We start from the raw sequence: 72089 nt of genomic DNA on the forward strand, positions 1-72089 counted from the left end.
TCCTCTATTCCTCCACTATTCTTCCCAAATGTGTCTGAGGAACAGTCCAGTGGGAGCTCTGAGTCAGGGACAGAGAGGGACACCAAGTTCCTGATTACCTGGAGGAGGGCTCCTGCCGCGTCACAGTGTGTCACAGTTACCATCAGCTCTTCTGAGATCTAGGCAATGCCAGACTCCGCCGCTGCAGAGTGTCGGAGTTATCCTCTGTTTAGGGAGTGACGCCATTGACCAGGATTGAATTCCAGTGGGGGAGGAAGACCTGCAGTTGTCGCATACACATATATATAGTTAGTTTTGTCTCCCAGGGAAACATCTTTAAAAACATCCCAAAGTACCCAGTTCTGCCTCATAATTATATCATTATACCTCATTATCATGGTCTCTGGGCTCTTCATGCAACAAGTTGCAGACCTAAACTATTTTCCAGGTGCATTTTGGGACTTATCACTGGAAGCAAACATGTTTTTAACCATGCAGGAAACAAAGTGAGGCTGAAGTGTCTAAGGAGGTGAACTAATCCACTGCACCTTTGAACCCCTTGAAAGCATTTAATTGTGAACTGGTACACAATAACTTGTGTAATTACTAGTATTAATAATAGTAAGAATTCCTTCTGTAACTTTCTGATACTAAAGGAGGCTGCAGCACCCCCTGTCTTGATTTGAACAAAATCAAATCAAGTGAAGCTGGATTAATGCCAAATGTAAGAAGCTTAATGCTTTTATGTAGAGCAGATGTGTGACAACTACTGTACTTTCCTTTAATAAACCAGGTCTTTTATTCTGGTAGTACCTTTCAGTTAATAAATGCAAGTTATGGTATTCATCAAAATGAAAAAGTCAGACTGGTCTTCACGTGGCGCAAGCAATGGTATCCATCAGAATGGGTGCAATTTAATCTCCTTCAAAAAGGATGTTAATTTTTCCAAGTGTGACTATTTAAGCCTTAGCAAGCTACAGTAAAGATGAAACGCTTTAGACAAATTTACATTGATGGGTAAGAGAGAGCTAGGGGGAAATGAAGAGTTAACTGTGTATTAGTAAAAACACGGAGTCTTTAGGAACAGCTGGAGTACAAACTAAACAGAAATATATGTAAGATAAAGATTAAAGAGGTTTCAGAATGTTCAAAAAAGCTGGCCGAAAAAGCACAGGACTAAAAGTGCGCTTCGTAAAAGAAAGAAGAGAAAACATGATAGTTCAAGCCCAGGGTCTGTCAGAGATTCTCTTATCTTGATTTGGGAGCTATTCTTGTTGTATAAATCAGGTAGTGAGAGCACGCAGGACCTTTTGAAGATGTCATTAGTTCAGAAGATTTAAAGCAGGATGTATAAAGAATTGTTTCAGACTGAATATGTAGGGAATGGTACAGATTTATTCCAGTTCATCAGATAAGCTCACCCCCACCGGTTATCGCTCTGGTTTCAGGTAGAAGTACAATAAAATAGAAAACTATTTCAAGACTGAGTTCACTGCTCCTAAAACTTGTGATCTCTGATAACACAAGCCTCTTCAGGTGCCGTGAATGTGACTCATGTGTTTGAATTCCACCCACAGTTCAAACATTTCTGCATCATGCCTCGTTAAAGACTGATCTGTGGCAAGAACACATGAGCTGTGTCTTCTAGATGCGAAGAAGTGAAAGACCAGGGGTTGTACAGTATTTCACTTGGCTGTATTTCTGGCTGCAGTACATGAGTCCTGTATTCATGAGAAAAAAGATTCACAGAAAATAGTAAAGATTAAGAAGCACCATATGTGAAGTGAGTTGCAATTGAATATGGGATATAGTTAGATAATCATGACCTGGTTTCTCCAAGCAAAAGCATACAATTTGCCGATTGTCTTAACAGTTGGGTGAGCTTGACTCAGCCAGGGTCCTTCTGCTCTTTATTTTGTGGTAGTTCTGGAGGCTTATCATTGGTGACTCAACAGGGCAGTTTTGGGAGAAAGTGTGCATGGATTTGCTCCATGCTGGTTTGAGTTGTCAAGGTAGTATTCCTAGTTAATTAACAGTTCCAACATCTGGAGGATGAATAAAATCAAATGATTTTTCCAAATTCTAAAGGAAAAAAAGAAACAAAGAGACATAGCCAGCTCTCTTGTCATTCTGATGCAAGCTTGTTTTGATGAGGACCACATCAGACAGGAGATTTTAAACACAAGGTGAATAAACAGCTAGATTGAGATAAAGATCATGCAGGGTATTGGCATGATGTCAGTCAGTTTCACATGTTTTATTTCTTCTCTTTTGATTTATGTAAGGTAATAATTTGCTTACACATTTTGAGGATGAGATCAGCAGTTCAGGTGTTGTGAGATTGCATTGTTCTTTGTATACAATCTGTATTAAGGCCATTGGGTTTACAAAGGTGCTTCTGTGAGGCTCATTAGAGGATATTTCACACACTCTTGGCTGTAAGGTGCAATAAGTGGTCAGGCCACTTAGGAACTGTGCTAGACTTTGGATCTCTACATTTCCTGAAAAGTGTGAGCTGGGGACCTTTCATAAAAAAATTGTCTTGTTCTACCACAGGACCATGGGCAGAGATGCCTCTTTTTGCTGTAGCGGGGAGAATGCACTTTGCAGGTCCTGCACCGATGACCAGCTGTGACCCTGCAGCCCCAAGACTACCCTATGTGTTGCAGGAAGAGATCAGCCATGGCTGCAAAAGGCCTTAAAATGCTTATTCACTGACAGTCTACAGTATGTTGTTATGAAATGTCATAGGGGCATCCACTCAAGTATGACAGTATTGACTTGCCACCTGCAGTTACTGAGTAACACAGTATGGGCCCGACATGAACAAACATGATCCTTTTGGTGACCTTTCTAAATTGGTTTGTCCCCGTAAACAGCTATTAAACCTGACCCTCTATAAAAGTAAATGATCCAGAAATAAAAAAGGATCTCATTGTTAAAGAAAATGATCTCACTGTATTCAGAACATGCAGCTTGTGTTGGCCCGTGGAACCAGTATTATTCCTAATGCATAATTCCTACACCAGCCTGAGAGCTCTGCACAGTGCACGTACCACACTGGGAGATCTCCATATACTGATAAGAACTTGACAGGACCTTCATTTGCTGGAAGGACAACACAGAATGTCTCTAAGAATTAGAATGGGGGTTGGCAAAGTGTGTGGAGAGGACTGTGGGTCAGATGATTAAGTCTTACATCGTGCTCGATAAGGTCAATGAGTTTGGAGTGTAGACCACCTAGAGCACAGGCATTCAGAATCATTGCTGTATTCTGCCTTGGACTAAATAGTCAGCTTATTCACCAGCTAGTTTCCTCAACAGCCAGCTCTGTGATTCTTCTAAGAAAGGAAGATGTTGCTATCAACTGCGGTTTATGCTTCTGATCTTTTTGTGGCCATCAGAGTATGATTCTTTAAATACACCAATACTGTACATTTCATGATAGAAACTATACCAAACTGATGGACCCTAGCGAGCGTGAAACAGCTGTCTGTGGTTGCTTGGTTTGCTTAAATACATGTGAGTGAGAAATAAAGACTTTTTAGATGGTTCAGTTTTGAATTTGTTGGAAAAGTCATAGCAATTCAATTTCCAATAATTCATGTCAGTTTTTAGATAGATGTTTTATTTGTATCGTTTTTTGGTTTTTGCTGTAAATGTCATAAATTTCATTATGCCCCTAGATTGAAATGGCAAAACCAAGACCACAGAATGCATGTTGCTATTGCAACGATTTTAAAAATACTTATTCAAGTTATTCATTGTAATTGACATAGCAATTGAAAGCCTCTCAGAGCCTCAATCACTTCCTTGAATTAGGTTCAGGAATGAGAGCCTTTGCTATAGCAGGTTGAGGCTCTAACCATCACCAAGCAAGCTCCAAAGTTTCGTCTGCTGTACGGGGAGAAGACAGATCTCAGACAGGAGACTCAGCTCTCCACAGACAGAAAACACAGGGGTGGCCTACGAATGACAGGAAACACAGCAGAACTTTTTTTTCACCCTTTTTGTAAGCACCTACAGTATATACCTGCATTTAAACAGCTCACAAGAATTGCTTTTCTAACAGATTCGGGATGTTGGATTATGAATTATGATGCTGGTTGTGTTTAAACCTCCAAATTCCAATATAAATGTATTGCTGATCTGATTGAACTCTGAAAGACAACAAGCAAGGTGTCACTACTGCCAACCTGCTCAGACCAGCCCACAGGAGAGCTAACCAGTGCCAGCAGCGGGGCGATGATTACAATCGCCGCCGCACGTGTTAGCTCATCGCCACACGCTCTACCGTGCGGCAGGCTGCAGTATTTCAGCCATTCAAACCCGCTTCTTGCTGCTCGGTATTGAGTCTACTCTTAGAGAGCTCTACCTGGCGTTTATTCTGAACTCCCCTTTTGCCTCTCGACCTTGGACCTCGCCATTCGATTCGGATTGTTTGCCTCTATTAGTACTTCCTGGATTTCAAACCACCTTTCTCCTTTTCGACCACGATCTCGCCTGACGTTCTGGATTGTTCGCCTGCCTCGACACCTACCTACTCCTGTGTCTGCACAGGATCCACACATCTCTTCACTGTTCCAAACCACTATTCCAGCTACTGCTGAGAAACCAGGACTAGATGGAAACATAAGCCATCTACAGATTTTCTAGAGGTTTTTGTTTTGCTCCATTCACCAGAACATTTCATCTACAGTAGGAAACATAACTCAGGCAATCCGTCACCAACAGCATTCTGCTCATTCTAAATAAACAGCAAATCAGGTTATGGCAAAGATCTAGCGATCATTTCACAAAGAAATGAGTGATGCTGTTAATTAATTATGGTAATATTATTCTTCTTTCAGACCACAGGTATTCATTGCGGTTTTCTCTCTCTGAATAGGCAGTTGTTTAGAGAACAATGATAGCCCAGTGCAGCATGGTGAAAAACCTAGGTACTCACTTACACGGTTTATCCTTTGTAATTAGTGTTGGCACTGACTACACCACAGTAGAAATGTGGTTTAATTCAGCATCTAACGTTTTTCTGGGTTAAGTTCTGTTATGTGACATGCTGCGTATTTAAGGGAATTCGGTCATCTCTTGAAGAGCTACAGTACCTCCTGCTCACATGATGGTCACCGATACAGGGCACACACCTTCAAATGTGCAGTAGGTGTGAGGCACCTTTAGAGGTATAGTTTCCTAAAGTTAATCGAAACAGAACATCATGTGTAAGGGAGATTTTTAATACAGGTCCCAGAGATCACAGAGACTTTTCAGTTGCATACTAACCAAATAATTAATAGTTTTTTTTATTTATTGGAACCAACTTAATTTGAACTGCCTTTATTTGAACCGACATTAATTGAATCATTTAAAATGCTTCCAGACCGATTGAAACCATGGAAACCTTTTGAATCTCCAAGACCAGGATTGGAGGGAGTCTTGTGCGTTATACTGTACCACTGAATTCTGAACGTGTTAATAATGGATTAACATGGACTTTTAATGCACAGCTTAAAGGCAGCAGTGGCCTTGTAACTGGAAGACTGTGGGTTCAATTCCCAGGTGAGACTCTCTGTTGTAGCCTTGAGCAAGGGACTTTACTGCAACCTTTCTAGTAAAATACTAGGGGGAAATGTTAGTTGCTTTGAACAAAAGCATCAGATATAAATGTTTTTATATATTTACAGGCAATTAATGCCTTTCAGCTACACTACCATTGTCTGAGGGTCTTGTCAATTACATCCCATAACAAAATAATTTAAAGTATACACAGAAACAAATCAGAATCGTGCATGATGTAATTATCAGGTGAAACACACAAATGGAAACGGCTATTTCAAGACAATAAGTGAAAGTTTTCTAACGTGACAATCCATGGGAGGGTTTTGCTCTGAGTGGGCGTGTTTCCCCCTCTGTTTTCCGTAGTTTGTCTGTGTTCAGCTTGCGTGAGTGAACAGCACGCCACTACTTTGTCTATCTGGATAAGGATTCCTCTCAGGACGAAACTGCTGGTTCAGAACAGACAGGCCTGCCCTGGTGCCACAGTGTGAGCCGCTGGGTCCCTGCCACTTCCCGAGACCGCTAGTTTTGCATCCCTCATCCCTGCACTCTGCTTAACCCTGCCTCCTCCACAGTCACTGAACGAGTAGGTGCGCCAGCCCTGAGTCATACTAAATTAACAGCATATCTCACATATTTGTTTTCATTGCTTATTTCCTGTTGGAAAAACAACAAAGTGCAGAAGGTTAATGCTCATACCTGCACTGTGGGCTTTGAGTGGCAGCTGGATGTACTCTGGCAGAACGAGAGGGTGGCACAGGGCTGAACGGGTCTTGGGAACGGACTCCCTGCCGGCCCACATACAGACTGGGCCTGACCGGGCCTGATGCTGTGGCAGCTGCAGCTGTTTATGTAAAAAACACTTTGAAGCATGGAAGCCTCCCTGTTCTATTCCACCTGCCTGCATGAAGATGTGATTGATTCTTCTCCCCACGTAAAGAACTTCTTAAATTGCACATTAGCACTCCAGACTTACAGTAGGCTTAAAGGCAGTAAGTGGGCTTCTCAGACATCCCTTAAGGATGTCTGTTCACCACTCATTCTCAGTATGAAGGCAGCAATGCCAGCACAGTCTTCAAACAGGTCCTTAGAGATCTTATTATAATTATCTCACTTGGCAGGCTCTCGTGTCCAAGGCAACTTCAAGGCATACTCCTTCACACAGCTGAACCTTTAGCAGAGCAATGTGAGTGTAGTACCTTGCTCAAGGGTACAACAGTATTGCCCCACCAGAATCTGAACCCACGACCTTCCAGTTATAAACCCAGCACCTTACCCTCAGCCCCTCATTGCTGCCTCCTATGATGAGTCATCTCATAACAAAATACTTAAATTGGTGACTTGTGTTGAGGATCTTCTATTCTTTTTTAATCTCACGCCTCTCTGAATTCTTTGAAATTTCTCAGCAAACAAATATGGCTGACAAAAAATAGAATTGGATTCCTTATTGCTGGCATACCATAGAAAGTGAGAAATCTGGGGGTTATGCTTGATTCTGATCTCAAGTTAAAAAATAGATGTGCCATTCACTAACCTTAGAAATGTTTCCAGAATCAAATATTTTCTCTCCCTCTCCCTGTCTGCTGCTGAGAGAGCAATGCAGGATTTTACTTATTCCAGACTGCTGCAGTGCTTTGTTTCTGGGGCTTCCAGCCCAGCACTCTCTCCCCTCCACCTGGTCCAGAACACAACCCCTGATGGACTCAACACAAAAAGAGCACATGAAGCTGCTGGCATCCAGTCCATGACGGGATTGATATATTTCTGTAATAAAAAGTTTATTATTAAAATATAAATCATTAAATGAATTGCAACCAGATACCTTAGAGAAGGTCTCATTCTTGCTAATTTATTTAACTGATACTTTTGTCCAAAGTAACTTGTATTTTGCACAGTTGGGCATTTTTTCTAGAGTAATTCAGGTGAAGTACCTTGCCAATTGAGGATTTAAACCTACAACCTTCCAGTTACAAGGTCAGAACCTTGACCACTGTGCCTTTTAAACAAAACTACAAAAAGTCAGGTTTTAAAATTTTTATCCCTTATTAACATGACTGTAATTTAAAGGTATTACACAGGAGTTCCACCACAGCTGCTGCTGCCCTATAAACACACTCCGACTGAGGTCTCCTATGCATCTTAAGAGTGACACTGAAAAGGAGAAGCTGCTTTCTTGTACAATCAATGTATCTCTGGAGGCCTTTAGAGATGCTTTCTTCTGCCTGTATATAGACTACAAAACAGGCTTAAAAGTCCAATTCAGATTGTTGAAGGGTGGGTGTTCCCTATGATCACCCTATGATCAGTGATTCATGCAGAAACAACATGGAGGCAAGAATCTCTTCTAACAGTTAAGATTCTTCTGTGTTACAAGGATATCTGACTGTCCACCCCTTCAACTGCAAGCTGCTTCTTCCTGCTAAGGGGTTATTACTGGGAATAAGCCAACTCCCCATGGGTGCAACGTAGAGACAGCAATTAACCCAGAATTGCTGGAGAAGTGGACACAAGGGGAACTTGTAAACTCGGTGAAGAAGGCGCCTCAGTCCGGAATTAAATTTTGGGCACAAAAGTTGCGAAGCAGCAGTGCTGTTTCTGAAAGTAACCTATCCAAATGGCTGAAACATTTGAAGGAAAGTATACAGAAATTGGGCAATATCTTTATAGTGGCTTTAGTCTCTGGAGGCTGAGCCATGAGCACCTTTGACTGAAATAACTGCAGCAGTCCAGACTCTGTTTAGAATTCCATGAAATGTGTGTCTGTGGTTTTCCAACAGTACAGAGAACATTTCCAGTTGCTCTACTTCTGTGTCCATAGTTCTGCTTTCATGTGGATATTTTTTCCACTCTAGTCAGGCCAGAGAGACGGTCTCAATAGACACTTGGGGTTTGTCAGCTGAGCAGCTTCCCCAAGAGAGGTGTGTCCTGCACAGACTGCTGTCCCACCTGAAGTCTCTGTGCTCGGCATGGCTATTGAGTGACCAGCTGGCCTCACCTCTGTGACTGCTCACACACTGATGGGATCCTGCAGGACCACAGCATAGTCAGGTCTGTATGGTATGAAAGTTAGAAGGAGAGTGCTCTACAGTAGCCTTAAAGGCACAACATATCAGCAGCCAGCAGCCTACTGGAGCTCAGCAGGTGTGAGCCTGGTCAGTACCTGGATGGGAGACCTCTTGGGAAAAACTAAGGTTGCTGCTGAAAGAGGTGTTAGTGAGGCCAGCAGGGGGCTCTCACCCTGCGATCTACATGGTTCCCAGTCCCTCAGTATAATGATGAGGATTGTAAAATAAAAGGTGCCATCCTTTGGATGAGATGTTAAACCGAGGTCCTGACTCATTGGGGTAATTAAAAATCCCAGGGTCTTTCTTGAAAAGTGTAGGGGTGTAACCCTGGTGTCCTGGCCAAATTTTCCATTGGCCCTTACCAATCATGGCCTCCTAATAATCCCCATCTATGACTATGACATCTGTGACTGTTCTCCTCCCCACTGATAGCTGATAGCTGATGTGTGGGGAGCGTACTGGTGCCGTCGCATCATCCAGGTGGATGTTGCACATTGGTGGGGGTGGAGGTAAAACGCTTTGAGTGGAGTGTCCAGAAAAGCCCTATGTAAGTGTAAGCAATTATTATTAACATACAATTAGGCAAATGCAATGTGCTGAACAAGCCATTCCATCTAATACCAACCATTGTAGGAAAAGAAAATGAAATTCAAAGAGATAAAGATAAGATTTATGAGAGGGCAAACACCTGGCAGATTACATTAAATGTACAGAACTACAGGGCTTTGCATGCTGGTAGTAAAAATAAACTATAAATACAAATGGGAACCACTGAGAAGAGGCTACTTATGAAATGAGTTCTGTGTTTTCATGGACAGATCATTTACATCTTCTAGACTATGTAGAGAAGTGGAGAAAAAAACAAAAAATGTTAGAATACTCTGTATACTGCAATTAAAGGCACAGTATATAAATCAAGGGATGTTATGTTAAAACTATAACACACTAGTAAGGCCTCATTTTGAATTTTGTCTACATTTTAGATTTACAGTAGATGTTAAAGGAGGTATTTTTAATGCTGGTGTAAGGTAAATGATGCTGATTATCTTTCATTTTCTTTTCTGTAGTTCAACATCCTTCACACAACCATACAACTCCTCATCTATGTACACACAGACTTCAAATCTAATACTTACACACGGACTTTCCAGCAAACATTACAAATATGCACCAGGTTTCTTAGCAACATCGGTTACCAGATGCTCATGACAAAGCACCAGAACAGTTGTAAAGTCATCTCTCTGCTAACTGGTGACATTTTATTCTTTTGTAACACTTGCATGCAAAATGGAGATACTGTATGAGCCCTGTTCATTCTTTTTACCATGTTCTTTCTTGATTACTAGTGCATACATTTAAAAAACTAAATTGTTACTTTTTCCATTGATGTAGTGATAAACTAAGCACTTACCCGAGCAGCTCACAGTGTTAAAATACAAAAAAGCAGTTTGATGTGTTGTAAGCACAAGGTAAACATGGATGCTGTTATGTACAAGGCTGTTCATTAGTGTATTCTTACTGTTGTAAGTACCAAAAGCAAACAGCCTTTCATGACTCTTGAAATAAATATTGATTCTGGTAAAGGTTTATTTGTTAACAGAGCATTGCTAGCTTGTTTCTAGCGTGATCCTTTAGTGATTAGTGATTCTTTCCTGCTGTTGTTAACAGTCCTGTCTTATGCAGTTGAGTTTATCAGTGGGGGATATCAGCATTTGTCAATGTGTATTATACAAAAGACTTAAGAGAAAATGGAATCTGCTATTTAGCTGCACGACTATGGAAACCCTTAAGAGATGTTGGGGAATGTGTCGAGGGTTCTGTGGCTGTTTCAAGCACATTTTGGCAGCATCTTCATGGCTGCATCAGAAGTATCTGAAGAGGATAGATTATAAGTGCTGGGTGTCTAAGAGCTGTTGGACTCCAACAGGTGCCATATCAAGTTACCTAAATGTTGGAACATTTAAAATACATTTTATGGTGTATACTGTCTTATCAAGCATTTAGAGAATGTCTGTATGAGTAGATTGGCCACCTCCAGCAGTAATTACTGCTCAGACACGATTCTGCATTGATTCTTCTGGATGTTCTCAGATGCCCATGGAGATATGGGACTGTTCACCCATAACAGCTGAGTGGACAGCTGTTCAGAAGTTCTTTGTTAACTGCTATGTTCCTCCTGCACCTTTTTTTTTCTTGCCAGCCACTGCCTATAAACTACTGAGGCTGTCTGCTTTGACACATTAGACATGTCTGCTGCTGCTTTCAGCAATGCACCAGTGGCAAAAACACAAATACCTACAGTATGTCTCTCCGGAAAAATGCCTGATTATTTCCATCTGTTGGCAAATTATTTTTTAAAAGGAGAAGAATATCTTCATACATTCTTAAACAAAAACAATGGCAATTTTTTCATTGTTAACTCAACAGTTTAGAATAACCAGTTGTGTTTTCTGTTAATTAACAGTTCATTTTCTGCCATCTGAGCACATACTGTAACTGTGAATCCCTCAACTGCACATGGGGTAGAATGAGGAGAATTGGCCGGACCCTTTGCCCCGCCCCCTGGAGGTCCCTCACTATAGAAAGGCAGACCTGTGCTGGGGTTCAGTGCTGGGTCGGGGATCCACTTGTGACACCTGAGACTGGGCACCTTTACCAACGGCCACCCGTGCAACCCCTGTACATTTACTAACAAGAGGGCTTCAACTGTGTGCTGCTTTCGACAAGCCCTTCCTAACAAAGGATATCTCTTTCCTCCCTTTCCTCCTCAACAGGTGCATGTGTGAGCACTAACATCACACACGCACCTAGTAAATGAGCAATAATAATATCCACTTTAAACTCAGAAGCTCCTATTATTTTTCCCAAGGCCAAGAAATATGCTAGAAACAAGCTAGCAATGCTCTGTTAACAAATAAGCCTTTACCAGAATCAATATTTATTTCAAGAGTCATGAAAGGCTGTTTGCTTTTGGTACTTATAACAGTCAAGTAGCAGCAGAGCTTTGATCCAACTGGCAAAAGAGCTGCAATCCATAAGAAAAGTTGTAAACACATTTGACTTCATACAACAGTATTATATTGGCGTCTTTAGTGGAGATGGATTGGCGCAACATGACTTGAAGCGGAAAACAGAACTTGCAGAATGTTTTCCAAGCATCTGCTTTTGGGAGTGAATGCACTAGAATGTTTCTGATTGAAATAGTGATTGACCAATACATGAGCCGTTGGGTAATTTGAGCAACATACTGTACTCACAACGAGGAACAAAATCTATGCTTGAGAACGTCAGTTAAGTAGTTTAGTCAAACCCTGATTAATGTGGAGAAGATGTGTGATTTGCACAATGAGCTTTATTGGGGTGACTCACCTCTCTGAGTGGAGCAACAGCCCATCTGTAAAGAGGGGGATATCAGAGTCCCCTCAGGTTAACAGGGAGGGATGCAAAAATGAAACACACAAGCAAGTCAGCCAGAAATGTAATGTTGATACATTTGTAGGCATAACTTGATGACATTAGGGTTTGACCACTTTCTGAAATTTTGTTTTGATTCCAGTTTAGTGCATTTGGTGCTTCATTGACAAAATATTTTTTTCATAATAAAATTAAATACACACAACCTTGCATTAACAGTAATTGTGTCTCATTTCTTACACAGTTTGCTTTTAGGGCCAGCAAAGAACATAAGGACACTAAAAGGTACAAATGAGAGGAGGCTTACTTGCTCATTTGGTTGCTATCCCTGTTGATTCTGAAGTGCTCCACCGGGTTGCGTGAATTTGAGGACTTTAACAAATTGAAGATTCTTCTTCAGACATGTGTAGTTCTCCATTCTGTGACAGATAAGCAATTCAAAGTTTGTAGGCCAGGACTGAATCATGGTTTTGTGACATTTGCCAGAAACAGTATCCAAACCTGGTATTTACACTGGGTTCAGGGAAGAAGTCTTAGGCAAACAGGAAACGTGTCTACTTTGTGAATGGTGAATGGGCTGGCTAAGTGTTTTAGACCAAGGCTAAATCTTAATAATAATAATTAATAATAATTGCTTACACTTATATAGCCCTTTCTGGACACTCCACTCAAAGCGCTTTACAGGTAATGGGGATCCCCTCCACCACCAGCAGTGTGCAGCCCCACCTGGATGATGTGTCGGCAGCCATAGTGAGACAGTACGCTCCCCACACAACAGCTCTCAGTGGGGAGGAGAGCAGATTAATGAAGCCAATTCATAAATGGGATTATTAGGAGGCCATGACTGGTAAGGGCCAATGGGAAATTTGTCCAGGACACTAGGGTTACACCCCTACTCTTTTCAAGTAGTAATCCCGAGTAAGAGTAATTAAGTAAGAAAGAGTAATCCAAGGAGTATGAAAAAGAAGTTCCCTGTCTTATACAAAGTTTCATAGGCTGATAGAGAAAATAGAGTTAGTGATGTGGGGATGTCCTCCACATCTTCAATGAAAACAATGAACTAATTTGTTTCTGAAAAAAGGAATGAATTTTGGGCCTAGAAGAAATCCAAAACAGGGATACTCAATACTATGGAAAATCACAGTTTTCAATGAGTTTGTGGGAATATTTTTTTCATTCATTGCATGCATGATTGGACAAATGAGAGGGTCCTACTTAATTTCCCAGTCTTAATGTGCTGTATGTCTTAGCTTTTAAGTTTTAATTTTAATAAGGAAAGCTGTGTGAAAATGAGACACATCAAATTTATGAAAGCATGACTTTGGGGACACTTTTAAATTTTTTTTGTCGATGAGAAAGTCCAAACTCTCAAGGCTTTGCGGTTGTCCAATCACGTACCAGCAATGCAAAACTGATGGTGCCAGAAAAATGTACTAATATTGGAAGCTGTGTATCATAACAAGCCATAGGGAGGCACGTTTTCCATTTTCGGTAATTGCTACAAGCTGACACGAGTTTTAAAATCTTAAGTGAGGAGTCTGTGAAGAGTGCTGACAGGATTTTAAGATCTAGAGCCACATTTGGTCATGGGACCGCGAATACTATTGAATTTGCCTTTAACATAACGTTGTTAGTTACATTATACAATAAAAAGGAAACGTATGCAAAATGAAGTGAAAGTCTGCACTGTGGCTCCAAACCCCTTCAATGATGTCACGGAGCTTGCTGTCCTCTCTACAATATTACTATTGTATTCTCCAGTCCATGCAGTTAAGAGCATTAAGGGTACAGTATTGCTGGTACAATGGAGCTACTATTTTCTCTTATGTACAGTATGTACAGTATCCAGATTCAGTGAGTACTGTACGAACCATGCGAGAGTCATATATACACTTTTGTACAGTTTATACTGTATGTCACCTATGCTATATGGCAAAAGTTTGTATCACAGTAGGGATTCTCAAGTCGATTTTTCTAGATTTTGATTTCGATCAATGTTTTGATTTATATGTCTTTTGAAACTACTGTAATTTAATCAACTGGAGTGATTTCTTCACGTTCTCTTTATAATAATATGTTTGTAGTGTGCTTTTCAACACAAAGTACCTAATTTACAGGAAGGAATCCATTATCACCACCTCTGAGGTCCACTTGTCCATTATGCCAAACAAATACACAACATGTCAGGTGGGGAAACAGGAACTTCCTTTGGCTGTTTAATTAAGAGAGAAATTCAAGTACAGTAGGCCAGATTGTGGAAGTCAATGAACCTGGATACATTAGGGAAATAGTAGCACTAATGTACCAGCCAGGACACTTTTACTCTTCTAAGCAGAGCCATGGAAAGCTTGAACGACAAGTAGTCCAGACCTCTGTATAATGTTTCATCACACTGTCCCCTGTCACCATGCTGGGGCACTGGTTTCACAATCTGATTTGGTGGGAACCTGTCACCTACTGGTCCACCATCATCCCTTACAGCAGCAGCTTGGTTTCCCCTCTCTGTACTGACCTGGCCTGGCCCTGCTGAGCTCCTGAGACCTGACCAAGAAGCCAAAAGGTGTGAATGCTGTGGTTGAGCCATACAGTAGGTTCCCTCCCAAACTAGGCTCAGGTTGTGATCATTGACATCGATGGAGTCAAGCAAGTATATGCTTTAGAGCCGAGACCTCGTGCTCAAATTATATATATCAAAAAGTGATTACTACATGCAAGTACTACACATCGTGACATGTATTCCATTCATAAACAATTTCTGCTGTAATATATCTCTATGTGATTGATTTAAATCTGCCTACGTTTTAATACCTGTGCAAGTCATAGCGTCACTATCAATAGTAATTGTGAGATGGCAGAGAGTGTGCGTCTTGTGTTTCAACTGTCTTTCACAATGACAACAATTCTGGAGCAACCTCCTTGTACATACTGTACATTGTCGCAGGTTTGTGATACTAATTTCATAAGAACAATGGAGAAATCAGTTCATTCATATGGTGGCTTTGTTAGTTTTTTGGCCCATTAAACCTTTATTCTTTTCTCTTTATTCTAGTCTTTCTCAAGCTCCTTTTGGTAATTCTCTGTTATTAAGTTTCTCTTCTCAGCCAAAAAGCAGGCCTGATGGCTGTCCAGCAGTGGGGCAGGGAGAAGATATTGTAGCTCAGCTTTCAGTACACAGCTCACTAGCAGGGCTCCTGTCAGCACCCACAGATAAGAGAAATAGTTTTACAGAGGAATGACAGCATTAGCATCTGTACAATGGATATAAAAAGTCTACACACCCTTATTGAAATCAAGATAAATCATGTCAGACATTTTTCCATTTTTAATGTTACCTTGCAACCATAAAAATAGATAATTATTAGGAAAAATAATTGAAATTAAAAAACCTATAGTACAACATCCTGGTTACATAATGGTGCCCCCCCCCCAAACTAATACTTTGTGGAAGCACAGCACCTTTTGCATTTATTACAGCAGTAAGTCTTTGTGAATAAGTCTCTATCAACTTTGCAAACCTGGACTTTGCAATTTTATCCCACTCTTCCTTGCAAAAAAGTTCAAGCTCCTTCAAATTGCCAGGGGATCTCCTGTGCACAGCCCTCTTTAGGTCATTCTACAGGTTTTCTATGGGATTGAGGTCTGGGCTCTGACTGGACCATTCCAAGAGTTTGATCTTCCTTTTCTGAAGCCATTCTTTGGTTGACTTGTACTGTATGTGTGCTTTGGGTCATTATCGTGTTGGAAGGTGAAATTCCCCTTCATCTTCAGCTTTCTGACAGAGGCCAGCAGATTGTGCCAAAATATCTTGATATATGGAGCTAGTCATTATCCCATCTATCTTGACTAGAGCCCCTGTCCCAGCTGAAGAGAAGCAGCCCCAAAGCATGATGCTGCCACCACCATGCTTCACAGTAGGTATGGTGTTCTTTGGATGATGAGCTGTGTCTTTATGCCAAACATATCTTTTAGAATTAAGGCCAAAAAGTTCCATCTTTGTCTCATCAGACCATAAGACCCACATGGTTTGGGGTGATCAAAAGTATTTTTTGCAAAATGTAGACGGGCTTGGATGTCCCTGTGGTGCCTTATTTTCTGCACTTATTGATGATAGTCTTCACAGTGCTCCATGGTACATCCAATGCCTTTGATATTCTTTTATACCCCTCTCCTGATTGGTACCTTTCAACAATAAGATCCCGTAGATGTTTTATCAGCTCCTTGCGGACTATGGCTATCCTTTTAGGATGTAACCACGAAAGTTTCAGGGAAATTCTACAGGAACAGCTGATTTTTATTTAGGGTTAATCAGAATCATTTTCATTGATGGCAGGTGTATGCTACTTACCTTTGGACATGATTTTGAATGTGATCGGTTAACTTGGAGCACAGCTACAGCCCACATTATAAAAGGGTGAAAACACTTTTTTAATTTAAATTATTTTTTCTAATAATTTTGTATTTGTTTTTCTCTTAAATTTTGTTGTTTGCAAGGTCACATTAAAGATGGAAAAATGTCTGACATGATTTATCTTGATTTACATCACAAAAACCTGCAATTTCAATAAGGGTGTGTAGACTTTTTATATCCACTGTAGTTGGCATCTGGTAGAGTTCAGGCTACTAAGGTAGAGTACACAACTCTCGCCTGCATTCCAGGGATTTCAAATGTTGTAGCTTTTAATGACAAAATATTGCATTTTTCCCACTGCGCCCAGAATTCCTGATAGATTCCTTATGTCATTTCAAGACATAATTCTACTGTATGCCTATTTATGAGACAGAATTAGTAGCTTCACAGAGTTTTCTTCCATTCATTTATTTGTGAGCTATTCAGCCATGGTGTTGAAGCTCACATGTGGGTTCTTTCAGAAAGGGGCTGGATGAGACCCTTGAATCGATTAAATACTAGCTGCCAAACAGGCTAGATGGGTCAAATGATCTCCTTTCATTTGTAGACTTTCTTATGTTCTTGATACAAATTGCTCTTGCTAGTAAATTCCTTAGGCCAATCACCTCCGAACTTATGATTATATGATTCTAATGAGAATAAAATTAAAATATAAAATAATTTTGTAGCTGCTTTCATAATCCCCTTATTTTGGTATATTCTACAAATGTGGCTAGTTTACTACTGTAGATATACCAGAATCTAGATCACTGTTCCAAATTAAAAACAGCTGTGGTCATAGTACAGACCCCTGTGGTTCTCCACTAATTACGTATCACCCAATGTGAGCATTCACCTCTTATCCTTATTCTCTGTTTTCTGTCTTACAGCCAATTCATAATCTAAGTATATGCTTTACCTTGAATTCCGACTGCCTTTAATATGAGACTTAATATACAGTATGTATCCCTTACTGTTCTTGGCTGTTCAAAGAACTCTATCAAGTAAGTTAAGCAAGATCTGTCCTTTCTAACTCCATGCTGACTACCACCTAGAGTATTACTGCCATAAAGATGATCCTCTAGTTTAGTTCTAATGATTCTTCACCTAACACTGCATGCAGTAGAAATAAAATATTTTGGTTTATAATTACTTGCTGCAATTTCTTGACCATTTTTTATGGGCTCTTTACTGGTATTCAAATTTTAATCAGAAAAAAATGAGAAGACTCATTCAGACTATTTTAAACTAGTAAATGTCATGTAATTGACACAAAACATTTCTAAAAACAGCATCCGTTGTATTTACAGTAATAGTTTACAAGGATTATCAAACTAGAAATTTGTGCTCATGAAGCTTGTTGTTAACGTCTGGATTTGAGTGTGCTTGCCGAAATGACGTCAGCGCTCAATCTTAAACAGTCCCAGCCTGGCTGCTTCCTGAAGGATGCCATGTTTATGTGATTCAGATTGCATTGTGTTGCTATTTCCTGCTTATGCCCCACACGTTTTTCTAATTTTGCAATGTTATTGGCAGTGGTCACATACTTGTAAACTCTGCCTGAACTCAGCCATATGAAGTTTCATACCATGAACGTCATTTCTAATTAGTATTTTCTGCCCTTTTTTCTTCGTCTCTCTTGCTTCCCCTTCTCTGTATTGCAGTTAGGGTTGCTCCCATTCAGTTGAGCAGATTTACATTTATCGCTTATCAGGAGGTACTCTGCTCCTTCATGTACCTGACTTTGGTAACATCTGGATACCTGCCTGTGAGTTTAAGCATTTGCAGACGTAACTGTACATCAGACATGCGGTTCCACTGATCACTTTACTGGCTCGTACTCAGAGCGATGGCTGCAGGCTACCCAAGTGTTGATGACCCCATAACTCACAATCAAGAGTCCTACTTATTTTACGCAGAAGGCAAGCTCATTTGTATGGCCCATTGCAGAGCAGTGAGTATACACTTTCTTAATTAAAGCCATTAAGGCAAGAACAGCTGAAAACTGATTCTGAACTGCATTATATCCAGTGCTGATGTGGCTGTTGAGGTTGTTTTTAAGTCATCTTATTAAACACTGAACAATAATGTTATTGATTATACATAACTTTACTGTGCCAAATGTTATGGCAGAGTGAATTAACCTTGATTTGATTTAATTGGATTAATTCGCAGAAGAGTAAACATCATGACATGAATAATAGTGGATAATCCACCAGCAAAGGAGCCCCTTTAGGACAGTAAAGGCATTATTTTTGCTACATTTTGTTTTTCCTGATAGTAAATACTGAGGTTGACGTGCAATTAGCCCAAAACGTGAGATTCTCTTTGCACCCCCTCTTTTGCAAGGGCTCATTGCACCCTGCATGAGGAGGTAGGAGGAGCCGTGATGTGTCACAGCATGAGGGTCACCAAACAGTGGAGAGTCCCTGCACTTGCCACTGGAAAAAAATATCTTCTGGAGGCTTAACTTTACTTTTCCACAAATCTTAACCCAGAAAGGGGAAATAACACCTTCCAATGTTGTTCTTCAAAGTATTATTTTCATACAAAAGACTTGTTTCCAAAGGTCTTTTAGTTTTTTCATTTGATCAAAACACCCAGTTTTCAAGCACAGACACCTGGTTCACGCCCCTCTGCCACTGCCTAATATACTCTGAGCATCGGCCTTCTATTAACAACACCTGCACTCGATTAACTCCACCATTGGCTGTAATTAATCCTTTCTGATGAGCTTGTTTCCATTACTTACACAGTGTGGGGACAAGCTACAGGGCGTAGAGATTATTCCAGATCCTAAGCCCTCAGTAGACTCCCCCTGTAGGTGTACACTATATTCTCTCACCGTACAGACAAGATATATGGGATTCATTCTAAAAAAACAGAAGCAATTAGCAATAAAAAAAGGTCACAAATGCCCATCTGCAGCCCACCTAGCCCGTTGGATAGCTCGTAGCTAAATGATCTCATCCAGCTTTTCTCAAAAGAGGCCAGGATATCAGCTGCAACAATATGGCTGGGTAGCTTGTTCCACACTCCCACAACCCTTTGGGGTGAAGTCATGCTTCCTGCTCTTTTCTTTTCATGCACTTTACATAGGTGGCATCGCACATGGAGTGGAGGGTACTGATTGCTGTTAACAGCATGGTGTTTCTTTGGTTCCCTGTAGCACAAAGAAGCAATTTAAGACAAATCAAAATGAGGAACAGCTTCAATTCATTGTTAATAGGTTCTGATCACTGTAAAAGTGCAAAGATCCAAATAAGTAAATCCAGATCGAGCAGACTGTTAGAATAATAACTCAATAATAAGGAATATATTGATACAATTACAGAAAAAATGCAAAAGTGGAAAAAATGTTTTTTTCCAGTCGGCAAAGTCCGTCTCAAGAATTTTGTGATGTCGTGTGCAGAGGCTTTTTTTATTAGTCGAAAACTACCCAGCCTGTTTCTCCTGGAATATTTTCCTGAGCTGCAGGAGACTGACTGCTTTGTCGCTCTTCTTGTATGGTACTTATGCAAATAACCCGCGACAGGAGTTTCCTCCTGGCGGAGAAACTAATACAGTGAGCCCTGATACAGTAGCAACCAGGAAACCCGCACAGCACCTGCTGAGCACGAGGGCCTGGCACAGCCCCGGAGCCAGCTCCTCTGGCACAGGACGCCACAGCAGTCTCAACCCTATCAAATGTCATTTCAAGTCATCATTCAATACTTCATTAAACCCTAAATCCATTTGGAGCTATCTGGAAAGCATTTAAAAAAATAAATATCAGATGCCTTTTCAGTTTAAACTCACTCAGAATTTTTTTAAAAAGAAAAAGTCCAGACATTTTTTTCCAAATTACACTTCAGAGGTATCTTAAATCTGAGCCTGCTGAAGAAAGTGCCAAGCGGTTTCATTGTGTTTTGATAGACTTTGTAATCCTTTGCCGATAAAAGACAAATGTTACATTAATTATTCCCTCTGCTTCTCCTGACATTGCAGGACTGTTTAATATTTAAACAAGAGGAGACTGGAATGAACCATCAACAGTAGGTTTTCATTTTCTGTCTATTAATACCATTCAACCCAGATTGTGAAAGTGCAATTGAAAAATTATATCAAGATGAAAAAGGCCATTGTGGACTGGTCCAAACACATGATACAGTTGTCAGTGTGATTTGTGTTGCACCCATGTGGTTAAATCAGAAAAAAACAACAATGGGAAACTCCAAGAGACATGCACAATTTTACAAAGCACTGTATATTTAACATCTTGTGCATAATCTCTCTCTTACATTTACGGATATGCAGAATTCTGAAACATAAATGTAGATCTTAATAGAATACTGGAAACCTTTCATCTGGTGGAACAGCTGGAATATCAGATGGCATGCTAAAGTCCATAAGAAATGTGTCTATATTGCACACAAGACAAATAATCCTCCTGAGATCTGTTGTACAGTACAGGAGTCACCTCCTCAGCCCTACACTCTGAACTGATTATTATTCTCAGAAACAACACCCTGCATCACCACATACATCCATTTTCTAAATGGTTGATCCAGCTCAGGGCCGTGGTGGAGCCAGAGACTATCCCGGCAAGCCCTGGATGGGACGCCAGTCCATCACGGGGGTCACACAGATACACGCAGGGCCCCAGCACTGCGACACAGCAATGCTGACCAGTACGCTGCCAATAGACAATCAAATGAAGTTCTTTTTTATCCATGGAACAGGGGTGGGCAGTCCTGGTCCTGGACAGTGAGTGCTTCTGCATGTGTTCATTCCAACCCATTTAGTTCCACATTTACAGTAATGTTACTGTTGCGGTGCTGAAAAAATGCATTTTAATGCATTATTTAAAAATACATTATTTTTGTCTTGGTTGCCATATTCTATTCTTTTGGCAATTCCAGTCTTTTTCCAGCTGTGCTTGTGGCTCAGCATACTCTTTTTCTGTCTTTGGATCTCATGTCCTTTTCTTGCGAACTGTAAATGGAAACTCTTCCAATTTCTATTTTTTCTCAATTTCTCCATTAACCCATTTAGGTCACAATTGTCTAGGCTTGATCTTATTTCTTTTGGGACAGAATGTGTTTTGAACCTTTAACTTTAGTTTCTGAAGCATGTTTGTCCCTTTCTTTCTGTTTCACAACACTCCTGCCGACCCGATTGCTACAGACCACCAGGATATCATAAACAGATGTGACAGAATCATTGGAGAAATCTGACCATCACCTGGAAAGCTCTGAAGAGTGCTTTAAATCTCTAAAGCTTGAGTCTAAACTTAGGGTTTGCAATTTTAGAAAAGCAGACTAAGGAAGAGCTTGTTTATAATGAGTGGGTTGGGAACACATTCAGATCATCATTAACCACCTGTGCTATGGCAATCTGAGCTTTTTTATTCCGCATCAGAATTAAGTGGCACTCTCGGAACGGAAAAAATATAAAACATAGTCATAGAAAATGTCAGACGTCTTGATGCAGGTCTGATTTTCTGCAGAGTATTGTTACATTTAAATAGCCAGAAAGGAGGATCACAGATCCAGAATGAGTGGCATGGACCCTGAGCTTATTTTCAGGCTTCGTCTCCATCTGTGTCTGGGAGTCCTTCACACGACTGGAGGAGGCTGGCAGGGGGATGCCTGATCTGAGAGGAATAACTGTAGCTGGCACTATGTGGGTAAGCCATGCCTTTCCAATGATTGACATTTGAGAGTTTGCTTGGTTTCATTCCGGATTCCACTTCACAAAGAGTCTGGAAGGGCCCCAGGTCTTTGAGGTTTGTCTTTTGGGTGCCTCCAGGTTACTGCTGTGTTGTGATGACTGAAACATTGCCTGTTCTAAACTGCGGTGTGACAGGCTGAACAAAACTGTAAATCTCATTTTTGTTTTTGAGCGCAGATTGTTTAAAAAAGAGTCAGCCTTCACCTTGATTCACAGCATTGTTTATGTCAGTGTTCCCAAAACAAAGAACACTCAGAGGTTAGTGTTCAGGTCACACAATGATTCAGAAAAACTGCACTCGCAGGCAGCCATGGTTCACTGCTTTTGGGAACAGTGCTGTTTATATGATTGAGTATTTAAATCTTATTTGAGGGGCCTCATTGTCTGTACAGATTTGCTCTTTTTTGAAACAAAATATTTTCAGTGCCACACCAGCTGCTTATTTTCTGTTTACCTTTGTATTGAGAAAGGGAAAGTTGTGAACTTTGTATGATGTTTCGAGTTTCCAAAACTATGAAGCTTATGAAAAAAGTATCTTTGTGCTGTAATCCAGATGTTAGGAATAAACTTTCAAGGCACTAGCTTCATTTTGTATTTAATATTTAAATGTTATTTTCAAACTTTTTAAATCTTATATTTAACTCCTATGCATCAGACAGAGTCTGAGAGAGGAATAAAGGAGTATTAATGATCGTTGGAAATACAAACAGAAGCATCAGTCTTAAGTGGTGAAGTATGTATCTAATGAGCACTGATACTTTTCCATACAGTTTAACTTGAGTTTGAAACATGTCCAGAACATACAGTATACCATACTGCATATTGAATCGAATATCCCTTTTCTGCTATGCTTATCAGAGGAGAAGGAAACAGCAGGAAGTGGATAGCACTGAGCACAGAGATTTACAGACCTTAAATCTGCAGCGTGTTCTAAGCACTGAGAATGTGATGGCATTTGGTGTTCCCTAGCATCTCACAGGGTACATTGAAATTGCAAAAAGTGCCCTTTTCAGGGACGTGAACATGCCCCAGGGTGCCTCCCGGAGTGGGAAAGGGACAGATCCACCACTAGGAGACAAATGGCTAAGGAGGAAAACATCTCTTCCTCCTGAGGAACGTCCTGGAGCTTTGCATGGACACATGGGCAACAGTAACAGCTGGGCAGCAGCTGGGAAGAGGGGTCATCTGGTTCTTGTGCAGCACTGCTGGATGACCCCAGGGCAGGTGCAGGTAGTAGCTGCTCTCACACGCCCCAACCCACTTAGGGTTAAGCTGAGGGCAGTGACCCCAGATTCTGGTTTGGGCGATAGACCCAGACCTGCTCTGGGGGTATGAAGTGCCCCTTTTCCCAGGAGGCACTCAGCTCCAGTGGTGTCTCTATCCTGCAGCTGCTGCTCTTGTGGAGCTCAGGGCTGTCGGTCACCTCTGAATGGTCTGGTTGTGTCCCCAAGGCTGCTGCAGTCTGTGTGCTGAGTTCCTGACCCAGCATTAGAGGGGGGTGTGCAGACAGTGCATGTCTGTCCTGTCAGGAGGTCTCTTCCAGTCAGGGTCCAGCTGAAATGTTCCATCAACACTCCCTTTGTCACGCCCTCTACTCACCACATTCTCACACAGAAATGCACCTGCACTAATTACACTCCAGCTCTGAGCACTTCTGCCAAACGACACCGCTCCTGCAAATCAGCCAACCACGACACTCCATCAGTCAGCGCAGCTTCCACTGTACCTTGCACAACACTTAAACCCTCCAGAAGCCTCTGCTCTTCGCCTGGTATTGGTCGTTCTTCGGAGCGCCTACCTTGCCTTTGTTTTTGTATTCAACTCTCTCCTCGTTATGAACCTTGGAACTCACCTACGACCATGTCTACTGTCTTGCCCTTTTTGGATTGGAAGCCTTCTCGTTGACCTCCACCTTTTGGACCACGGATCTTGCCTCTTGACTACGCCTTACCCTCTCTTGGATTGGAAACCTACTCGCCAACCTTTAGTTACTAACCTCGGAACTCGACTCAAGCCTTGCCCTCATTCACTCTGGGAACTTCTGGGAAATTTGTGACATCCTTGGGATGCACAGCTGTTGCCCAGACTTCCACATGCAAAGGAGCATGCACATGGGCCGGAGCATGCTGGTTCTGGTCCTGGAGTGAATGGAGTGGAATTGAAGCCGTCAAGGAGAGAGACGGGCTGCCAGCTCTCCAGGCTGTGCCCACTCAGCGCTCAGGAGCAGGCAGGCACTGGAAGTGCGGAAGAGCTCTCTCTGTGGGGTGTGTCCGGTCAGATGAGGGGGCCGGTGGACAGGGGCAGGCTGCTGGGGTTGACAAAGAGATGCCAGATACCAGGACAAGGAGTGGCAACAGCACAGTGTGAGTAAAGGTCTTTACAGTAATGACTGCCGTACACTACATTGTGGGGAATATGTTGACAAAAAGCAGAAAGTGCCTTTTCTTTCCTAGGTAGGAAAATATTTAAAAAGAGCACATGGTCAAATACTGCTGGCTGAGACCAGTGTGTCTGCAGTTCTTCGAGGCCCCTTTAAACTATCAACACCTGAAGAGCCTTTAAAAGGTGTTTAATTGGTCCAACTAAAGCAGTAATTAGCTGATTGAGTTCACAAAGAGCCAAGATGGAATGAAAATCAGTGGGACAATTATGTGGAGAGCTCTATTTTGTGAGCATACTGTATCTAATCAACACCATAACATACAATACAGGTCTTGTAAATGAATGAATCAATTTTGTGACTTTTCATTGTTGAACGTTGTCTCTATGCAAGGAACATGATAATGATGACAAGGAACTTGTTCCTTCTCTATTATTTGAGCTATCCAGTCGCACACCAATGTTTCAGAGACCTTCCCTGTCCCTGTCTGACAATCAAATATAATGTGGCAAATGTAGTGTGAGTGGAAACCACATAAAGAGAAGAAGGAGACACTGAATAAAGCTGAATCTGTTTAGTGTTTTTCCAGCAAAGTGCATTGGGATTCCAGCCTGTTGTGTCACTTTGTCTAATAAAAAAAATCAGAAGATATGTACTGTACCTCGATTTGATTTGTTTACAGAGTTTTATCAAAAAATCACCCACACCACCTTGGACTTTTGGACTTTAATCAGACATTTTTTGTATCTTATCAGATCAGGAAACTTACTGTATACAAAGCAGCACTGGAAAGTGGCTGACTGAAGGAAGGCCAGTAATAACATACTTAATGTTAATTATTCTTAATGTATACTTAATTATTTTATCTCAGCAAACAACAGGCGCACTACCAAAGCTTATTAAGCCCAGTGACAAAAAAAAGACCCGAAATCAGACTTTAGGAGACTGGAGCAGTGAAGTCCAGAACTGATTTTGTACTCCATGAATCGTCTTGCACTTTTATATCCCCTATTAATACGACTCTTGGCATCTTGAAGACGTCAGCAGGCACTGCAGCTTTGACACAGATGTACATGATGTGATAACGGGTTTCTGCACTTAATTAAATTCCAATTTGTCTCTAGAAGCTCAACTGTGTTGCGGTTTAAGGGCCCTGTCATAAATGTTCTCTAAAGCGCAGGTTGTTAATTGGACACAGAGATGCAACTGGATCTTGCTGATTCTCGTTATATTGAAAACATGTCTAACGATAAAGTCAGGTGGCAGATTTGAAATATGGAGGTGACAAGGAGAAATATACAGTAAAAAACATCAGACACTGCAGTTTGTTGAAGGGGCATTTGTAAGGCAATAACCAGATTTCAGTGGATTTCAGCCAGAGTTCAATGGCTTCTTCTAGTGCCGAAGTTTTTGAAGTTCTTGTGGCAACTTACAAGTTCTATGTTTGAGAAAGGGAGTCACATTTCCAAATAGAAACTGCCCAGCTCTTTTAATTTTAGGTAATTCTAATAATTAGGAAGGTAGTTTTTTTTTCTTTTTTGTCAGGCTTTGTTCAATGTCCTTTATAATTTCAGCGAAAAATGGGGCATGTAATGAGAAAATAGCTTAGTGAGGCTGGAAAGAAGCAGCAGGAGGGTAGTCACAGAATGGAGTGGCTTGAGATGTCTGTCTGTTTGTAGTGCACCATCAGCGACTGTGCTCTTCTGGGTATGGAGGGATCATAAACAATACAAATGGATGGCTCTGTCCATGAACACAAGGGAGTGATTAAAAATGGTCTCTCTTCTTAGCGAAACTAAACTAGAAAGCAAAACAAAACAAAAAGATTGCATGTTAGACTTTTATTTTTCCATTTACTTTGGTTTTGTTTGATTGCTGCTGAAGCCAATTCTTATTGATTAAGCATGCAGACACAGAGATTAGTGATTAAAACAGTGTAACTTGTGTATCTGGAGGTATCTGAGGCTTGAATCTTAAGGATTAAATACCATACGATGTGATTTGTGATGTTCTGGAAATCGAGACTGAGGACCCTGTCTGAAAGGAACAAGTCAAATGAGAGGCTCTGCAGGCTTTTGATTGTATTTTAATGGGAAAATTCAAGCTCACACAAAAGAGGAAAGAAGACTGGTTAAGCACAGCCCCTGACCACACCTTCACTTAGTACTACCTCTGTCCATCAGAACACTTTCGGCAAACAAAGCATCCAAGAGCAGTCTAAGGCTATCCCAACCTCCAGAAACCCTGCAGTTTAACAATGAAATACCAACCCCTGAAACACTCACATACAGGAAGACTAAACTCTGCATAGTACTGTATGCTCACACGTTTATCAGCAGCTTATTTATCCTAGAACGTTATCAAAGCTGTTTCTTCGAGAAAAAAAAAAGAAGATTCTGCAGGTCAAACTGTACATTTCAGTTATTTCTATTACATTTATTTTATTAAGTCAATGTTACACTCCCTGAGAATACTCATTTCATATTAGTGTTTTGTTTGCTAACTGAATAAATGATCCTGGTGTACCAAAATTCAGCTGTATTTTCCACATTTTTTCATTAAAAATTACAGAAACAAAATGTAGCTGTGTCTTTCTTCTATGTGCGACGCTGTGATTAGATACATTTGCAACAAAGCAAAAATGTTTATACTGAAAAATTGTTTTACCTTATGATCTCAATATATCACAGATATGCTATATAATTGAATTCATATTAATGCTGATATTTATCTGCTAAGGGCATGTCGCTGAGTGTGTCTATCAACACATGCATGTAGAACACACAAAGATAATTATCACACATTTCCTTGCTCTACATTTCTTGGTTTGTGAATCACCCGTTATGTTATGGAGACAGTCATGATGATGTGTATTATATAGTACAACCTCAAAGAATGCAATGCCCCCATCTCTGATGTTACAATGCAGCCTGGTGATTGATTCCAGATGCAGAGCTTGAGGTCAAATCATTGTCAATTGGATTCAGATGGCACACAGTGAACAGTAGAAAGGATTTTTTAATTCTCCTTCAGACCTCAGTTTTTTTCATTGGGAATGTGGTTACTGTGATTTGTATCACTCTAATAAGTGTAAATGCTGTGCTTTTTACTGAAACACGATTGGGGTATGTGAAGAATGTTGTGTATCAATTTTTAATAGACTATTATCAAAAGCCTTTAGGCCGACGTTCACATTTGCAGTATAACAAATACAGGAGGCTCCATTACTCGCTGCAAAACCTCGGACTGCAGTCGCATGGATGTAACTTCCTCAGGGAGACAAGGAAGCACATTCCCCTTTGTCAAATTCAGTTCAGGTAGATTTCAGAGAAAAATTATATTTAAATTATCTTTGATTATCAAATGTCCATCTCTCCTAAAAGTCATCAATCTCATTTCAGTGTTCTCTTCTGTTCTGGGGATGTGTGTTCTCATAAGACAAAGACATCAGAGTCAACTGGAATGCTTTAAGCATTCATTAAAATAGACTCACATCTCTGGCACAGTCTCACAAGCCATTTCTTTAAGCAAAAATGCCTGTCTTATGATTGCAATACTTTGATATGCATTTCCAATCCAAGAGGAATGAAATGGAAACATTTCAGATTAGCATCTGCACTACAGTCAAATTGTAGTTACACTGTAATATGATTAAATTACTTTTTATAAAATACTCAATAGCTGTGTGCAATTCCATCAAATTATCTGGCCAAAATGTTAATTTCAATTAAGTTCACTGCATACATTAAGCAGAATCCATGGTTTGTGTAAGCAGTGCTTGAGTGTCATAACGCCCAGGGGCCGGTGCGGTGTCGTGGGCTCTTTCAATGGCCGGGGTCTCCGGGAAACAGATGCACTCAAGCAGCAGTACAGCGCACAACCCTGAGGTTAGTACGTACACTGCACAGCAAGCCAAACAGAAATTTGAAAAAAAGCCCTGACTTACTTCTCCAAGTCCCAGATTATATTCAAGTTTACTGTTTTGCCCAGAACAGATGCACAGCCACACAAGCCAAGTCTGAATCCTTCTTTCAGATCCCTCTTCCACGTAGTTTCTAATAGCCATTCAATATGAGGATCTTCCAGTGCCTGAAAAAAGCTGGGTTTTAAGCATCAAAAACACAACATAGCTTATTCCATACTCCCACAACAGAAGAGCCTCCTTTCCTCAGCTGTAACACTGGATGTTACAATAACACATTGTTTAAGGAGTTTGAAAAGTATGGTGTGGCATGATAGTGTAGTGGGTGGTACAGGTTCTCAACGGCTCTTTGGTCCTGAGTTAGATTCCAGACTGGGTCGCCTTCTATACAAAGTTTGCATGTTCTCCTCATGTTCACTTGGGTTTTCCCTAGTTGCTCCTGTTGGGTTAGGCGAACTGGCATCTCTGAATTGAACGTGTGTGTGTGTTTTCTGATGGACTGGTGTCCCATCCTGGGTGTAGGAACATCTTACACCTTGTTCTTCTGGGATTGGCTCTGGGCTGAGGGCTGTGGCTGCCCTTCCCAGGAGTGAGTGGATAATGAATGGATGAGAAGTATTCATAGTGTAAATTCCCACATTGTAAATGTGCACAGAATGACAAACACTGCGTGACAGATGTCATCAGCCCCTGGCAATCCTAAGGGCAGAACCAGTGTGATACTGCTGAAACAGAGAAGCAATGTTCAGAGCAAAAAAAAATAAAAATCCTTTTCAAAGACACATGGAAAAAGGAATCAGAGCTCCAGATTTGGAAATCTAAAGCTGACGCTGGAAGGAGCTGTCACAAGCCCTGTGTCAGTGGGATTTTTTATTTTCCATTTTGAAGTGTGGAATCATGACATCAGCCCCTGCCCTGCCCTGTCGGGGAGTTTCTCCTTCTCTTTTTCAGGAAAAAGACTTTGACAGAACACTCAAGCAAACTGACGGAATAACTCTGGAAAAAAGATTACTGCACAAAAGGACCATGTGGATGGAAACAACGGTAGCAGCTCTTGTGTACATTCACCAGAGTCTTTAGTTACTTAATTGAGCTCATTTTTGCCACGCTAAAAAAAAAACAGCAACTGTTGTGTCCAGGTTTAATTAGGTGGAAATTTATAAGGTTGTACAAAATCTGTGGGACTCATTCCAGATAAACTCCAGGGCCATTGTCATATAGAGCATTGTAAAAAAAAACTTTACACAGTTTCAAGATCAAATTGCTTCAAACTGCTATTTTTCTTTCCTTTTTTGAGAGTTTCAGATTACAATTTCTTTAACCTCAAATCCCCACACTTAGATAACGTTAGTGGGTGTTGTTTCCTACCTACCTCTTTCAGGTCAGAAAATGTCTTTGCTTTCTCTCCACACATGGCGAGCTAACAAAGCCCGTCTGACAGGCTGGAGAATCCAGATGCAACAAGCTCAGTGGAGTGGAGCACAGAGGCTGATGAAGATGGTCGAGGCGGGACAGAACCAGGCAGAGATTGTGGCAGTAAGATGGCAGCTGGGATCTGTTCAGGACTGGAGGCGAGCACAGCGTTGAGGGCAGATGCAGACATGGGGGCTGTGCCACCACTGGGACTCTTTCAGGAAACCATGCCTCTGGCCCAGTGCTGAGCAGAAGGCTGGCTGGTGGCAAGCAGAGCAGATTCGGAAAAGACTAGGAATCCTTTGAGTGGATTCAGGCAAAGTATCCTTCTGTGACACAGGTTAGTATTGCTGAGGGCATGGTCTGAAGGCAGCTAAATGGCAGAGCACTGGATCAGTGGCACAGCATGCTTTAAACCCTGTGGTCCTGATGAATGAAGCACCTGTTAATTGGTCAAAGGGGGCTGGGATTATCGTCTTGAGCGAGTCCGAATTGCCCTGAGTGGAATGTGGCTCCTATTGGGAATATGTCTGGTTTCTGAGGAAACAGAGGACTGTGAGGTCTGGCTTGCCCAGTCATTCCTCTAAATTCAAATGATGAACACAATAATGTGTGGATTTGGCACAGATGCGAAAATATGCAAAACAACTTGAGCTTAGACCCTGTTTGAGACATAATAACAGAATTAAAAACCCACAAATAAAGAGTGAACATTGACTGTTGCATATCATCTGTCTCCTACAGTATGTTGGTCAAGAATCAATTGATAACATCACCACTGATGTGATAGTTTGTATTCTGCTTGCCTTCAGTCAAGTTACAGGACCTCAGGTATATGAGCAGAGATACTAACCCACACCTGAATGACAGAGTGATTTGTTCTGTTCAACCTCAGCGCAGCAGGTAATGAATTCCACACTGTATACTCTCACAGGGCATTGCTTTGAGACCTCCTGCTTCAGATGATGTCTGCTATTCTGATCAGGTTAACATTATCAATTAGTTTCCACACCAAATCCATGCCAACCCAAAAATGATTGGCCGACCCAAATGTCTGTGTGTACCTAGTGAAAAAGTCGTGTATGCAACATAGCATGTGATCTATGAAGGAGCTACCAACAGTTCACAAGCCTTGGTCAGGATTAAGTACAGAGCAGCTTAGGGAAGGAGATCACTGGTTCTCCAGCTGGCTTGTGATGGCAGTTCTCTACCATCTGCACTAACCCTAACCCTTCATCAACTTTCTTCTTCAGGCCCTTTCAGATTGAGCAGCCTGGTCCAAGTACTTTTTTCCACAATAACCAAAACAACAGTAAATGTGAACATTACAACAGTAAAATGTTTTTACCTTGACTTAGGGCTTTGGCCTACAGTGTAAAAAGTTCCCAGAGACTATGAGATACATGGGGAATGGGATTTATTAACACATGGAGTTCTCGAGCTACTTCTTGACATAAGAAGGTGTTATACATTGACCTTTGTGATGTTTTCCACCTTCAGCACCTTGGACAACACCTCCTGAATGAGTCCAAGCCCAGTTCTGGACTGGAGAAACTCAGAACTTGCACTCTCTCCATTCAAGGTTTGGCTAATTAAGCCAATCCAAGAGATAGGAAGCTGAATACAATTACAGTTGAGATCTTTGTACAGCATGTTAAATTTTAGAGTGTAATACGTGATTTGCTTTGTACAAACTATAAATAGGACATCTCTAGGCTCTGTTTGATAAGAAGAAGATATAGACACAGAGGAAGAATTAAACAATGCAGTGCAAGGTTGGCTCTTGGACTCACAACTTTTTCCAATAAGAACTGTGAAAACAGATACAGTACTCACCATCTCTCTTTTTAAAATAACCTAACGAAATACAAGCTCAGCTCATGTATTGTATCAACTAGACCATATTGTATAACTACTGTAGTACAATCTCATATTACCCTTAAAAGACAGATTTTGCTAGATTGTCTTTTTACTAACTGTACAAGGTCTTTTTAATCCAGTGCAGAAAATTATTTTAATTAAAATAAACTGATTTTGAAATGAATATATTTTTAAACTCATCTTTAAAGAGTAAGAAAGAAAGGCTACCTGTTTCTTTCTTTTTCTTCCTCTCCACCCCTCACCTTTGGAGTAATTTGTTATTTAATTAAACATTACCCCTTCTTTTTATTTTCCTTATACAGTACATCACTCTTTCACTTGCTTTCCTTACTAAACTCATATTTTCCTTCCACTCTCTTTATCTCACTCCACTCTCAATATTTATGAATTTTTGTATCCTTGGTGCCATGGAGATAGTTTGGTAGAGAGCCCTTCACTTGTTTAAATTGGTTCATTTTACCTTCCAGACTATAAGTAATGTCTGCATATTGAATCTGTTCAACAGCTTCATTGACCCCATGATGTCCACCGCATGACAGCTCTTTCAGTGACCATACACAGAATAAAAAATATGTTCTTATGCAGAGTTGATACTTGAAACCTAGACAGATCCTACAGGATACAAGTAAGGGCTGCAAACAGGAGTAATATATGCAGGTGTCTGAGTGTTTTCTGCACTGGAGCTGTCCGAAGGGACTGAATATGTTGCCATTCCCATAACGGGTGCAGACATGAGCCCATGCTGCACTAAGACACAGACCTGTGCTGTGGATCTTCATCCTAATTTCTCCAGAGTAAAATAAAGTCTATTTAAAATCTAAAATTGTAGTAATTTATTATTTATTGCCCTAAATGGCTGGTGAGCATTGAGGTTGACCATTAGACCAGTCTTTGAATTAACTGAGAGATTCTCTATAAGATAAGATCACTTCATTAGCCATACACAATTTCTTGTACTAGGAATGTGTATTTTCACATACCCCAACTCACTCTCCATGAGACACAAGGCACACAGACAGCAAGAGAAGCTTGGGGTCAGAGCACAAGTTCAGCCATTGTACAGCTCCCCTGGAGCAGTCAGGGTTAAGGGCCTTGCGCAGGAGCCTAGCGGAGTAGGATTCCTCTGCCAGCAGCAGGATTTGAACCAGCAACCTTCTAGCCACAGGTGCAGATCTTTAGCCACAGAGCCAATGTTCCACCCCTAGCCATAGAGGGGCACAGCTGTCAAAAGACCTACAGTATCAGACTCTGCGTTAAACATTAATAAATACCTGCATTTTCACTGATGAGTTGGTCTGCTTTAATCTATCGGTATACTCATCTGATTGATGATGAAAATCAGTGATCAGATAATTGTTTTGGCCAGTAGACTTTTAAGCTTTGCATAATCAAGATTTTGTTTTGAGGGAAGAGACTTGTTAAGAATTTGTTCTGGGAATGCTATTAATTTACTTTCCCTAATAACATCCCGAATTAGACTAATACTAGCCTCATCCCACTCTGGGCAATTGATTCATTTTGAATCTCTTGTAAACTTTGGAGATCTGAATGGTGGTTGATGAAAAGACTGTCTATGTATAACTCTTAGTCATTGAAAGCTGCTGGACATACAATACTATTGCACAGGCTTTCTAAGATAGTGCCTTATTCCATTAGCTTTATCCTCTTCAATTATTACCCAGTTTATTATTGAACTTGCATTAAACCCTTCCCTTACCTGAAATGAGCCGAAATTGCTACTGTAAATAGCAATTATATAAGTAAAACAGAGGGAGTCCACCATTGCTCATTGTTCCTTATTCATTGCTCATTCTAAATCTCTAATGACCATCTCAATGTCCGTTCTGCCCAAATAAAGGACATCATTTTTTTATTGTATGTACTGCTTCCGACCTTTTTTCATTAATCCCTACTGGCAGCATGCTCAAAATATAATTTACTTTCAAGAGTATCATTATTTTAATTAATTCAATCCTGTGCCATAAATATGGCCTCCATATGGCCACATCAGATTTAATTCGATTGGATATTTCTTTAAGGTTAATGCCTCTAGTTTCATTCATATTAGATATTATTTTCACAACCTAACATAGCGTATCCCCCTTTTCAGTTGTACCGGATATACAAACCTACTATTGAAATGTGAAAAATTCAGAGGAAGAATGTCTGAGCTGTTAATAATGTCATCTACCACTCAAAAGGACTTGTGTTGCCATTCTGAAAGATATAATATTACATCATCCTCATATGATGAAATTTAGTAAGTTTTCTGATATACCTCCATAGTCTTAACCTGCACTGATTCTCTAATATTGCAAGATGAGGGCTCTATGGCTAAAATGAAAAGCACAGGTGAGAAGGACATCCCTGTTTAGTACCACTATGCACATTAAAAGAACTGGAAGTGCAATTGTTGATAATTTTCAATGCTTGCAGTCTAATATATGAAATTCTAATCCATTTAATAAACTTAGGGCCCTATCCATACAATTCCAGCACAGTAAAAGGTACTTCCATTCAGTTCTATCAAAAGCCTTTTCTGCCTCAACTGTGCAAAGAGCTGATAGTGAGTTAGTAGTATTGCCATGATATATCAGATTAAGGAGTTTTCTTGTATTGTCAGAGGAATATCTGTTTTTCATTAATCCTGTCTGATTCTAATGTATTAGCTATGGTAAAGATTTACATATTTGGGCTGCCAATGTCCTTGCCAGAATTTTATTGTCCATGTTCATTAAACGTATTGGATGATAGCAACCACATAACACAGGATCTTTGCCCTTTTAATGTATTAATGTTAATCAAGACTCCCTGAATTATAAAGAAGCAGTACCTGTTAACCATATATTATGAAATGCCTGCAACAGAAGTAGACTAAACTGTGTCTGGAAAGTTTGATAAAACTCAGGAGTAAAGCCATCTGGTCCAGGCAATTTATTAAGTGCAAAAGAGGCAATATTGTAGCTTCCCTTATCTCTATTAAAGTAATATCTTCCTAAAGAATATCCCTTTCTTGTGCAGAGAGTTTTGGAAGATTTATATCATCCAGGAAGCTCTGAAAATTACCTAATGTACGTGAGACTTCAGATGTATACAATTTTTCATAAAAACTAAAAAAGCTATTTTTTTTCTTTCTGATCTTTGGTGTTTGACTCATCAGCCTTGCTAATACTGCAAATATTACCAACGTTTTCCCTGCCTTTTCTCCCTCTTGCCAATACAGTGTCTGGGTTCTAATTATGGTAAACTCTTGATAAATTATTACACCTTAGTTGGAGAAAAATCAGGGTACACAATCCTGATCATTACATTTTCAGAAATCTTTGACTGTAAGACTTTAAATTTGAGATAGGAGTACTGATTCCTGTTTCTCTTTGCTTTTTGTGGTAACTGGCTACTTCAATAAATTCCTCCCTCAGACAACACTTCAGGGACTCCCAGATAGTACTTTAATTGGGCTATGAATTTGAAATGATTCAATTCAATTCACTTATCTCATTGTTATTAATGTATTATTCTGTAACAATGAATATATATTCCATCTCATCCTTGACATTTGTGTGCCAGGCACAGTAAATTTTAATTGTGATCCGAGACAATAGGGTGGATAGTAGTGTCCTTTGTGCACTGTAAGATACAGTATGATATGTAATAAATTATCTATTCTAGACAAGGACTTATGTCTGTTACAGAAAAAAGTATAGTCCCTCTCGCTCTTGGATGACAGGCTCTCCATATATTCGATTAACACACATAACTTATCAACTTACGAAGTGCTAGAACTTTGAAAGCTGAGTCAGCTGCTTCTCTTTTTTATTTATCATAACCAAGCTAAAATCTCCTCCAAGAATTCTAGAGGTGACTCTGGCTTCTATTTCCGTAATAAATAGAGGGTCATCTAAATTAGAGCCAAAAATATTGACAGACTGAATTTGAGTTCCATCTATTAGGTAAAAAAAGAAATCTACAGTTTTGATTCCCCATCTGATTCTCTAGCACAAACAGTGCTGATTTATGAATTGAAATGGCGGCCCCTCTCTCCTTGATGAATCACCGGCACTGTAAACCTGTTGGATAATGGAGAAGCCCTTTCCCTTCTCCATCACCATCATCTGAATCTTATAATGCAAGAACCGTGCAACGATGGGCCATGACTGAATTTCAGTCCTCCTACACCTGATACGAGCCTCTCAAAACTTATTCCACCAGCCTAAGCCTCTGTTAACCTCAACTCATCTATCATAAATACTTTCACCATCTCCTCCGTTTATACATGTGTCTCTTTATCCTTTGTTTTCACCCCCATTATAATATTTTCCTCATGCTCCTACAGGACCAATTCCCTCAGCTGTGAGTTTTCATTTTGCTGCTTTTCTGTTGTTTTGGTGAAAGTGGCAACTTTCATTTAATGTTTGTTCTCTTTCCGAAGTTCTTCTATTAACGTATTTATGAGTGTGACTGGCTCTCTTATTTTGCCAATGTCACTAACAACTTTTTGCAGCAAACTAATTTTTCAGATACTGTACAGTACAGTAGTTACCTTTTTAAACCTAAGCACATATCAGCTGCTGGCACTGCTTTGCCCTCATCAGATTAACTTGAAATTAAAATTTCCTGGTGAGTGCATCTCACTTCTCATTGGCGTTCACACATTACTTTGTAGAAACAGTTGATGTAGTCCTCAAGGTCTTCAATATTTTTAGAAAACTCACTTCTGCTAGTATCCGATTTGATGTAGTCAATTGAGCAGCGAATTTCACTGAATATTTTTGGGCAATATCAAGAGTAGAAAATCAGCAATTCTACTGCTCCGCCATCTTGCATGAAAAATACAGGGTTTATGTTAGACATTATGTTCTGAAAGAAATTGAAAAGAAGCTTAGCCAGGACTTATACTATGCTATTAACCATTTTAAGCACTTTTAAGGTTTAAATGAGCTGCAGCATTAAAATGTAATGTCACACAAATCAATCGAAAAGGACCTGAGACCATACACATCTCCCAGTTTTCTGTAGTAAAATTATCCTAGGAATTTTGCATTCTGACTGAGATTTTACTGTGATTGTTCTACGGTTTCACTTCATTCATACAGTGATTTTAAAACATTGTAGATTGCCCCCCCCCCTGCTGTTTTCTGGAATGGGGTAGTATCCCCACTTCCACCTCCTCTGTTAGAAGGAGGAGGAGGAGGAAGGGCTGTGGGGTTTTCAAACAGTGTTAAAACATCCTGTATATATAAAACAATTAACTGTGCACACAGTGTGCTGGATTTCTGCAGTCTGGAACAAGCTGCCCAGCTTTTGCTGAAGACGATACCAAAGTGTCTTTCAAGAAACATCTGGATGAGATCATTGGATCAATAACCACTAATTATCAAACTGACTGGACAGACAGAACAACCTACTCTCATTTGCAGCCTTTCCTGTGTTCTTATGCTGATACTAAAACTTTTAATTAAAGTTAAAGCACCTAACACCAAAAACCTCACCAAAAGATTAAAATTTAAAGAGAATTTTTCAGATATACCTGTGCAGTTTTTAAACTATTCATTGATTAGGATGAACTGTGACGCTGTGCAGAACAAAAGTGTTCTTTTTATTGAAGTGGAAATCTAATAAGTAAATTGATTCTTAAAATGTAGAGAGCTTCAGAAGAGCCTGGCTCTTCTTTGATAAAATTCCACGACATTCTTTAGGCTTTTTCTGCCACCTGAGGATGTGTTGCACATGCCCCAGTTTAAGAACCATGGTGTACTGTGGAAACGTTCATGTAGGATTCTTATACTCCACTTTAGTAATGCATAGATAAAGGCATGGACAGAAAGAAAGATACAGATTCCCTTCAGACTGTTAAAGCTCAAATATATTCTCTGTGTATGCTGAAGTATAGAATCCGCAAGGCCACTGTCTTTCTCCCATTGACAAACAGTGAAAACTACTCAACACTGTGCTCGCTTTGTACGTACAGTACATTGTTAAAAATACAATTGGATCTGAAGTTTTCTGCAAGACACCTGGCACAGAACGATGCTTTATGGTAGTTTCTAATATTTCAAAAAGTGGGGGGAAGGCCTGCCATGTGGCCAGGGCAGAACAAATAGTGCACATTTTTTGGTGCAGGCGTAAGTCAGAATCTGGCTTCAGCAGAGTGGTAGGAAACAAGCCTGAGGGTAAGTCTGTGGATACTATCATCACAAGCTCAGCATTCACAGTGCAGTATAACGAAACAGGAGGAATACACTCTGTGCAGTTCTAGGAACAGTATGTTTTAGAATCTGAAGGATGTGGTTACAATTATTTTGCAACTTTCTAAGAAGAATCTATCAGTGATGCTATACACTTGTGTATATTATAAAATTCTTAATAACCCTAGTGTTATGTTCAGGATTAGGGTTTGGCTTCAAACATTCAATTATTAGCACATTTTCATCTCTTTTGTAATATTTTAATACTATAACCCAGTTATAAAACATTTAGAATTAAGCATTTGGAAACACAAATGTTTTTTAAAATAACTGAACAAGATAAAAGATCTTATATTACAGTAGTTTGTTCTGTTGCTGTACAATTTTGGAATAATTTCCCCATTTCTGAGCAAGATTAAATTGTCATTCTGTGTTCCAGTGCCCTGTGAGTTCTTTCATTTCAATTGAAAGTATTTTGTTTTCAAAAATCATCTCAACAAAACCCTCTGGCATGAATTTATTAAAGTCTTAAATTGAAACTTCATTATCTGGAACAGGTCAGAGAGTCAGACCACACAGATCATTCTTGCAAAAGACTTGTAGAAACTTTACTTAACTCATGAGACTCATTCCACAGGGCACCAATAAGAGCCTCATGCATTTCCATAAAGATTGTCCTGTACTGCATTGATTACATGTTGGGCTTGTGGTGCTTTCACTAGACTCTAAATCATTTTTTGGAAAATAATTTCCGCTGTGTGGGCAGTGTTAAACTCATTCCATCACTGCAGTATGCTTCCTTTGTTCCAAACCTTTGCCTTTCCTTCAGTTTTTCTCCCTACTACAATTTGTGACAAAATGAGAGGGAACATTTCAACCTGTTTCGTTCTTCCGAACATGTGGATGGATACCAAGGAGCAGAAGCCTTTTGGCCCATATTGCCTGTTTGGAAGCTGTAGTAAATTGATCCAAGGATCTCGTCCAGCCAGTTCTTGAAAGATGCTTGTGTATTGTCTTCAATCACATGGCTGTGTATAGAGCTCTAAAATGCCGGTTGTGAGATTCTAACTTGCACATTATTAAGAAAGTAGGCTTAACACACTGTATTGCACTGTGGCTTCATATCTTTCATATCACATATGCCTTCTAACATCTAATTATAACTGGGAAGTTTTTCTGAGACAACCACAAACCGATATTTAATTTTAATCACGTACATTATTTATTTATTTGCTCAATGTGCTCAAAAAACCTGTGTAACAGAATATGATGCTTGATCTCCCTGACTGTCAGCCGTCCTCTACTGTGAACCTTGTCAGAGAGATTCTGCTGAAGGAGACGTCGTCTGTTCCTGGAACAGAGTGGCCATCTGACGCACTATTTTTGGAATCTCTGAATTGGGATTGGTTAGGAAAGCTGAGCTAGCAGATAGTGCCCTGGTGTGAAAATTCTTTGAGTGATGCTGAGGGAAATGAGTCATTCCAACACTACTGACACAGTACAGTGACATTTATTAGGTCCTTACATTCGTAACATGTGGCACTAAGCTCTGAAACATGTGTGACCAGTAACAGAACAGTACTGGGAGAACAATATGTTTACAGATTTGAATTTAGAGATCTGATCCCATTATTTTGACACAGGCTGTAAATGCTGGCCATTGCAAAACTCAAAGCATTTTATTTATTTCTTACTTTCTAGAGAAGCCTCAGTGAACTGACTGACAAACTGGGTAATGGACTCAAGAAGGCGTTGGGTCACATGCGTCCTGTAAGTTACCTCAGTACTGCTCTGGCATTTCAAAATAAATTATCTGTCGACTCTTATCTTATCTTTATCTGTGTCTCTTTAGATTGAGCAGGCCAGTGCTCAAAGCACATATTGTGCACAATTGCCTGGATGTTGTGTCCAGAATGAGTTTATGTGACGAGTGCGGAACTCTCTGCCCCTGCTGGGATTAGATCCTGGTTGAATGGGCTTTAAGAACATACTGCACCACTCCCTAGTGAGGAGAACACCTCCAGGCCTCATTAATGGGTCTACTGCTCCAGGAAGACTCTACACAAGACCCACGTAGATGATCAGATTATGGTCTCTAATGTGTTAAGAGCCACACAGCAGCTCTGTGTAGCCAGCAAAGAATTCCTCTGCACCACACTCACCAGTCCTCCACTCCAACAGAGTTCTACACTGTCTAGTTCTACACTTTTAGAAGGGGTGATGACACTTCTGTATCTCACTCGGTACACTGAGTCCCCCTACATGTTGCTTGAGCAAAACAAGGATTTCTCAGCCTGCCCCATGAACAACGGTGCCTGTGACTTTCCAGGGCTTTCTGCAGTCCCTAAACTAAGGTGGGCTCTGCTAAATGCTTTGTAAGAGTTATTTTTTTAATTCCTTATTTTTATGAGATATGGGCATTTGCACACCAATTAGCAACCCACAAAGTATAATTCATTAGTTTTGGCCAAACCCTCAGCGACTCAAATAGTAGGCTTCCTTGTTTGTAAGGAAGGGTGTGTCAGAATCCCCCATTCCCATCATCTTTAATAAGAAAGGAGCCAGGCAGGTGATGCACTTCACAATGCACGAACGAGTAACCATGTAGTGTGATCCGATACATGCAGTAAGTGGGTGGAAGTGGGTGAGATCAGGCTTTGACCTCTTCCTGAACTTTTCCTCAAAACACTATGTGTAAGAAATTATAAAACCCAGATTTTATATTATTTTACAGTTTGCAGCTACGGACAATCCATAAGACACACTATAAAATAAAAGCTTAATTCCTCATCTGCATTTCTCTCTCCCATTTTCTCTCTCCTAGTGTCTTTGTGGAATGTGCCTCTGACTGGTTTTGGTTTTTTTCCTTGATCTTTCAACAACTACTAGTTGTGGGCTTTTTTACCAGATGTTTAGAAAATCTGCTTCCAAAAACTTATATCCTGTTTGTATGTTTAAAAAAATAAAATATTATTTGCACATGTCCCTAACAATGCCTCAAATTATCCTGGAATTTACCCAGTTTTTTAACAGATACAAGACAGCAGCTTTGCAAAGAGCAAGGATGATTATAATCAAAGCAGAACAAATCCAAAACGTAAATCCTTGAAACTTCAAATACTACTACTACTAATAATAATGTTAATATTAATAATAATATTAATATTATTATTCAGCATGATGGCACAGTGGTTAGCATTGCTGTCTTATAGCGTTCAGTTCTGGACCTGGAGTTTTCTCAAATGAGTGTTTGTACAGTTTCCCTGGGTCTGTGAGGATTTCTTCTGGGTGCTCTGATTCTCTCCCACAGGCCTCATCCTGGTAGATTAATTGACTTCTCTCCTGTGACCCTGTTCTAGAGGGAGCAGCTAGAATATGGATTGATTACTGTTAATATTAATAATAATGCAAAACAAACCTGCAAGTCCCCGTGTGCAGCATCTCAGGAGAGCTTTTTTAAATGCCACCTCAGCTCATTAATTCAGTAATACAAAAGTAAACAATGAGTTCACAAACAAACAAAGCTTTTCATTTATTGGAAAGACACTGATACTCAAATTCTTGTAACGAGAACAGGAAACAATCCCCTTAACCACATGGTGGACATGTCATTGACGTGACCTCAAAATGAAGAACAGACATGACCACATTGATCCCAGAGGCGTCAATTACAGTAAGTAAATTACAATACAGTAAATTAAGTAAGTGACTGAGTCATGCTCTACGGTTAATTTCAGTGGAGCCCAGTTAGAACCTGACGTTAAGTCCGATTATCCCTAGAAAGGCAGTTAAGAGAAAGTCGTTGAAAAGTGTACTTTTTCTTTTTTCTTGTACTTTTTCTCAGCTGAATAACACACCGTATGAATGTAAAAGTGTGTCTTGGTATTGCTAATATTTTAATTGATTGGCTTTGATTAATTCTGTTAGTACAAGCTGCGTGGGTTTATAACACAGGCAGTTCAAACCCAGAGCACAGCAATCGCAAGGAAAAACAGCAACACAAATTCCCGGTGTCCCTGGATAGAATATCAGGCCGCCGAGATCAGAAACCCACCTTTGTCATAACAACAGATGCCTTCTACAGAGCTGAACCTCCTGGTTTCCGGGAAGTAGCTTCTGATCTAGTGAAGAGCAGACTGCTAGGGTCCAGACTGCATACTGTACATCCCGTTCTTGCAGATACGGATCAGCGCTCTCCCACTGCAGGACAGTGCAGCCGAGCGTAAGGATGAACGTCTGGCAAAGGCACCAGTAGCCCCTGGCATCAAAGTTTTCTCACTTCCTGTTTAAACCCATTCTCCTTAGCTGTGGCCCGAATTCATAATCTGTATCTCCCATATCATTTCCAGCTAGAGTTATTCCAATGTTACTTAGGGCTGCATGACAACCTTGTTTTTTGTAGTTATGCTGGCAAGTAAAACCATTGATTTAACAGCTTCAGCTTTGGGCTCAAACACAACATTCAAGATCATTTGAAAATGAAAACTATCACAACCTAGAGGTGCACAGTAGACTTGAGATACATGTCGTTGGAGTTGTAAACGTTACATGTCTAGATGTGAAAGAGGAATAGAGAACTTGCCTTTTAAATACACCAAGTTCTGCAATTGAGACTTCATTGTTTTTGTCACTGAGGATGTTATGTCAGCTGTCGGCCTTTAAATCAGTGGAGGCCAAGCAGAGAAGGTCAGAACGGCCCGAGAGCAGTGAAGTATTACCTGCAACTCTCCTTCCTCAAGTCTCAGAGACAGATTGCCCCCAGCAGAGCCATTTCCCACCAGCTTCTAACACCACTACATCTGTAGCAGGAAATCTGTGAGTTTAACCTTACAAGCAAATTGGGATCTACTAAACTCAGAGCAACCTCCTTTGGGGAAGAATAAATCTCTTTCTCACCTCTCTGAGTGCTTTCCAACAGCCCCTGGTATATAGAGAACAGGGTCAAAAGTATAGCGTATGAGCTGAAAACAATTGCTCATTTTCGACACATTGGCAACCTTCCCTTGATGGTTACAGCCCTACTTGGACCTCAGAGAAGTGGAATCAGTCTCCCCTGTACACCAAATCAGATTGATAACTGTTTAAATAATAAGTTAACAGATCTGTACTGCAGCACAGTAACCTGTAGTCATTTTTTCAGATACTCATTGAAATGCTCTACTGCATGGTTCGCTGCTGTCTGTTCAAGTAAATTTCCTCACTCCGGTACTCCTTCACCAGAGGAGAAACATAAACCATAACTGCTAACACTTATCCATTATTTAGCTCCCATTACACTGAACAAATATTATTATACCAGTGCTAAAAATAACAGAAACAACAGACTGTGGACTATCACTTAATTAATTTTCTTACTTAACAGAGAAAAGTTACTGTACAAGATGCAATTCTCCATTATTTTAAAATGATCTAGAAACCACAGCTATACAACTGGGGAGGCAAATTATTAATGATGCTTCCACTCTGGTTTCTGTAATGGAAAAACTCTCATCGTTCACTTGTTTCACACAAGACATGCAATCCACCAGGAAGAACAGTATTTTTCCCAATATGACTAGAGCCTGGAAATGCTATTAATGGTTTTGAAAAACCTGGAATGTTGGGAAAGCACAGAATGAGAAGACATGCAAAGGAAAAAGAAATAAGAGAATGTGAGAGGTGCGAAATGGAGAGCCGCTGTATAAATGTTTTACCTCTGAGTATTTTGGAACTGCAGTCCTGCTAATGGATGAATTCAAGGAATTCATGCACCAGCAGCAGGGTACGCTAATTGCTCCACCGAGAATATTAAGAAGTGAAAAAATTTTGAAAAAAAATGTATAAAGAGAGAAGTCTGCTGGAATGCCACATCAGTATGCTTCACTGTGAATGACTGGGAGTTGAACTGAAATCATCTGGTCTCAAGACAAGTCTTCTGTCTCCACAGATGACAGGGCCGAGGAAGAAGAAGCCAAGACACCAACACTGCAGATACAGTATATTGCTCATTACAGCACTCTTAAATAGGCTTTTGGCTGAGCAGACGTTCGCTGATGTGTTTCAAGCAGCCCAACACCACCAACTTGTCTCTCCAGCAGACACCTGCTTGCAGCTGCCTCAGATATCTGCAGGCACATCTGGAGGACTACAGGCTGTCCTTTTCTTAACCTCCATCCCACACTTTTTGCTGTGCAGTCATTTCCCATACAACAATAACCATATTCACATCAGGCAAGCCAGATCCCAAATAAACATCATTTAGTCTTTGCAGCACAATGGAAAGTGCAGTACAGAATGCTCTACAGGAACCCTGTGACCTTCTGTAACCCTAAACAAGGTTTTCCAGTCAGGCATGACAGTAATCTAATCCAGTTGGAACTTGTTGCTGTTTGTTTCTGTATAAAATATTTACCTAAAAGCCTGTATAAGCCCATTATCTGATGTTTGTTTTGTTATTTTTCTTGAATTCACACAAAGAAGCACCAAACAAAATACAAATGAGGATAAAAGTCATGCCAGACGGAATAATGACAAGACGTATCAGGGAATTTAGCATCTCTTGTCCGATGTAAAGATAGCACAACGTCGGCTGTTCATATCTTATTTAAAATACACTACACTCCCATAGATCCTGCAAGAGAGTCACTGTTTAGTCTGTGAAGCTTATAAAGCATTTTAACATTTTCCAAGCTAACGATTTGTACTTGATTATTCACAATGCTATTGTATTTTGGCAGATCTGAACAGTGTGTATTCCCTTTAGGTGCACAGAATACAGTACATAATAAAGAACAATTTTTCTAAAAAAGTGGATTTTATTCTTCTTTTTAGTGGCTTTTTAGTAAGGTAGACATGAAGCTGGAGACATCTAGCACAAGGAAAGGAAACCTGGGTGCAGGTGAAGTACTGTATCTGGCCCACGTTGACTTCTAGAATAAAGGCTCCTTGAAATCCAATGGGTTAGACAGGAAAAAGCCAGCAGGTAGAAGAGACATGGACCAGAGAAGAGGAATTGGAAACCATAGGTCATAGTGAGTGTCATGCATGGAGCACAGTCTCCCTAGTGATTGCCCCATGATGTGGCAGAGCGTGTTCTGAAGGGCCACACACTGTCAATGTCAAAGCTGAGACCAGAGATACTATCTTTCTCTGAATGTTGTTGGATCTTATCTATATTTCCAACTGAGTGTGGGAGGTCTGTGCCCACGCAAGCACTGAGCACTCCAGTCTGGCTGGTATGAATCAGGCAATATAACCATCACCTTTACAAATCCTTCACTCCATATAATTTGAAATTCTAGTAAATCAGCCATTGCCTTAAAATGATTCACTCAGGAAATCCATCTAGTTCATGTTTCGCTGCAGAGGAAGAGTAACTTTGGCTGTGCCTGTTACAAATATTGTTTGACATTCACCGAAAGTAGGGGTAGCACGGAGGACTGGACACTGCCAATATAATGACCTAAACTAAGAAGGATGGGTAATTTACTCATAATTAGGTTGCCTTCCTTGTAATACAGTACTTGAAGAATAAAGAAACCAGCAGCATTATACGAGATCTCCAGTACAGTTTCAGAAGGGACAAGTCTTTGCATGTGACAGGTTCCACACAGGTCAAGTACATGCGGACGTATCAAAGGTTACCAGTGGAGAGAAAGACATTCGGCCCATCTATGCTGTTTGCTAGTTAGCAGTTAATTAATCCAAGGATCTAATCCAGCTGTTTCCTGAAAGAAACCAGTGTATCGGCTTCAACCACAAGTTACATCTTTTTGGATAAGTGGGTTTTTGTTCTCTTTGTTCTTGGTTTTAAGGGCACTTCCACTCAGTTTCCACTTGTGCCCACTGCTCAGTGTTTCACCGCCCACTCTGCAGAAATGTCCAGGGTTGAACTTGTCAGTCAGTGCCTTTCAGGATTTTGAACAGTCAGGTCCCCTTGTTGTCCGTTGAAAACTAAAAAGGTTTGGTCCCTTTAGATGAATGTATCTGGTTGCATTCCTCTGGAAAGTCTCCAGAGCTGTAATATTTGTAGTTTAAGACTGTATTTTATGTAGTATTCTAAATGGGGCCTTATAAATCTATTATACGGGTTTAACATAACATCCTTTAATTTAATTATTTCCTTCTTACTATATATCCCGGCATTTTGTTGGTGTTTTTAATTGCTTCCCCACATTTCCCAAATGTGTATCCACATAAAAACCCAATTCTTAATACAGTAAATATGATGTTAAATTAGAGTTTAGAAAAAAGGTATGGTGTAAATCATCTGGAACAGAATAGGAAGGTTATTTATTACAGGGAATATGGTATTTCTAAAGAAAATAGTAGGTATGTACCCAGATTGAAAACTTTATGGGTGAAAGTTTCTGGTTTGTTGGTAGAGTGGGAAAAAAAGACTTAAAAAGGCAGCAATAATTGCTACCAAATGCACTTCAACCAGTCACTGACTGAGGAGGGCAAAAGACTTATTCAGTCAATATATTTTAGTATTTGATTTTCTTTGCAGTTTGTGATGATATTTAACTGCTGTCACTCATAAAATTGTTTGGTTTGAGTTTCCAAGTTTTGATTGAAAACACTCTCTTTTAAAAAATGTGAGTATGTCATTTGTGAATCAACAGAATGGTACAATATTGGAAGGCACGGATATTTTTGCAAGGCCTTGTAAATGGATAACTGGTAGAGTTTGTTGTCTCCACTGATGAAAGCATTTAAAAAAAACATAGAACATTATTCTAATGCTTTCTAATTACACATCTTTCCGCTTGGTTTGTGCTTCCAAGAGCAGATGAAGTGTGTGCATGTACCTTCTCCAAAATGTGCATGGCCAGGCCAGAGCTTGTGAACCAACAGAACAAGGACAGACCCAGCTCTCATCAATAGTGCTGCTGGTCTGCTGCGTGCTGAAAACTCTGGAGAACTCTAAGGTTCTGTAATTGATAGAACACTGGTATGATATGGAGAAAACAATGAATTGAACTCAGCCAGCCCCAGGGGCACTCAGCCAATGTGACAACTGACTCTTTTCATCTTGAAAGCATTTCAGAGAGAGATTTCATCAATGTTTTTAGCCTTGACCAGAGAAAACTATAAGAGGACCTGATCCAAGTAATAAAAATCCTCCAAGACGCAGTGAACTTCTTCAGAATCAACAATGAAACATGAGCCGGGGATACAAGTTGCAACTCTGTGGAAGTGCTGTGAAAACTGAGGGCAGGAGGCACGTCTTTACTTAAAGCGCAGTGGGAGTCTGGAACAAGCAGCCCAGCCAGCCACCTTGTTGAAGCTGATATCCTGGCTTCCTTAAAGAAACAGCTGGATGAGGTCCTGGCATCAATTAACTGCAAACTACCAATTGGGCCATATGGGCTGAAGGGCCTTGACTCCTCTGTAACCTTTCTGTTTCCTTCGGTGATCCAAATTCTCAAAGGACCAAGGCAGCCTAAAGGGTATTAATGGATCTTTTATGCACCAATATTCAAGGTCTTGGATAAGAAACCGGATTTTTATGATTTTAAACATGCCAAATCATCGTACTGAAACTTAAAATATCAATAGCAGGACTTGATTGACATCCTGAAAAATGAGCCAATTCTAGCAGCCCAGTTACATTTTTCTGTTGAAGGAAACATATAAACAGATAAGTATATGAAGACTAATTTTTTCATAAACATATGGTTTGCATAAATGCCTCAGGATTTCACAACATGTTGTTACAGATCTCACTGAAGCATCTCAGAAAGCTCTCAGTGTGACCTTTTGAATGCTCAACAGAAGCAGAGTACAAGCCTTGCTTACATTCAGAGGCCTTGTACAACTGTTTTCTATTACCCAGTTTATCAATGTATGTAATACAAAGAAAGCTACATGACGAAATTCCAAAACTGGAATATTCTATAGCCAGGGGGTTTCAGGATAGCATCGCGTTTTTACATTCAGCTTTTCACATTAGGAAGAGCAAAGGGGCTCTCCGTCTTACAAACATATTTATACTGGAAGTCTAAATTAAGGGATTACTTGGAGAATCCTACTGAAATATGGGTAAGACAGAAAATCTTCCTGTACAATATTGCTTCATATATAAAGGTACTAGTCATTTCAAGCTAATCCACTGCGTTTTACTGCCAGATGCACAGTGGGATTGTCACGGATGTCGGAAGGGACGAACCATAGAATGGCAGGAGAGCATAAAAGACCCTATGCATAGCGGCGAGACAGGGGTTAGCCCGGGCTCAGCTGTTCAGGAAATGCCATGTAGAAACCTAAGCCCTCAGGTAGTGGACGTGGGGTAACCTGGTGCTAGGCGGGTTTCAGGACATCCGAACGTCAATGCTGAGCGAAGGCAAAAGAAAGACCCAGAAACATATAGCCCCAGAGAGAGATAAACACTAGAAGGACAGCAAAGCACCGGAAACGAGAGACAGGACAGAAGAGAAGCGCCCTCTGGCTGCAGAGGGCGTGACAGTGATGCACTCAGACTGGTGCAAAGAGAATTGGTGGTGGTATTGCAATGAAACCGTTTGACTTTAGTGCCTCGCCAGGTGATTTAAACACTGGTGGGCTGGACATTTTCTCTGGCTCTGGACACAGCATGATATTAGAGAGAACAAAATCTCAGAGTGCATACAGACAAGACACAGGTTGTAAATGTATTCATTTAGAATATTCTGGACAATCTAGTTGACCATGTTATAGAAAGTATTGTTGCTCTGGAATCTGTTCAGAGAAAAGCAACCAGATGCATCTTGGGTCTTAAGGGAGTGTCTAATACTGACAGGCTGATGCCACTGAACCCTGTTAGTGAACAGAGAAGACTGCGAGGGGACCTGATACAAACTTTCGAAATTATCACTGACAAAGTCAACCCAGAGGATTTCTTCAGAAGGAAAAATAAAACACAAGTCAGAGGACACAAGTGGAAAGTGTGTTCGCATGGTTAAAATCTGAGAACAGGAGGCACGTCTTTACCCAAAGGGCTGTGAGAGAACGGAACAAGCTGCCCAGCCCCATAGTTAATACTCTGGTTGCCAGATGAGATCCTTGGATTACTTGACTGCTACCAAACAGGCTGGACGGGTCAAATGGCCTCTCATTTGTAACCTTTTGTAGTTCATCCTAATGCTCCTACCAAGACTCCCCACAGGGAACAAGGAGGTTCTTTAGGTGTCGGCCATGTGCAAAAACACTCCCACCACTAGAAATGAACGAAGAAGCTCCCCATGTGTTATCAGTACAGATCACCTCCTGAAGAAGTCTCCATGCCCCATGGGTCCTGACCCAGCTTATGCTGAGCACATAAAGGTGAGGCTCATGTTGTAAAAGAAAAGTCAACATTTCTATGAAGATTTGGAAGATTCATAATATTCTGACCTTTTCTAGGGTTGTTATGCAGAGTCTCTCAGGTGTTTGGTATCCAAGTTAGATCTGAGAGGTAGACGGATTCCAAAGGGTATTTCAAGCAACTGGGGCCTTCTGCCAAGAACCTCAAGCTTGGTTGTAAATGGACTTTATAACAGGATAACAGTATTAAAGTGGCATCAAATTTGATGACCAAAAGGTTAAAAGAACATCAGAATAGGTGTTCTTGATTGGTCACCACAGTCTCTACAAGAACGCCTATGACATGGGGTGAGCTGTAGAAAACTGGAGGGCAACTGTGACCCCTAACGAGGCAGCATTTTCACGTGAAATGTTTTTCACCTTGTACATACTATAAAAGAAAAAAGTACAAGAATATACTGAATAGAATGCAGTCAGACATAGGCCAGGGTAAAAAGGTGAGTTCAGAGTTGGGAGTTAAGTTAAGTTAAGTTAAGTTAAGTTAAGTTAAAATCAAAGAATGTCTCTGGAAGAGTAGGAGGAAGGGCACTCTGTAACACTAGAGCAGCAACAGCATTAGCTGTTGTGCAACAGCATTAGCAAGGTCACCAGAAACCAGGTACAGTGAGCCCAGGACCAGCCTCAACTATCTGCCGGGTAATCCTACGGGAGGGATTGTAATCATGCAGAAAAAAACGCTGTAGCATCAAAGTAACCTTAGCACTTCCACCTCTTCTTTCAGTATGCGTGCTTGTGTGTTTCTTGTGTCTCCAAACAAAGAAGTCTAAAGGGAATTGCAAACTTTTGCAATCCAGTTGTTTTATTTACAGAATTATAACTTTTCCAATGAAAAGTATTGAAATAGAAAGAAAGAAGAAATGTACCATCAGATATGCAATTTTTAGATGATTATGAGAATTATTAATTATTATGAGAACAGTTTGACAAAAAGATGCATTTTGTTTAAGAAGCAGGGAGTGATTTTGCATTGCATGTAGCATGCATTCATATGTAGTATTGACTTTGACTCCAAAGGTCACTACAGGAAAAAAATAAGTGCAAGGCAAGAAAGGCTGCCTAAAAGAAATATAGAAAAATGTGCCTGTTTGTGCACCATAATGCATTCCATGCTGAATTAGGTGCTCTGAGAGCACACACGCTAGGACTGAAGTAGTCATTCTAAGAGCATAGAACAATGCCTCTTTTCAGATTGTCACAACAGGAAACCTTGTCTTGTCTGCCTGAACTAAACTGTTAAGCAAAAGAGATGACCCTACCAGAAAAAGAGATGACCCTTCTTCTGTCCTGAATAACAGAGTAATGATTTAAAGATGATGCTGTTCTGTTGTGGACTGAGATTGGATAGCACTCTATTGAGAAAAGCAAGATTAGTCTGGTTCAAAAGTATTCAATTTGTTTAATATGCTGAAGCATCATGTACCTCTTCAGATTTGCAGGAGCAACAGAGAGCTCTTGAAGAAGACAGAGCTGAGATCACTTATCTTGCACGAGAGAATGACTGTCAATTAAACGAAAAGGGTAACTCATTTCCCCATTTAGTCATCCATTGTTTAAAAATCTCAAAGTATTTTTAGTGAACAGACAGTTTTCTCATTTTAATAAAATAAAGGGGTTTAAGGCAATATTAGTGTCTTGTTGTACAGTGCCTACAAAAAATGTAGGACTGTTTAATCTACTTTATACTAGGATTTTCATTATGAACTCTATTAATAATAATTTCTCACAAAAACAGAACATGACTGAGTAATACAGCTCCTAGAAGAAACTTTTTGTTTTAAAGCTTTTGGTACAATAGGCTGACAGGTGTTTCTTGTTGATCAGATCTAAAATATCCTATCCTATAATATCCCATCAGCCTGTCCCTCTTCAACATTGTTTGGTCAAAATGAAAACCAAGCACCTCTTGGCTATTTTGAAGCGGAAAGAAAAATTCAATCAGGACCACAACACAGAAATCAGGCATACCAAAATCAACATTGAAAATGAACATCCCATTCATTGGGGCTTCACAGTGGTCAAAGGAGGTTGAAACGTAACTCAACATAAATCAAATTGCACAGAATTTGAATTTTATCATAAAAATAAATAATTATATTTAGGAGCATCACAATGTGTCATGCACTGGTGTGTGGTGAGCGTTCTGGCACACTATGGCTGCCGTTGCATCATCAAGGTGGGGCTGCACACTGGTGGAGGTGGAGGGGAGTCCCCATAACCTGTAAAGTGCTTTGAGTGGAGTGTCCAGAAAAGCGCTTTATAAGTGTAAGAAATAATAATAAAGATTTTGAAAAAATATTTTACACATGAATATCCAAATCATGTTTATAACACTTTATGTAATGTTTTATAACACTACTCAGTTGCTACGAATATAGACTGCTGCCTGCCTGTGACAGGCTCCTGTTGATGGCATGGGGGAGTTACACGAACGTGGATGTTCAGAACAAAGATGCCATGACATGCCTTCACATTGCTTCCTTGACATTGTGGTATTGTAAGTCAAGTTGGAAAATCAACATTTTTGGATGGGCTTTGTTGGAATGGAAAACTCTTGGTTTCCAGTGATTTGCTAAACAGTAAGGATTCTCTCAATCTGCACCAATGGCATTCTTGTGTAAAAGGAGATTTTTCCTCACAATATAATGTAAATAAATGTATTTTTTTGAACAGTAAAAGAACAGTGAGAGAGCAGTGAAAGATCATGCCTTACTTAAGTAATATAATAGCAACACACATGTTGATTTTTGCAGGTCCTTCAAGGGCAAAATAACATTCATCCGTCAATAATACACCCCACCACTGTCATAGCCAAACTGAAAGAGTTCTTTCTAGCTTTCAAAAGATGAAAATTCTTTCTCGGAATTTCTTATTCTGATAATTCTGGAATTTCTTATTCAAAATAATTATACAGCTGGATAGTGCATCAACAGGTTTGTGTTAGTAACTTGTTTGTTAAGAGTTTTTAAAGGGTTATTTCCACACCCTACAGTGCTACCAACAGAACACAGAGTCCTGGACTACGGGCTGTTCAGGATGTGGGCTGTGACTCAAAGAGCCTGGTCTCTGATTTCTCTGGCCCAGACTCCTGCCTGCTGTAGAGGTCTGTGTTCTCTCACAGACAAAGCCACCATTAATCAAGCTGATAGCAGCCAGGTGGGCTGCAGCCTTCACTTCCCAAGCAAGGCATGACTACATCTTTCACTGCTCTTGCATTGATTAGAAACAAAACAACAGCTCTCTGAATGGATATTTATAGATTCCTAATAAATTAATAAACTGAAATATCTGACATGGAACACTTGTCATTTTGTTGAAATACTATGGAACAATATTACAATACTACTATCTCTTAAAATTTAAATAACTTCTTTTATGTGCCCATTGAACTAGCGAAGCAAAATGTACAGTATACTGTTGCACTTCCATTGTGCAACGATAGAGTTATGTACCATAGTTGCAATACAAGTGCAAATGGAATAATCTTGTAACATGTTTGTTTACAGAAAGGATGTGGCTTGGGTGGCAAGAGCTTTGAGAAACCTCAGCAGCTTGAGGAATGACACATCACTCAGTTGTGTGGGGCTGTGGTCAGGCTACAGAACTCATAACTACTGGCTGAAATCCTCGCTGAGGCACCACTGCTTGAGCAAGGTACCTCACTCAAATAGCGTCTGTAAAACACCCAGTTATGGAGATGTGTATTAATGAATGTCGCTTTATCTGAACTTGTGGGTCAATTAAATTAATAATAATTAAAAAAGGAATGGATCAGGTGAAATGAACTGGAACCCTGGTTTCTATCAAGGAGCAGCTGGATGAGATTCTAGGATGAATGAATAATAGTATTAGGTATTATAGGTATGGGTAGAATGGCTTTTTGTCATATTCATATTCTGTTTTCTACCCTGCTGGGATAAACTCTATTTTGTGGCTCTTGCATGTTTCCAATTCAATTTAAATGATTTTTATTATAGTGTCCTTACGAAGAAATTGTCACGGAGTGCTTTCACAATTATTTACACAGACTATACAGCCAGGATTGTAAAATCCAAAATAAATCAGTGTAAGTGGATATAAAGTTGTTTATTGTATTATTGAGTAATAGTGCAACCATTAGGCACAGAGGCAAACAAGAAACTTCAATATAAAATACATACATCTTCTAGATCTAAAATGATCCTAGAGGCATGAATGTTTAAGCAGTTTTCTTTAAAATGACTAAGGAGGGTTTTATCGACACATAGTCATACTGCACATGTAACTAACACTTAGTTCCTTGTGAATTTTAAAATAAAATTAAAAATGAATGTTCACCTTTAAGGACTTGAACATTCTGTTATCCCCTATATACTGTACAGTACCTACATATCATTTCTAACATGTCTCATATACCTACACATCTTGACCAGTGATTTCTGCTCTGTTGCTCCAGACTGGTGTGATCTCCCAGCCAAAATCAGATCTTATAAATCAGTCAGCATGTTCAAATCCTGTCTTAAACTTACTTCTAGACTCTAGCATTGAATTCATTTGTGTGTTCCTAATTATTTAATTTAATCGTTGTACAGAACTGTCATGATAGTAATCCATCCTCTTAAGGGCTCTCCGGCTCTTTCACATTTTAATTGATTTTGTGCACCTGCCTCCAATCCAGCCCTCCTTATTAAAGCCAGGCACTCTCACTATTCTGGGCTCAGCATTGGGAGTTGGACGCCCGGAAGCCCGCCTACCAGCGGGTCCTGGAGAGGCCGGACAGCAAAGACTTCAACCCGGCGTCCTGACCATCTGGGTCCGGGGCTCGGAGCACCTGGCCTCGTCACCCCATTTTTATTCCCCTTCCCTGCACCGGATCCCGTTCTGGTTTTTAACCATGTCTTGTTTTGTATTGGATGGATCACCTGGTTCTGGACTTTTGAACTTCTCCATGGATAACCCCCTGGACTCCTCTGGACTTGTTGCACTGTGGTCAAGCCCCCCTGCCCAGTTCCTCATCATCTCCTCCACGTGTCCTTTCCACTTACTTCCGGATTATACCGTCTGCACAGGGTCCTGACCTACGCATCATTACAAGAACCTTCTGATGATGTATCACAAAGGGCACCATATACTACATATGTATATATTCTCTATACTTTTTCACTAACCGTGGCTGGAAAGCTGATCAACACATTTGTGTTCTCTCGAATTGACTACTGCAATGCTCTACTCGCTGGGGTATCTAAATCTACTTTGAACAAACTGCAGTATGTCCAAAATGCAGCAGCCAGAATCCTGACCAGGTCTAGTGCAAGTGATGACATTACTCCTATACTGGAGTCCTTGCACTGGCTTCCTGTCAAGTTCTTTGTAGACTTTAAAATCCTCATGCTCACCTATAAGGCTCTGCATGGCTCGGCACCTCAGTACCTGTCTGAGCTATTATCTCCCTACTCCCCACCTCACAACCTTCGCTCTTCTAATTCTGCTCTCCTTACTGTCCCCCAAGCCCGTCTACATTGTATGGGTGACAGGGCCTTCTCCTGTTATGCCCCCAAGCTCTGGAACTCTATTCCCAAGGATATCAGAGAGTCACCTTCTCTAAACTCCTTCAAATCCACTCAAAACCCTCTTCTTCAGAAAAGCCTTTACTTAACTGGTTCCATTCTTCACCCCTCTGCTTTTCTTAGTACCACCATCCACGGTCTCCTCTATATATTGTAATTGTGTTTCATCGTGTGTATTCTTTTTATTTAATGTTGTTGTCATTCTGTAAAGTGCTTTGAGAAACCACCTTTAAAAGCATTATATAAAATAAAGTTTTTTACTATTATTATTACTTTTTGTATATGGTACTGTATATTGTATTTTGTATGGAACAAGTTATTGTTTTCTCTTGTAAATAATTGAATAGTGTCATATCCTGTCAAAAAGAAGCATTCTCAGCATTCTCATATAAATATTTATCTCAGCACACTTAGGATCAGCACAGAGGAACCCAATTACGCAAATCCATATAAAGATAAACAATAGCTCTTTGAAACCCTTCAGAGCTGTACAATATTTGTCTAATGGGAGATACCAACCTTGCTTTATCACTGGTGAATCACAGTGATTTTGCATCCTGTTAATACAATTTGAGGAACCGTAAGTCATACACAAACAGCTATAAACTGCAGAGAGGAAATAGTCAGATACTGTAACTGTTAAAAAAATTGGGACACCTTGATTTCTCATCCATTTCAGAGTGTGAAAGTCATTATGTATTTGATTGTCTTACAAGATGCCTTGCTACTGCCACTTTGAGTTCTTGCATATTCTGACTTCATTTTCTTCAAATTAGATTTTAGTCTTGACCATTAAAAGAGGTTAAGATTTAAGACTTCTGAAGCATTGCCCAGTATGTACTGTATGGACAGATTTTCTTCTATATAAGCAGAATAAATATTTCCTTAAACTTTGCAATTCCTTCTGCTGCTGCCATCATTACTTAAATCTCCACACTTTCATAACTTTTTTTAAAGTTTATCTTGGCCTCTTCAGCCCGCAAATCTTTGTTGCAAAACTCTCCTGGCTCATCTTTAGACATCAGAACAATTTCTAAAGCCTGGAGAAGGTGATCTCATGGCCCAGACATGCACGGCCACCTCTGGAACTGTCTGCTTTGTCTTTAAACTCCGCTTTCTGGTGTCCAACTGAAAGTATGTAGAGAACGTTACTCTCTTTAAAAAATGATTTCTGTAAAGTTGTAAATATTTCCAAAGTGCCCAAACTTAACAGGACATTCAATGAATCTGTGCTTAATTCTCGTTACTGTATCTATTACAGGAGGCATACTAAGGACCCAAGACCAGACTGCCTCAGAGAGATGTCTACCTCTAAATAAAACATGTTCTTTAACAAATCTTCTGATTTATGCTGAAGGTGCTGTAAGAGGATGTGGTTTAAAGAGATGTTGAGAAAGTGAAATAAGCGATAGACTTACATTAAAATGACAATAATTTAGTGCTGAGAGCTGTCCATAGTGCTGAATTTATCTCTCTGGTAACACTTAGGAATAAGCCCCTATTGTTTTTGAACTCATTATGGAATTCATTATGATTATATTGAAATTCATGATGAGTACATTACACTTTCAATTTTCTGCAGGTGTTAAAATCCCTTTTGATATTTTACTATTTTATAAAGGGTCTCTGTTTTTTGACCAGGACACTTAGCGAGGGGGAATGGTGGTGCAGAGGTTAGCAGTGTTGAGGCCCTGGGTTCAATTCTAGATGTGAAGTGCTGTTTGTATGATCTCCTCATGTTTCCTCCACCTGTTTTCTCCCACAGTCTAAGAACATACCGGTGGGGTAATTGGCCTCTGTGAGAACTGGCCCTTGGTTTGAGTGTGTGTGTCTGTGTTTGTGCATGTATGTACTCAGAGCTGGACTGGTGTGTACCCAGCCTTGTCCCCAGACACAGTAGGCTCTGACTCCCCTGGGGCCCTGAATTAGAAGTAGCAGTCAGAAAATAATAGGATGTGTTATATACTGTCCTCTTGGAAAGTTTAATACATTTCATGTATTAATAAAACTTAAATAACTATTATAAATAAATAAATATTAATAATATTTCTGTAATAATTAAAACATTTCAAGAGCTTTCGAGAGCTTTTTGTATATTGAATTGAATCACAACTTACCATTAGAGAGCCCTACAGTATTTGAGGCAATCCTGAACTCTGATCTTTCTTCCAGGCCTTCATTATAAGGCTTTAAAAACAGAGAATGTGTATTGGTGGTTCATCACAGCTGATTGCACACCATTCAGTTTATTCATATGTACAGTAATAAAGATTATTTCAGGAAATGAAATAAATGGGACATTTAAACAAATTGCAGGGACAGCCTTGCTTCAGCTTTTAAGACCTGATGAGATCAGCCTACAAGGTGGAAACACTGCTGCACTATGAGAACACCCCAATAAATGAATTATTTAGCACATTATGTGCTATTGAAATTATATAGGACATAAATTATATTAAAAACACTCCTTAAATAAATACAAACTGTAATTAAAATTAATTTCTGTTTAATCATGAAACCTGTAATTAGTTCATATGCAATCATACATTAAAATGTTTTACAGACTTCCTATGAGACTTGATTTGCGGATTAAGTCAGTCTCACAAATACTTTTTGTATCAGCTCTGAACCTCTCGTGCTTGGTTGTGTTTTTTGATTTTTTATATCTCCTTGCAAATTTTAGATTTCAATAGCGTGGCAAAATTCCTATAGGATACTGCAGTTCTGATTTGTCTTCTCAGTCCTTTGTCAGCTGAAGGGCCAGCTACCTGAAAATCTAGTTTTATTTCTGGGTTTCATGTTCACCTTTCACCTTATGAATGACATCCTTGGATCAATAACTGTAGCTATTGACTACCTAACAGTCTAGATGGGCCAAATGGCCTCCTCTCGTTCTGTTATTATGTGCAAGGTGGCATTTTTTTATTCGTCTTTTTATGGCTTCGTAGTTTGATGCCTTTCTTAATTAAAAGAGGTAATTTTCCAGAAAGTAGTGTTGGCCTGTTATAGTTTGCTGCATCTGTGGGGTGTTGTTGAACTTGTGAACAGTCCTTCATACCGGTCTCTTTAGGAGGTTTCTTCAGGGCGCATGTTCTCTTGTTGGTATAACAAGGCTCATTTGGTTATAGTCCCACGGAAACAGCAATATTACAAACCTGCTGGTTGACATGACCAGCCTTCTAGCTCAGTGAACTGTGGGTTTGACTGTGTATTGATTCTGGGTGAACAGGAGGTTGCCTGAAAGACAGCAGGTTTAATGCCACTCATGGCACTGGGACTCAATTTCTGTCTTGCATGTTTGAGTTGTGATTGTTTGTTTTTCTTACATTCACATTGTTTTTTCATCCAGGTTTTGCCTTGTGTTCATGGTGTGTCCCATTACCATAGCAAGGTTTCCAAGGTACAGTAGGAGCATCGTTTTTCATGGTTCATTAACAATGTGTTGTTCCTTTTAAATGGATTTTAAATGTAAATGATTGCATTGGATTGTGTATGCACAGCTGCAGAGAAATACAGTAACAGAGATTTTCTTGCACATTCAAGATATTTCTCAGATTTTTACCTCTTTCTCCTAATGTTGTGCTTAACCTGCAGCCCTGGGCTTCACATAATTCACTGAGCATGAAATGATAAAATATGAAATTAGCCTTGAAATGGGTCCACATTGTATACATGAGATCCAAGACTATTCTGTAGAAGTCACTTTGAAATGTGAAGATTTGCCAACATCTGGAAAACTACTGTTTTGAGTTCTGAAAGTGTGAGCTAATAAGGATGTTTTAAGACACCATATGGAATTAACACACTAGTAAGGCTGAAAGGATGAAGCACATTTAATTTTGAATGCAATGATTAAAAACTTTCTTCTTTGGAAAGTTTTTTTAAACCTCAAAAATAAGATTCCTCACACTATGCATGATGTAGAAGTCATGTTGCAGTTTCTCATGCATCTTATTTGAACCACTCCAGTGGTGGCCTTTTCTGTAACATAAAGGAATACTGTGTCAGTGGCTAAAAGGAACTCTTTTAGTAATGTATAGATCCACATATTTTAGAAATCTGTTGTCTGGAAAGGAGTTTGCTGCTTTGCATGTGAGCTTTCATGTGGAAACTGTGGGGGATCACATCTTGGGCACCCCAGTATCAAGTGGGGGGCACATTTACTTTATACTGTATAAGGAATCAAAAGATACACATCTTTAAATATATCATCAGAGAGAATCTAATACTGAAAAGGGGGAAAAAGAAAAATTTTCCTTTGGCACCACTGACTATTGCAATATGTGATTATTACTTTACTTCACTGGGCCTACACTAAAACTGTTCTTTCCTCTTGGCTTGAGTAATGATATATTGCAACAAGTCTAAACAAACCCACCGTGGAGAACAGTGAGATCAGGGACTCAGAATCAGCTCTTTCTCAGCTCAGGATTCTCTGTCAGCCCTTTAACCAATGATTAGAGTGTCAAGGAGAGCAGCAGATCTCAGGTGCTTTAGAGAGTGAATGGTGGAGTGTGATCGGAGAGCTGTGTAGAGGCCCTGTTAGCACTGTTTATGAAAAAGGTCAACGCAGTATGTCAGCTGACGATACACATACTGTAACATTAAACAAATAGCTGGTATTACAGCAAGAAAAAGGAAAGATTTATTCATCAGATTTGACCAAAGAGTCATGGTTATAAATACATTTTTTAAATGTTCTGGATGTCTGTTTACAGTTATGGAGATGGAGTGAAATGATTCATTATGATGTGTAACACTACACTTGTTTGGGAAATTACCCCAACTTCCGCTGGGATGGGGAACTGAAGCACCCCTCCCTCTCCCTGGCCCATTGGCCTCTTAACACCAGTTTGGCAGCACTGTGGTCGTTTTAACACACAGCACTGGGAGCAGCTCAACATGCTTGAAAGGTAATTGTCTTGAATGAAAGGGGATCCCTGTGAGGGATCGCTGCTGTGGACTGCACATGTTTGAACATGTTGTTTCATCTGCAGTGCCCATTTCCCTCTCAGGACAGACACTTGAGTAAAAGCTAATCAACATGCCAGATAAGGTGACTGTTGCTGTATAAGTGCTCTTCCTCTGGCTGTCTCCCCTCCTAGAGAGAATACAAAAGTGGCCCAGAGGCTGAAAGGCACTTTTGAAGTATTGCTTTGCACACTGAGCTATTTATTTGTCCAAGAAACAAATCACCAGCACTCAAAGTATTGCCCCAAATAGTTAGAAAATCAATGTTTCTTTCTTCTGCTGTTTGGACTCTGTATCCAAACTGTTTTTCTACAGATTCCATGTTAACTTTGTTGTTTTTCTGAAGATTATAAACCTCCACATAACCCATCACTTCGAAAGACAGTTTATTTAACAAAACAAATGAACTCTGATTTACAGCTTTTTAACTTGCCTAATTTAGAAAAAAAGTTATATTAATGCCAAATATGTTCTGAATGCTGTGAATATAGTGATCTGTCTATCATATTTAGACTCAGAAACAGAAGAGATCAGCCTGTAGACCCTGTGGCTGGCCAGTAGCTCTCACCAGGAAACTGTAGGCCTTGGCTGGTTGGAATCAAAGCAGGCAGCTAGATCTGATTGGCTGGGGCCCAGGCCATTGTAGTCTTTTGGTCAGAAGAATCTGCCCTCTCTGGACAGAAAGATGACTCTAATCTCTAACACACGTGTGTCTCTCCAGCACACATGTCCAGGGGTGTAAAGAGCCTCCACAAGACTGTAATAAAACTCTGTGCTAAAAGGCCAGAGCCCCATCTCAAAAGAATTTAAAACTATCATCACATACAACAAACTATCCTATTCTCCTCCCCACATGTCCGGATGGTGCCTGAGCTGGGCACCATCTGAGTTGGGTGCTGCATCACTGCCATGGATCCAAGAGGGACACCGCGAATACAGCTATCGCTTAGGAGGATTTGCTGGTCTACAGAGATCTGCATGGAGTACTGGCACACAGGAGGACATGATGGAAGACTTACAGTAATACTCCACATTTTGTATTTTTATAGAATTGTATAATGTTAGCATGCCCAGAGGGGTTAGGCAGCCAGTTGACCTTGGACCCCTAGAGGTTTTCTTTCTCCTTACAGAGGAGTTTTTGGTTCCTTTCCTCCGTTGTCTTCTGGCTTTTTCTCTTTCTGTATTGTAATGTCATGACTGTCACGCAGCTTTGTAAAGTGCCTTAGGGCAACCTTGTTGTGAAAGGTGCTATATACAAATAAATTGAATTGAATTTATTTGAACAGCACAACATAATTCTCACACCACATTGAACACTTCTTCAGGCTTTAGAATCACCTTGACATTTTGTGCGGCCTTGTGTTGTTTTATGATGAACTTGGTTTTGAACCCCTAAAACCTTCCAGTCTCAGCTGGATCTACCGTTCCCCCACACATCTCTCTCCCAGTTTGAGCTGTAACCAGCAGAGTCTTTCACACTGTCAGGAGTCCCTGGAAACTGTTCCTGGAGACATTCAGGTCTTCCACAGACACAATCATACCACTGTCTGCCCATGGGCTGGCAAGGTGAAAAATCTGCACTTTTAGATACTGGAACTGCTCTGACAAGGCTTGTCATGCACCTGTTGACCTGCTGCGAACAGCAGCATTGTCTTTAATAATTGCTCCACAGGCAATAATACCAGCCAGTGAGAAAAGGCAGGAGTAGAAGAGGCATAAGAAGGTGTGGCCTGAGGGCCAGAGGAGGAGGACTTAACATGCAGCTGCACTGGTGGGGAAAAATGAAGGAGGAATACAAAGTGCTTACTATTGAATTATTACAAAATCTTGCTTGTTATTTTTTAATAATTGCAATAATTATTTTGCTTTTTTAAGTTATTTCCTCCTTAACATTCTTCAAAAACACAGCTTATTTCAATCTGATTTTACCTTTAAACACTACAGTAGGTCTTTATAGAGCACAATCACTCCAAATGTAGTGCCCTAGCTGGTAAACAATCAGAAAATATTTGTTTATACCCTGGAAACGCTACTGTATAAAAAGTTATTCCCCACCTATCTATATACACCCTCTCATTGAATATCATTTTGTACAAACATTTGAAAAACAAAAACCTCTTTGCTTTTGCTTGACTGTTCGATTGTATGATACAGTAGTGTGAATCAAACCATTATGCTCTGCAGTCATTATTTTCTTATGCTTATTTGCACAGCTGTGAGAAATGTGTGTACACCAGCACTTTCCGAGAGGTTAATTAGGCTTGTTATACAATTACACCCTTTGTTTCTTCTCTCTAGAATTTCTAGTTCCACATTAAAAATGACATTATAAAGATCCACAAACTCTGGCCTTCGCGTCTGGGACTGGGGGATTGCTCAATCCAAATACTTGCTTGGATCAAAGACCACAACTGGAATGGCTTTATGGGCTGTCTTGGCAGAATGAATCATGAGAATCATCTTCGAGAACAATGCTACTGCTACAGATGTGAATGGAACTACACCTGGTACTTCTACTAGAAATGCATGTCTACTTCATTCTGAGGATTGGTGACTCAGAGCGTCAAACTCAGGCTGCTCCTGGTGGTCTCAGGGCCTCTGTTCCCAAACCAGCTTCCAAAAGACAGACTCGACACTCCCAGCTGCCATGTTGAGTCAGGCTCCCCGATTAAAGAAAACACTCTGCAGTGCAGAATAATTTGAGTGAGAAAGGCTCAGAAAGTCTTACATTAAAAAGCCATTACAGTGCGGTTCGGATTGAAGGCCACTCTTGTCTCCATTTTTTGCAGAACATCTCCCCCTTTTCAGTAATAATCCCTGATTGTTACATTCTGCTGAATCCTTTTCTGTCTGCCTCCATCCCAGTCTGTATAAGAGATCTTCTCAAAATATTTTTCAGTGAATTGTGACAAGATAACATTGATTACAGTTCAATAAATTAATATGAATTTGTGAATAATATACACTACACTGTATAAGAGAACTGCAGTTGTGTGAATTGATCACTGCAGGCTGCAGCAGTGTGGAGTCAGAGTGACACCTGGGCTCTGGATCTGTATCTGGAGATAGAAGGTTATGGGTTCCAGCCCCACTTGTGATACTGCTGTTGTACTCTCAGATTGCTTCAGTAAACTTCTGTTGTGTAAATGGGGTGTCCCTAGGCTGTCACTGCCAAAGAGAATCTGTTCTTGCCTGGAGAATTGTTATTAGAAAATTGTATCCTATTGTCTTATGCACTGCTTTGTGATGGGTCTCAGGCAGAGCAGGGATTTGAGAGTCAGGGGATTCACACAGCCTGGGTTTCATTGACCTCTACTGGTCTGCCACTGCTCTGCAGACAGGATTGCCAGGAACATTGTATCATTGCAAACACCAGAACCCTAAAGGCAGAGTTACTTTTACTACTGCACTGGGGGACTATTATTACTGCACTGGCCTTTGAATTGCTTCAGAGGTGGGGTGCATTCTCTATTTCTTTACTTTTAACACCCTGAAGTAACAGGCTTCAGTGTGTTATGGATTCAGCCTTTATTCTCCAGGTACAGATGGTTATTGCACATGCCCAGTGTCTATAACATGTACCTACAGTACACAGTACTCGGAATTGTTCTTTAAAAGATTACACTGAGTGCCTGATAGCTGAAGTGTAAAAGTTACAGTACTTACATGCTTTATATCCCAGCAGATCTGTAGAAAAGGGTCAATAGCATTAGCAGACGCTTGATATATGTGTGTGTTCCTGATAAGACTATTAAAAATTCCCTTAGCTTGAGAGAAATATTTTTCCACTGAAAATCAAGGATAAATTATACTTTTATGTCAGAGTACAAGATTTACAAATGAACTTTGGTGTCACCATCGAAGCAGCAGCTTATTCACTGGATTACTCTATTTTTACGACTAGATTTTTCCATGTTTCATATGTAATGTTAGTCATATTGATTGTAGGAATTCCAGAAACTGTTAACGAGTCTTATGTGAGTGCTTTCAGTGTTATTTTGGGGCATCATGCAGTCCAGATGTTCTTCTGAGATTTGTGGAAATGATTTTGCGGTAGGAAGTTCTGCCAGTGAGGAAAAGGGTTATAAAGCACAAGGTTTGGGAGGGGAGCACAAGAGGCTTGAAGATCCTGAATGAGTGATCACTGCCTGATATTAACATGCAGTTTCTTTTCTCTGTCGTACAACACATGCTAAAGACATAATCCATTCTTTGAAGAACAATAGCCCTCAACCTGCCCTTTTTGGTCATTTTCAAAGCCATACAAAATTGACCTGACTAAGATTTAATCCCCGTTGTTACAGATTTTTTACTCTGACAAGTAGAATCCATCGTTTTCGTTTCGAGGTGTCTTTGCCAACTGAAACAAAAACCTGTATGGCTGTTATTATACACAGATCTTGTAGCAAAAGCCTGAAGATGTTTCTGTGTTAGAGTCATTTCATAGGCTTAAGTCTTTCACCTCCCCACAAATACAAAAATACTGTGTCAATAAAGTCACAGCTGCTGACAAGACCAGATGTAAGAATAATTGTTCAATATGTGCCATGTGGTTTCTTTGGTCATCTAATATACTGCAAATAGATAAAGAAAAAGAGAATGGAGCAGAATAATACCTACGCTTCTAGTGGCTTTTTCATCCTGACAAGCAGTGGGAGTGGTCTAGTGCCAGTGAAAATTCAACATGCCTTCCTGTTGTGGGATTTCTGTCTGTGCCCTGGCACTGGGTGCTGTGGCATCTCCCGTCTCGTTCACACACTCCACACCACTGACTGCATGTCAGAAGCAGGGCTGTTGTCAGCAAGGGCATGCTGGGATTTCCCAGGTGGGCTAGCAGTAGTGCCAAGTGACCACTATATAGAATATCAAACACAAGATTTCCCCGATGTGGACAGACAGGTGAGATATACTGTACTGTAAAAAGGGGCTGGGCGTTACTTTGATCTATGATTTAAAAAACGGTCAAGTTGTTTTGAAATGTGCCCATGCTGTTTATCTCTGTAAAATCCTCTGCAGAAATCCAACAAATTAGCTAAACAAGGTATCTATTTTCTGCCAGACTGATGTGCTTAAGTATCAGAATGTCTCAAGGAATATGATATGTTTGGTTAATAAAGCAATCTGCAGGAAAAGTAGCTCTGTGAGCTGAAAAACCTCATCCCACTGAAAAGCTTAAATCCACATCAAGTGATGAGGAAGATAGACCCTCTCCTTTCCTAATGCACAGTCCATTTTTTTATTTAATTATATTAACAGGCAACACATATTAAAAGTTCAAAATTAGTTTTTCACTTGGTTCACTGACCCAAAGTAACTAGTGGGTGCTACTGTACATTAAAAGTCTAAATTTTCAATTTTCTAGATCAAGGGGACTACATAAAACTATGAAATTGCAATAGAAAGTTGTCAGAAACTTACTAGCAAAAACACAGATGGTGTTCCAGAACAAAAATCCATGGAAAAACACAAGACAGACATGTCACCATACAGTAACCGGATATGTCCAGGAGTTTGTAAACAAGGAAATGACTACATTGACCACATTGGTGAAGTGTTACTTGACACTAAATCATCAGACTTTAATATGAACACTGCTCATTCTGTTTCTTCAGAGAGGTGAAAGATGGGGGAGAGCTGGGAGAATGCCCTGAGACCATAGGTCATGTGAGGAATGTCACATGTAGCCCTGTCCATGGACAGGTACAGCTGAATATGCCTCCTTCAGGCTGTCGCCACACTTATTTATCCAGGATGTGATACAGAAAACAAATGGCACAGGATATCTATTTGCATTAAGGACGTGAAGTGTTTAGTGTTAATATTTAAGGATGTACTGTATGGTGTAGTGTTCATCTGTTCTTTAATACTGTATATGCATATATCTTTCTCAACATTTCACTGAAGTGCTCATGTAGTTTATTTGACTGCAAATTAAACATAAGTAATACAAGAGCTTCTTCAAAGTCACTAGCACAAATGATAAAATATGAGATTATGTGGCGTCTCATAAACGTTGGTGTCATGGTGTGAAGTGTGTCTTGCTTCACTTCACTGTAGCTCCTGGGTTGGATTCTGAGCTGGGGTATTTTGTGCATATTACAAAGCAAGGATTAATCTTAAGATGCTCTTTTCTACAATGTTAAAATATAGCAGAGTTGCAATTTTGCTGCATCAAGGTTATTGTTTGAAAGATTAAGGTTTTGCCACAGAGATGTTTCGGACACATTTGAGGTTCAGCTTTCAGTTCAACCAGACCCCTGGCTTCAGACTGGCTCCATAGATTCCTGAACATAAAAAGATCCTAAATCCTGATTGTTTTCCCAGCTCAGGTGCTCTATCAGCAAGAGACCTACAGTAGCATCTTACAAATAAATGGCTTTGAGTTGCAGAATGTGCAATACAGTGCATCATCCTTTTCTAGCAGAAATCAAAGTGAAGGTCTGATACTATGACAATGCAAATGTGCATACTGTACTGAATGTGTACAGAAAGTATATGATTATGGCATCACCAATGACAAATGTCGATTATTCATTTAAGTGGGAATATTTAATACCCTAAAATGTAGCTTATGGGAAGTGGTGCGTATCGTGCCAGAAACACATCTCAGATTGCCTAAGAGTACAGTAGCTTTGCTGAAGAGACTTGATCTAATCTCCTGATGCAGCTGACTTACCTGCTCAATCAGTCACTTTCACATCTCACTAATTATTCCGACATTTTGTTGTTGCAGCAGTAGTAACCAAAACTGTGCTAATACACATGTAAAAACAATAGGCTCCTTCATCAAAGAAGATGTTTAACACTGTCCAAGATGACAGCATTTTCCATTTGAGGTTGCATTGCAGGGACAGCCAGAGGTTAGAGTGTTCTAGGACAGCTCTGCCAGGACAAATAAACAAGTCATAAAGCCGTATACTCCTGTTTCTGCACAGAAGAAATGGTGACTAATGAACAGGCTTCCTTTGTCATTTTTAAAACCTTATATTAGTGGTGGCCAGCCTCAAATCCTTGTGGGACATGGCACGTTTTTGAAGTCTCTGCACCTGAGCTCTTGGTTACATAACCTTGAATCCCATCTTTCTTAGGCTACAACTGTCCAGATGGTCCCCAGATCACTAGTTTTTGCTGATGCAATTGTTCCTTGTAAAACACTGCTGAATCTCTCTAGATCAGCTTTGTGGAAATGATTTACTTCTGCAAATCATATTTTGGGGATCTGAGCAAAAACACAGTTGAATTCTGCAGCTCTGAGATGCAAATGGTCCTGGTTTCTTAGCTGAGTGCTGACCTGCTATTCATAGAAAGCCCAGAGTTTTGTCACCCACTGACTATGATATAAGAGCTGCTTCAGACTCTACATCTGCTGCAGGGAGTGTTGCCGTGTTTCCAGCTGGGTTATAATTATGATATCGTAAGAATTTATAGTTCTCCTCTGAATTCTAAATATATCCTGCAGCACAAGAGAGTGCAAACCAATATAGACAACTACACACACACACAGAGAAAGATTCCAATTTTTGTAGGTTTTGGACAGGCCCCTGGTATCTCTGCGGCTCTGTCCTGAACTCCTGCTGACCTTGGATCCATTTCCTTGTATTGCTTTGTTTCTTGTGAAGAGCTTATCTCATTTCGAGAAGCCCCTGCTGCCAGCAGCCAGAGAGCCAGAGTTTTCCCCCTCTGATGCCCATGGCGGGCAGCTGTGTCGGGGTTTGGGCACAGTTAGCTGGTGTGAAACTCATCTCATCTCTGAGGAGATCGGAGGGACTGCTGGTTCCTGCAGCCGCCAATAATTATCTTGTGTTCTGCATGAGTTTTTGATGTTTAACTTCCATTTTGTGTTGCTGTTCTTCTCAAGCTTCAGCTGTGCCAGTGGCATGCTTTAACAGGCTGCCGTAGTATCTCCAATCAGTTGTTGTGGTACATATTTCGTGTAAACTGTTTTTTCCTTCTCCTTCTTATCTTGCAAACCATCTAAAAAATGAAACTTTTGTTTGTTAATGTCTGTAAAATCAATACACCTTTCTATCCATATTGAAACCAGGAGCAAAGGTTTACAATGGATATTTTCAGGATCCGAATGGTTATTATTTTTAAAAGTATTTTTATTTTTTATTATTTTAAAAACAAACCAATAAAAACATTAATATTTGTAGTACTCTTGACATTTTTAAGAAATAAACTTAAGTATCTGTAGTGGTATGAAAACTTAATATTGAATCATGAACTTAAAAACAATATATTACTCTGTTTTCAAAGGCTGTAATATGTGTCACATTAAAGGAAACTTTGTTCATTTGGACACTCATAAAACCATTTTCTATGAAGAAGTCACAGTCTATTGCTGTGTGTTCAATGATAAAAATAATTGAAATACATGCATAGTCTGTTTTTTTTTTAGATTTATTGTTTGAAGAAAACAGTTGAATTAAGCCAATTGGTTTTGCGATGCAAATCTGTTGTTACAGTGGGTTTTGAAACATTGGAAACTTCTGAAATGTGCAGATACCTTATTGCTAAAGGAAACAGAGTCCTTCCATATAGTATGTAAAGGCAGTAAAGTATTTGATATACTGTATAAGTGTTGCTCTTGAGGAGAAAAATCACCATGTGGCTTCAGAAAATATGACAAGATGATCATGAAAATAGTGATTTGTTTGTCATTATTGATTTGGAGGTAAAAAGAAGATCTGATAAATTACAATCCCTTTCTTTTTTACTAAGCGGACTACAGTATTTCCATTGGATGAATATGAAAATGGTAGTTAATTCAATTAATTTTTGCTTGCGAGAAACTCTTTAAATTAACTTTTAAATATTAAGGATTAGTTTTTGTATTCTGCATGTTTAACAGGTTTTGAGAGGTTGTGAGAACACCAGGCTATGAACACTATGGGCTATCTGCTACAATATAATATCACATTCACTGTAGCCGAATCCCTGTTCTGGTGTGAACTTGAGAATCTGCAGTGTGGCTATCAGTGCTCCTCTGAACCATTCTATTAGAGAAAGATTTTCATTGTTTTCTTAGACTTCTCATGCGAAGCATTTATCACTGTCATAAAAAAACAAATACCAAAGAAAGATTTTCTCAAATAAAACTTGAGTCAAATAAAGCTTTGTATTTATAATCATTTTTTTTAACTTTGAGGTTTCCAGTAGCCTTTCATTTACCAACCTCAAAAATGTAGCCTAAATACAGACTAATGTGGGTTTTATTTATTTATTTTCTTAATTGGATTCTACTGTTTTTTGATGGCAAACCTTGCTTCTACAAAACTCCCCATTGTATCACAGTGATCCTTGATACTCAAGGCCGACCTGTGACCAGCCCGGGGAGACTCTTGAAATGAGAACAAAAGAAAGCATGGAAGACGACTAAGGGAACGAGCAGACTGCCCCTCTGGACAGTAACTGTTATTCTGTTCTTCAGAAGGGAAATATTTTACAAACATAAAATGTTTGCAGTGTCCATTGCACTCTAAACTTGATTTTTTGTGTGCAGGTAGCTAATACCTTCTAGAATAATTCTAATTACAGCCACAGGTCGTTTTGGGTCTCTACCAACTTTGTACACCAGCTTGGTGATATCAGTGTTCAGTACATGATGGCAGTGTTACCACCTTCTAGACCAGTGGCACTAGACAGCAAAACCAGGGCTGAAAGTACTGCACTGACAGCCCAAGGGAACAGAACCTTTTGAGTTTTGAACAGTGAAGACAATGAGGAACCTGATCTATGTACTCAAAATCCTCAAAGACATTGACAAAGTCGACCCAGTGGATTTCTTCAGAATAAACTGTGGAACAGGAACCAGAGGGCACAAGTGAAAACTAAAGTAAAAATGCATTTAAAACTGAGAACAGGAGGGAGCTCTTTGCACAAAGGGTTGTTGTAATTAGGAACATGCTATGTAAAAAACCTTAGGGAACATCTGGTTTGTCAAACATAACTTCATCATAATTGATGTACAACATATACAGTATATTATCCAACATTTCACAGAAAATAATTAGGCTAATTGTTTAATCGACTGCTCAGTCTGGAACAAAAACCAGAAGATACTAGGCCCTCCACCAGGAATGTAGTCTGACACCTGTGATCTAGATTGATCCTACCTGTTCTCAGAAGCTAAAGAAGGCTGGATTTTTACTGAATCAGTGCTGGACTGCGAGACCTCCAAGGAAAACCAAGTTGCTCTAGTACTGTAAGTAGTGCTGGTGAAGCTGAAAGTGATGATCTCCCAAAAAATAAAGAATTTCCCAACTAATGCCCCAGTATGATGACAGGGTTCTCTGTCACAACTTGGGATAAGATGTTAAGCTGAGATTTAATGATTTACTGGTTACTAAAAATCTCATATTACTGTTTGGAAGAGTAACGGACTGTTAACCCCTGTATTATGGTTAAATTCCACTCTGGAATTACAAGCTCTGGCCTTTCTAAGGTGCCGCCTTAATCCAATAGGTGAAGCAATTTCTCAGTTCTCTCCCTGATCTGCTGTGCAGCTGAGTGTCGCACAGGTGGGTGCTGCACTTCATTTCTGGACACAGCGGATGGGAGCCTCCTGCATCCCAAAGTTCTTTGGGATGAAAAATACAATATGAAAAGCAAGGAAGTTGTCATGGGAACCAGTTCAGACTCTTGAATGTGTTGTTTAGGACCCTATGCAGACGGTATAATCCGGAAGTGACTGGAGTTGGACATCAGGGGAAACACGGCAGGATCAGGACGGGATGACAGAGAGGGGGGAACGGTGGCTGTGACCAGGTGCTCGGGGGGCGTGGCGCAGGCGAACAAGTCCAACACAGTCCAAATAGGGAAACCAGGGCACAGTCCAATATCCCAAACCCGGAGGTCCATCCAAGATGACGACAAGAGTAAAAACAGGGAACAGGGACATGGAACCAAGAACATGGAAGTTAAAAGAAGGGTAACAAGGCCAGGAGCTCCGAGCCCTGGACTCAGAGGGACAGGACTCCGCTGAAGCCTCTGAAGCTTCCAGGAGTCCGTCTCCCAATGCAGAGCCGAGAGCCCAGGACACAGGTGCCGGAACTTAAACTAAACTAAATACAAAAAGGTAGGAGCACCCTCTAGAGGAGGGAGAGACGATAGTGACAGAAGTAATTTATTAATTACTGTATGTTACGTTTCCTGTTGTTACCATCTGAATTCATTCGGACCACCTATTCCAAGATAAGAAAATTAATATAGTCTATGTAGGGTAAGAATACCTTAGATACTTACTCTGAACCTGATCATTGTGCGTTAAAAGAACAAAAATGACAAGCCCATTTCTTCATGGATGTGTTAATTGGGATTGGTAAAAGAATATAGCATCAGTCTGGGAACAACACAAACTGAAGGCTGCAGGCGACAGGCCTACCCACTCATTGTGGGCGGCCTTTGAAGTAAATGTTTCACACAAACAAGAATCGTGGTGGCATAGCGTGGGGCCATCATGCCATCTGCATTCTGGGAAACAGACCCTGTGAAAGCATGTCCCCCTTACCAGTCATTCCGGGAAGACGTTTCTGACTGCTGAAGCCGAAAGTGAGGCGACGGAGGTGTGGCTTGGGATGAAAGGCTTCTTCATAACCAATTTGCCAATCCTTCACAGCTCTCCAAACTCCCCCTACTTAAAGTTTTGTGTGGGTGAAAAGAAAAGGATTCTATTAGGAAATCTTTCCTGAGATTAGCACGGTATACTGAATTTGGACATTGCTGTTGATTAAAACATCAAAATGTGCAATTTATCACATGTCAAAGATCACATATTACCATCCCTCATGCTTGGTTTGTGTTGCTTCCCAGTACCGAGCACGGTGATCTGACATGAAGTTATTCTTGTTTCATCTCATTGACCTCATTTCACCCAGTCAAATCTGGAATAGCACTACCTACAGTATGTCCTAGATATTCAGTTATTGATTTTTAGTTAGTAATCAGTTGGTTAGGGTTATTGATTATTATTTTGTGAATCAACACAGCAATTAAAAAATTAAACAACAATTAAGATCACAATCAGGAATCAAAGGCAGACCATAGAGGTAAATCATCTCAGTGGATTCAGAGTATTTTAGGTAGAAAAAAAAAAGAAATATTTGTGATGAAATGGCTGCTTCCATTCTTGTTTAAAACAGAAATTCTAAAGATGCTGTTGAAAGATATGGATCTTTAAAACAGCAAATCAGTGAAATAGCAGATAAGTCGTGGAAAGGTTGGGAGGACCCTGTCCTGAGTACTGCACGAATGAACAGTTCAGCTTCACCGCATGTTGGTGCCTTACCAGTTAAAACAAATGTGTCATTGTGAACAATTAGGGTGTACCACTGGGGCAGAATCCTAAAAATAGCTCGGAC

This window comes from Atractosteus spatula, chromosome 1, assembly GCF_055471065.1.
Source record: "Atractosteus spatula isolate fAtrSpa1 chromosome 1, fAtrSpa1.hap1, whole genome shotgun sequence".
NCBI classification, from domain to species: Eukaryota; Metazoa; Chordata; class Actinopteri; order Semionotiformes; family Lepisosteidae; genus Atractosteus; species Atractosteus spatula.